This window comes from Ornithodoros turicata, chromosome 3 (genome assembly GCF_037126465.1).
Source record: "Ornithodoros turicata isolate Travis chromosome 3, ASM3712646v1, whole genome shotgun sequence".
In the NCBI taxonomy this organism is placed as follows: Eukaryota; Metazoa; Arthropoda; class Arachnida; order Ixodida; family Argasidae; genus Ornithodoros; species Ornithodoros turicata.
Window position 1 is genome coordinate 44,099,606 of NC_088203.1, and position 72,089 is coordinate 44,171,694.

The window sequence follows — 72,089 nt, forward strand, 5'->3', positions numbered from 1 at the left end:
GATTGTCTCGCTGATGGGTTCTCCGTTTCTATGTCGCTCCAACAGTTCCAACTTGTATCTCACAAACTGTCTTATTTTATGAGTACTCCGCACGGGAAGAGCTCTCAAAATGTCGCTAAAATCACTCTCTTCTCCGTGTCCGTTTAAAAAGTTGTATAGACGTTGTAAATCTGTCAGCATGCCTTTGCATACGAACTGATCCATCTCACACGACACACTGAGCCTTCGCACTTTTGCGGTTGGCAAGTCGATGCTCATCACTTTTCTTATGTCGGTGTTTCCTACAAATCGGCACCATTATACGCGTCATTTACCGCGACGTGTCCCAGGCCTCACCACAACGCATAGTGCTAAATGCCAGAACTTGTTTGAGCAAGCCGAAACAAGCTATGGTATTACGGAATGCACGCGCCGTGATGTGTGAAGCGGTGTTTTCTTTTCATAATGCTCTCACTTGTTTGATCGCGCAGAACGTTCGGGATATGGTATAAAATTGCTTTAAGAAAGCGTGGTAACCTCTCCACAAACTATACTCGCTTGGACGATGATACTGGCTTAGGTGACATGACTTCTCACTTTCTACGCACACCGAATGAACTGAAAATGAGAACAACTGTTACCTCCTCATCTTGAAGACAATATAGTGAGACGTACTTTCCTCGTCGTGCGCTTGACCCACAGCCGACCGTCGGACGGAACTCAAATGCGCCCTTGGAGGGTGGCGCGATTTTGTTTACACAATCGTGCCCGTGATGCGCGCCCGTTAGCTGCGAAGGACATTTGGAAACTGCATAAGCGAACCCTTTGTTAGAGAAAGCTTGTTTCGGCTATGAGCAGGTGGTCGCATAGCGTGGTGTGATCGCTGGTTTTAATACGCGCGGCCTCGAAAAACATGATTTACGAGGTGACCCAGTTTCTCGTTACATCACCTTGACGCAACATTTTTTTTTTCGCTAGGGTCCACCGCAGAGTTTGGCCATGAAGTGCCTCTTTGATATAAAACAGATGGCTCCAACACATCTTCAAGGTGACCCAATTTCTCGAGCTTGCAACCTTGCGGAAACGAGCGAGCCCTGATATAAAAGAGATGGTCCCAACCGGAGGGCTGTGTTACGCGCCTGTGTTTCGGCTATCAAGTTTTCCGTGTGCCTGGAAGGTGCGCGCAGCATTTTGGTGTGTCGGCGCATGTTGTGAGGTGTGCGCGGGCTAAAATCGTGTGAGCTGTCCGCGCGCCCGTGTTTCCCTACCCTGCTGTGCCGCGTCGCGCGACAAGAATCTACGTGCGTCATACGGATGTGATGAGGTAAGCCCATTTTCTTGATGAACTTGTTCATAGTGCGAGGGGTTCAGTATGTGCGTGCATAGCACCAACCAATCTAAAACTGCAATATACGCCGACATGGGCAGACTAAAGTCGCGTGAGCTGTCCACACGGCCGAAATTCGCGCCCTGCTGTACCGCTAGTTTATGAATCTATGTGCCAGTCAGTGACGCTCTTAAGGTGAGCCCATGTTTTTTTTTTTCTTTTTTGTATGAGATGAACTTGTTTATAATGTGACGCCGTGCGATTATCCTATATTTATGTTTCTAATGGTGCTTCCAGTTGCGCTCTGTTTCGAAGGTACATGTGCGAGTTAGGTTGCGTGCGCTGGCTATGTTTGCGCATAATGTTCTGAGAGAGCAATTGTGTTTCTTCATACTCAGTTTGGGTTGAGTGTCCGTTTTTAACATTGAGTACGTGCGAAGCTTCACCGCGTAGCATTGTTTAATAAGCGTTGGGCCGTCAGTGAGAGCCTTATCACATATCATCACTGTGCTCTATCATTCTGCTTGATTTAGATAATTTCTTATGTTGAACGCACACTGTCTAAAACTGCATGGGCAGGCTAAAGTCGTGCGAGCTGCCCACGCGCCGTCGGAAATTCGTATTTCAGATATTGCTGCATGGTGCTCGTGAATCTATGTGCCCGTCTGCGAAGGTGAGCACATCTTTTTTTTTTTTTTTTTTTCGAGATGAAGTTGTTCATAATGCGACGTTGTGTCCTGAGCTTATATTTATAATGGTGCTTCCAGGAGTGCGAGTTCACTGCCAGAATGTTCTGGGAGAGCAATTGTGTTTCTCCATACTCGGCTTGAGTTCAGTCTGCTTTTTAAGATTGAGTGCGTTTTTGTGTGGTCATCCTAAATTTATATTTCTAATAGTGCTTCTTGCTGTTCAGTAGTGCTCGTGCGAACGCGTGGGTGTGTCGCGTGAAATGTACGCTGGCTACGTTTGCGGCGTGATGTAGATTTGTAAACCTGGAAGGTGCGCGACAGTTTGATGTGTCTATATCGACGCGTGTTGAGCCCATGCGTCACGATCATACGCAGATTCGTTATTCAAAATTGTATTGTGTGTGTGTGTGTGTGTGTGTGTTCATAGTTACGTGATAACGGCGTGTGCATGCCTCTCAGGTGAAAAATTCCAATATACGCGGACATGAGGAGGCTAAAATCGCGTGAGCTGCAGGCGCGTTTCAGATATTGCTGCATGGTGCTCGTGAATCTATTTGCCCGTCTACGAAGGTGAGCGGATTTTTTTTCCGAGATGAACTCGTTCATTGTGCGACGTTGTGCCTTGAACTTATATTTCTAAGAGTGCTTCCAGGAGTGCGAGCTGTGTCGTGTGCGCTGGCTATGTTTGAACAGAATATTCTGAGGGGAACAATGTGAAATTGTGTTTCTTCATACTCTCAGCTTCGGTTGAGTCTCCTTTTTGTTTTTAGCTTCAGTACGTGCGTGCATAGCATTGTTTAATAAGCGTTGGAGTGTCAGTGCGTCTTGAGCTTCACCACATAGCGCCACTATGCTATTGTCATTCTGCTCGATTTATATAATTTCGTGTGTTGAATGCGCGCTGTCTAAAAAAAAAAAAAAAAAAAAGAAACAGGCCCAAGCTCTATAGGGTTTATTGATCATACAAGCTGTTTTTCCCTCAAACCAGCTTCTCTGCACAGCATCAACTATCGTTGTTTTCTCGATCATGTGCTTCTTCTTGCTTATTTCGAACGCGTGCTGGCTTCCCTGATTAGCATCACGATGAGTTTTTTGCACATTGAAATGTTTTGTTTTGTTTATGTTCTGTCACAAAATTCGTTTTCAAGAATGAACGCGCTCCATTGCATCATTTGCCATTCTGCTTGATTGAAAAAATTTTTAGGTTGAACTGCAAAGCACACACATCCTAAACGATCCTAAGCTTGTTCTCAGGGGGTGGGCTTCACCTAACGCACGCATGCAACCGGGGAAGCCAACTTTACTTGTCATAAGCGTGTTTTGAGATGTGTACGCTGAAAAATTTTTTTTTTTTTCATTTCCAACTGTGTCTATGTGAACAGCGACGACATGTAAGCTGTTCAGAACGCTGGCTCTCTAGAACCAGTTGGATAGAAATGAGTCACCAATGCAATGGCAGCTGTCCATCTTTGCAAAGACAAGCGGCGCCATCTCTTGTCTGTGTAGGGCAGAGCATGTGAAAAAGTTTCATTGTGAACCAGTGAGCAGCCGCGGATGGAGGCATGGGCAGTTGGAGCCTGTTAGGGAGCTCTAGACATAAGTGACCAATGAGAGGCTTGTAGGCAGATGGGCCAATGACCACTTGCAGTTAGATGAACCATATGGTGTCTATCGAGGGAGCTGAGTGACCAATGAGCGCAAGAGATGACCGGGATCTCTCTGATGCAGCTGAACCAACCCACAGCTGGACCAGCAGGCTGTTGTACCAAATAAAGGTTGAAATAAACAATTGTCGTGTGTCTTGTCTGAAGCTGCTGCATTGTGGTTTAGGAGCGACAGGCTAGCCAATCACTGTTCAGTAGGCTTAACGTGGACCAATCAGGGCCAGACATCGGTAGGCCTTGGTGTGAAGGGACAATCCGTAGGCTTAGCGTGGTTCGGCTTAGAAGTCAGTAGGCTTAGAATGGACCAATCAGCATGAAGTAGGCAGATCGGGTGAAGAGTTGCGCCATCTGGTGTCAGTGGACTTAGAACGAGGGCCAATCGGTAGCGGCCAGTCAGAGCGCTGGTAGAGTGATCAGTAGGCTTAGCGTGAACTGGCTTAGAAGTCAGTAGGCTTAAAATGGACCAATCAACGCGAAGTGGGTGGAGCCATTAAAGAGTTGCGCCACGAGGTAAGTAGCATGGACCAATCAGGGCCAGCCACAGCAGAACCAAGCCGTGCCCTATGACACAGCTGGACCAATAGCATAATTTCTATTAAATGTGTAGGGAACCCTCTCCGGCGCCGTCAGAGCATGCGCGTTGTGAACCAATGAGCAGCAGGGTGGAGGCACGGGCCAATAGCAGTTGGAGCCTACCAGCCCCCGCTAAAGTTATCTTATGGTAAAAGTTACAATCTCCCACAGTTAAATTTATCTCGTCTAGAGATGAGTGTGAGTGACCAATGAGTGGCTTGCAGTTCAATGGATCAATAGCAGTGACCACTTGCTGTTAGATGGACCAATCGTGGTTGGAGCCTATGAGGGAGCTGCGACCAACTATAACCAATAAGGAGCTGGGTGAGCGGCCACTTGCAGTTAGATGAACCAATAACAGTTGGAATCTACCGAGGGAGCTGAGTGAGCAATGAGCGTGAGAGATGACCGGGATCTCTCGGATGCGGCTGAACCTACCCACAGCTGGCTGTTGTACCAAATAAAGGTTGAAATCAACAATTGTCGTGTGTCTTGTCTGAAGCTGCTGCCTGGCTTAGGAGCGACAGGTAAGCCAATCACCGTTCAGTAGGCTTAGCATGGACCAATCAGGGCCAGCCATCGGTAGGCTTAGAATGGGCCAATCAGCGTAAAGTGGGCGGAGCCAGTAAAGAGTTGCGCCATCTGGTGTGTCAGTGGGCTTAGAACGGGCCAATCGGCAGGCTTACATTGGGAGGGTGATTAGTAGGCTTTGGCTTAGACGTCTCAATCAGACCAATCAGCATGAAGTGGGCGCACACCACAAGGTAAGTTTGAACATCTGAGATAAAGCCGCAGTGGGGCCGCCGTCATCCAGCGGGCGCTAATGAAGGCTATGTTCAGCGGGCTTAGTCAGTGCGCTTAGAACGGGCCAATCGGTGGCGGGGGCCAATCAGAAGGCTTAGAAAGTCTGGGAGAGTGATCAGTAGGCTTCGAATGGACCAATCAGTGGAGCCAGTTAATTTGCATAACGGGGGCGTGCTCAGCGATACGCATGCACCAATGAGCGTGAAGTGGGCAGAGCCGAGTAATTAGCATAAAGGGGCGGAGCTACAGTCAACCAATCAATGATCAGTCAAGGCTTAGCACGGGCCATTCAGCGTGAACTGGGCGGAGCCCAGCCAACTAATTAGCATAAAGGAGCGGAGCTACGGTCAGCCAATCAAAGATCAGTAGGCTTAGCGTGGGCCAATCAACGTGGAGTGGGCGGAGCTAATGGCGGCCAATCAGATTGGCTCTGGATTTGGCTTGTGTTGGATTACAACTGGATTGTGTTGGCTTAGAACTGGATTTTGGCTTAGGATTGGATTTTGGGTTAGAATTGGATTAGAATCGGCCATCTTGGATTAGAAAAAGGACGTCGTTGCGTGTAATAGGTCCCTACGCATAAAGGGGCGGAACTACAGTCAACCAATCAATGATCAGTCAAGGCTTAGCACGGGCAATTCAGCGTGAACTGGGCGGAGCCCAGCCAACTAATTAGCATAAAGGAGCGGAGCTACGGTCAGCCAATCAAAGATCAGTAGGCTTAGCATGGGCCAATCAACATGGAGTGGGCGGAGCTAATGGCGGCCAATCAGATTGGCTCTGGATTTGGCTTGTGTTGGATTACAACTGGATTGTGTTGGCCTAGAACTGGATTTTGGCTTAGGATTGGATTTTGGCTTAGAATTAGATTAGAATCGGCCATCTTGGATTAGAAAAAGGATGTCGTTGTGCGTAATAGGTCCCTACTACTGATGTACAGGAGCCAGCTAACATTCTTCAGGCTAATGGACAGCATGCATACGCGGGGGTAATGCTCCACTCTTTTCTGAAAGCCTAAAAATGCACCGACTGCCCAAGCTTGTTAAAGGCTGCAGGAGACGGACTTCAGAGAGCAGAAGGCTTGCTTTCATACCTACAAAGTGAGGCTTCTACCTCTCATAGTTCCCTTTGTGTGCCATCTGACCCTTTCTTTGACTTTTTTTTGGAAACTCGAGATAATTTTTTAAACAGAAATTGATGCTCTGCTACACAAAAAAGGGGTAAAGCAAAATATCCTCAGTGCTTTCACCCAGAACAGCCAAGAGCCATTTTGTAGTAGTGCATGCCAGGCTCATTTCCTGACTCTGTTTGCTGTGAGGCGGATAGAGTACCACATCAGGAGGAAAACAAGGAGGAAATGGAAGCTGCACGCAGGAGGTCACAGGAAAGGAAACGTAAAAAGGCGTCAGGGTAATGTGATGATACATTCAGCAGCATTTTAAAAGAGCAAAGAGTTTTTATGCTGACATGTTAAAGGACCCAATGCCAATTGATGTTCTGAGGCTGGAACACATAGAAGGGACAGATACATATGAAGCCTCAAGTGCCTAAGAAATTAATAATGAAAGAAGGAAAAGGTTAGGTTCACTGGTTAGGAAAAGGTTCACTGAAAAGGTTAGCTAGCTTTCATCTTCCATCATGTTAAAGGAGCATGGAAGGACTCGAGAACCAATATTGTCATGAAAACTAGAAATTAGGATTACAAGACCTGAGACACATTCGCACAAAAGCTACGAGTGCAGTGCGTAACACTGGAGCACAAGACAGCTTTTAACTCTCAGGTTACAAAACCCGTTCTCCTTGGCTGCCAGTCTGCAATGTCATGAGCCGAGCCTCAGCGATACTGAGGCGAGCACCTTTTTTATTTGCATTTTGTCCCGCGTCTCAACTGCTCCCTCTCCCTAGCAGATTATTCTCGGTGGCCAATAAAATTGTGCTGTACCACCTGATGTGACGTGACACGAGGAGACACTGGGCGATGTCGCCGCCAGTGCGCGCTCTCCTGCAAAGCAATTTTCTCAGCAAATTCGCACTTCCTAAACAAAATATTTTGTGTGACACTTCCTGAAGGTAGTACGCTTATGTGACGCAGTAAAAAAATATGTTCCGCAGGCCTTCCATGCACCTTTAAAGAATCCCCAAGTCGGCAGAATTATTCCTCAGACAAACCACAGCGCCATTGCCCATGATCATGGTCCTGTCCCAGAGTAAAGCCAAAGTTTACCATTACCAGATGAGGATCTCAAAGGAAACATGAAAAAGAACCTCCATGCATTGTTGTTGTGGCAGGTCGCAGCAAGCATGCCGTTTTCCACAAAGACTGATTTTAGCTTAACTGTTGTTGCTAGCAAGGTTATCAACACAACCTCTGCAGGCACTTCCATTCCTCCTGGGATCCTACAAGAGATTGAATAAAGTTCAAGTCACTCTGCAGTTCAGCTTTACCTGCGCAGAGTGTGTCATAACCATAGTTACAGGGTCAGTGATGTTACATACAGGTATTGTGATTCAACCCCTGCAGTATTGAGGCTTCTGGTCTACATTCGGAGCACATTGTAGCCCCATAATGTACAGTGTTTTTTTCTTTTTTATAGCCCAGGAGGGCTATGTGTGGCCATCATACACAGTGCCAACAGATCATGAAAAATGTTGAAATGTTGTTGTTGGCAAAAGACAACAAAAAGATAACGTTTGTTCATCCTATTTTATTTGTTAGAGAAGTGGACATGCAGTTTTGGTGAAGAGCACAAATTGTATTAGTACATATGTCTCATTTCGTGGAGATTACGTGCACAGATGTTTTGACTTTGCACTCACTATATCTATGCAATGTAAATTGGATCAGCACGCCCAACAAAGTGTGTTATTGTATATCTTGTGGAGCTTCATGTTATTACATAGTGGAGCATGCCTGTTTTCATGCTGATTTAGTCGATCTAAGTTAATCAATCTAGTCAATGCAAGAGCTGAGGACGAGAGTGTCCGTTATTTCAAACAGAGATTGCTTTTCTTCTAGATGATTACGAAACCTTAAGGGATGATCCTCCTTTAATGTCTCCTTATGATGTGCACAGGATTTGTTTGAATGTAGTCACGCATAGAACATTTATATAACGGTGCCTTCAGAGTGTGTGCTCATGATAGCATATTTGCATAGTTTCTTTATATATACACATGCTCTGTTATAATTGTCTCATCTAGTCAGGTTCTGTTCATATTAGCACTACAAACGATTTATCAGATGGCATATCTTAACACTGTGATACTATTTAGTAACAACGATATGTATATTTTCAAACGTCACGTTGAACACAATCTACACATTTCCTATTTTTGTGTGTGCGTTGGGCCGAGAAATTTAACTATTCGGGCCGTACCATTTGCTCACATCATGTGTAGGTCAAGCGTTAGGTCATGTGCAATATTTGTGTCTACCGTGGAAAATTGTAACCGCGTACCATACATGCCGCACATCCCGAAGTCCATGCTTTTACATTTGCCTTTGTCACGAAGGCGTTTTGTTCATTGGTGACATCTCATCATGTATTGATTGTCTTGGACCTCGCAGTAGAATAAATGTCTCTTTCACTTGACCTTACCAAACATCTCCAGCTTGCTTTGTTCATTATTGCTGCGTTCTATCGGCTACAAGCGATACAGTGATCGCAATCACTATAGCAAAATGGCAATGGCCAAGAAGTCGAGAGAAGACAGCAAGAGCCAGAAGCGGGTCAGGCTGCAAGCCGGACGGAGAGCCTTCTGATTGGAGGATTGAGGAAGCAATCGCTGCATTCTCATTGGTCGTGTGCCCAGTGTTGTGTGAATTTTGCTATACTATGGGCTCTATGGGGAGTTGTGGAGAGCTGGAGACGCTGGGCAGCGTTCTCTGCGACCGCTCTTTCCCTCGTATAAAAGAAGCGAAAGCAGGCGAAAGTTTCACACCCTCTCCTCTTTTTTGCACGGAAAGGGTAGCACGCGCGTTCCTCCACTGTTTCCACTTCGCTCAATCAGCGTCTTGCTCTCCGCGCAGTCCCGCGTTTTCCAGTTGCTCCACCGAAGATCCTACGGATGTGTAAGTCTCACTAATTAGAGAAGTTCAAAAGGCTACTATGCATTTTGTGGAAGCAGCTGGCGGCAGCTAAGACTGCAAATTGCTTCGCGCACACCGCATTTTCTTGGAGTCGTGTGCACGATGAACAAGAACACGTCCCATACATAGAGGACTGCGACTATCCCTACAGGCGAGTGCATGAGCTCGGCGGGCAGGAGGCGGACGACAACTTCTCTTCGTTTGCACTTGAAGATGTGGACGTACGCGTCGTCTGCCCTACCAGGGACGAGGATATTGTGGATACTGTGATAAGACGCCGATGCAAAAGTGACGATAGCTCGGATGATGAGCCCCGGGAAGTTCTAACGGCGGCGTCCTGCGGTGCGTGCACAGACTGGAGCAGGCCCTCCTGGCACCCAACAAGGCTGTGCGTCAGACGCAGTTCACCTCTTTTTTTTTGTAATGAAATAAAAGTGCCACCATGCTGATAACTTCCCAAAGTATGTCTCTTTTGGGATACCGTTGTTTGCAAGCAGTTCGGGCACCACTGGCAGCATCTTTAGGCGTTCCCGCATTTATCGATATACCGCTTATAATGAATTTTTTTCCGGTCCCGACGACTTCTTTATAACAAGGGATTACTGTATATGGTTTTCAACGCGTCAGTGGAATTGATATACACCAGGTAGAGCCTGGTCCTTGCAATCTGTCTTCCTCTTCAGTGAATGCTGTGCATGAATTGTGCTGTCCTTGTCTTCAGTGTGATTTTTACTGAAAAATGTTGACTCATACAATCTAACCCTCGTCTCTTTCCAAATAATGGCATGTATATCTACGCTTCTTTTTGTGAACGTAAAAAATAAGAAAAGTTAATGTGCGGCAACCCTGCCTCAATGCTGCTCGAGGTCTTTGCAACATGACGTTGCATTGGGCATAACCGTGTGAAAGAGAGCTGGGCATAAGAGTAATCTCTTTTATTTCTCATAACTGCTGCATTGCTTACTCTTTTCTACATTTACTTCTCAGGTTGCATCAGGTCAAGTCGGCTCCTCCAGAACGACACCGACAGTGAGATAGAAGCCCATACAAGATCTTGGCTGCGACACGCCAAGGAACAGCTTCTGCAGACAAGTAGGATTGGCGAGGTGCTTTTGGCAGCTGTGATATACAAGGTGGTTTCTTTTTTTCTTTTTTTTTTTAGTATTACAGTTTCTAATGAGGGAAGGTAAGGTAAGGTACACCGAGGGAAGGTAAAACGGGTAGGAACACTTTATTACAATTAACATGAACAAGGCTTTCGTGCAGAGCCTGCACTTCATCACGTTATAGAGTAACCGTACAACAGGACGTATGTATACCAGTATAAAGGGAGGGAGAAAGGGAAATAGAAAAGCAAAAACACAATCGAAGACACTTATCTAGCTGAGGGAGTTGAAAAAACAATAAGTAAAATAAGTAAAAAGCGAAGCAGACCGGACAAGACCAAAAACTACAGCCCAGGGTCATGTGTCACACACACACAACAGGGGAAAGTTCACAGCGCGGACAGCCGAAAAACGCAAGGCGACCCTTCCGATGCTCCCTGTAACCCGGAGTTTCGGGGAAAGCTCAAGGTCGCTCCGCGGTCCCCAGCCGGCCGCACTGCCAACCCCCCCGGTCTGCAAACACATCCACCCCCAACATCCACACTTCCTGGATAAAGGAAGGACGACCCACTTGAAGCATAATTAAAAGTTGAACAACTGTAACGGGCCAGCGTATATGTTTAACCCATGTGGCTGAAGGGAGCAATATTTAGAGGTCAGGTAGGATTCGTGATTTTTCGTTTGATGTCATTTGTATATCCGGATTCAAGGAGTACAATTGATAGGTTAGTATTAAAGTCATGTCCCGATGCATTAAAATGTGCAGAGACAGGGGTGGGGCGATTATTAAGTATGTCAGATTTGTGGCCATAAAATATTTCTCGCATGGAGTTTAATGTTTCACCAATATATTGGACGTTGCATTTTTTGCACATAATCAAATAGCATAAATTAAATGAATTGCAGTGTAATAGATGTACATGGGTTTATGAAATTACATGTTTGACAGCATGTTTTATTGCAAGGAGAGCAACCGGGTCGCTGCCGCATTAAGCGCAAAGAGGTGAGATGTTGCGAATACTGAGAGATCTGCGGAAAGTTACAACTGAAGCAGTTGGGTAAAGATCGAAGTTTTTCATCGCTGTACAGTATGTTCAGAAGACGTTCAAAAATGGATCTAGCGTTGTTCAATGTTTTGTTGTAGACTGTGACAGTACTCCCTTTACGTAGACGATGTGCAGGTTTCCTACTCGGCATCAAGTCTTTCAACAGCTGAGAGGCAGGTGCAACTCACGATCAACCGTCTGTCTAAGTGGGCTGATGAAAACGGCTTCAGGTTTTCCGCGCAAAAGACAGCGTGTGTTGTCTTTACGAGGAGGCGAGGCACATTTGCTGAGCCCTCGCTGCTCCTCGGTGGCAACACACTACCAGTTTCTGATGAGCAAAAATTTCTGGGGGTGGTGTTTGACAAGAAGCTGTCTTTTGTGCCACAAATAAATTATATAAAACAGAAGTGCCTGAAATCCTCCAACATACTCAAAGTTTTATCCCATCGATCGTGGGGAGCCGACAAAGTCACACTATTGCGGGTCTATGACTCGGTTGTGCGCTCAGTAATTGAGTACGGGAGTGTCGTGTATGGCTCGGCGCGGCCTTCGGCATTGAAGGTGTTGGACCCCATCCACCACGAAGGCATCCGACTCGCCACCAGTGCCTTCCGGACGTCCCCTGTGAAGAGTTTATATGTTGAGGGCAATGAATGGTCGCTCGACAGACGGAGACAATTTGAACATGTGAAGGCTGCGCTAAAGTACAGATGCCAGGGCGATGACCCAGTTGCACACTGTAGTGTGAACCCCGCTCTGGAGCGACTCTTCCTTGCAAAGCCCTCTGTTGTACCCTCGTTCCCGCTTCGTGTGCAGGCAGCGAGTTCCCGTGTGGGATTCAGCCCCTCAGGCGTTCCCCTGCAGCAGGCAGTCCTCGATGCTGCGCCTTGGCAGAGACATCTAATACAATCAAATTTAAAAATGACAGAGTTTGACAAACAGTCCACTGCACACACTGTCATTCTCCAGGAATTCCTGGAGATTCACCATAACTTCGGGAACCACCATGCAATCTACACTGATGGGACTAAAGTAAGCAATGGTGTGGCGGCCGTTGCCCTTGAAGGTGATTCTATTATGACGGCACGCCTGAACACGAACACCAAAGTTTTCACCGCAGAGCTTTACGCGATTCTCCTGGCTCTGCGGCACATTCAACAAAACGACCTTCAAAATTCAGTAATTTATTCCGATTCGCTAAGCTCTGTGCGTGCGCTGCTTTCATGCTATGACACCAAGAATCACCTCGTCAAGCGAGTACGAGCGCTTGCGACTCAACTTTGTTCCCGAGGCTTTTCAATCTGTCTCTGCTGGGTCCCCAGCCACACTGGGATCCCGGGGAATGAACGAGCCGACCGTGAGGCTCGGCGAGCGTTGGCACAAGAGGAGTCCGCTCTAGGACTACCCTACCAAGACATCCTGCCAGTGTTAAAGAGAGCTGTCTGCACACAGTGGCAGCAGGAGTGGGACATGGAAGAAAATATCAAGCTACACCTCACACAGCCACACGTTTCCCCCCCCCCCCCGCATCGGACTGAACACATCAACAGATCATCCGAAGTTCTTTACGCGAGATTGAGGATTGGACACACATGGCTCACGCATCACCACCTACTCAGAGGTCAGGATCCGCCAGCTTGTGCGCACTGCGGTGACAGCCTGACTGTCTTGCACGTACTGGCATCCTGCCCTCACTTCGAACACCAACGCCAACAGTATTTCACCGCATTCTACAGATACCACGTCCCACTCCACCCAGCCCTTCTACTGGGTGACACCCCTCTTGTGCCGTTTGATAACGTAATCAAATTTTTGACCACGTGTGGGTTTCTTAGTCAGATGTAGATGATAAGCATTGCTCCGCTTTTATCCAATATCACCGAACTCCTCATGTAAATATCTCATTGTCACACTTGTAGATAGCTTTTAACTGCCATGCTCGCTTGTTATCGTCATCCTCCTATCTCTCTTATCATGGTCAATCTCATCGCTCATCGCTCATACCTCATATCTGTAGATAGGTTTTAACTACCACACACTCTCTCTCACATCAGCTTTCCCGTAATCATCTCCGACACACTCACCATGGTTTTGGCGCTCTATGGCCTTTGTTGCCTTTGTGCCATTAAACACATAATCAATCAATCAATCAACGAAAGAGATACCATCGTGCTGTTTAATAGGCTGATGGGAGAGCAATGTATCTCTCTGCAAAAAAGTACATTTTAATACAGCATTCAGTTTCGGCGGATAATTGCGTTTCTGAAAGTAAGTGGGTCGTCCTTCCGTTATCCAGGAAGTGTGTATGTTGAGGGTGGATATGTTTGCAGGCCGGGGCGGGGGGGGGGGGGGGTTGGTAGCGCGGCCGCCTGCGGACCGCGGAGCGACCTTGAACCTTCTTCGAAACTCCCGGGGACAGGGAGCATCAGAAGGTCGCCTTGCGTTTTCCGGCTGTCCGCGCTGTGAACTGTCCCCTGTTATGTGTCTGTGACACATGACCCAGGGCTGTAGTTTTTGGTATTGTCCGGTCTGCTTCGCTTTTTACTTATTTTACTTATTGTTTTTCCAACTCCCTCTGCTAGATAAGTGTCTTCGATTGTGTTTTCTTTTCTATTTCTCTTTCTCCCTCCCTTTCTACTGGTATATATTTTTTTTTTGATTGGGTGTTAGCGCCGCGAAGCAACTGTGGCTATGAGCGACGTACAGATGTGAACAGACGGAGAGAGGGTAGCAGGAAGGAGTGGGGGACAGTATGCGTCCTGGGCCGACTTCAGGGGGAACTGTGCCGACATTCGTCTGGAAAGCCTTCGGAAAACCCAGGGAAAACCTCAGACAGCACAGCCGGTGGTAGGATTCGAACCCACCACCTCCCAGTCTTCAGCACGACCTTGGTTACCACCAACGAGCGGACGCCTTAGCCCACTCGGCCATGCCGCTGGTCTCTACTGGTATATATACGTCCTGTTGTACGGCTACCCTTTAACCTGATGAAGTGCAAGCTATGCACGGAAGCCTTGTTCATGTTAATTGTAATAAAGTGTTCCTACCCGTTTTACCTTCCCTCAGTGTAATCATAGTTAATTGGACTTTGGCGTTGCTTTTTACTTTGTATTGTATTGTTACTTTCTTAGTGTCAGAGAATCATGCACGTGGTTTTTGCAGATGGGTGATACGGCCTGGTAGAAAACTTTTCCATGAAGTTTGCATGAGTGTGGTTTGCATAATTTGTTAAAGCTCATCGACTTTTTAATTAGTACTTTTCTCAAAAAACCAAAACGGCAGAAATGTAGGCAATGCTTTTTTGCACCCACTTCATATTTTGGGTTGTATGGCCCGAATGGTTATTTTGGGAATCTTAAACAAAGCATGCACCCCAAATTATGCATTTCCGGATGTACCCAGAAATGAAACGGAAAATCCACTTGCAGCAGCTGTGAAAGAGTGCAGGAAGTATGGATGGGAACTTCTCTTATAGTACCCAACAATTGCCTTTGCCTTTGAACAAATGTCCTGAAACCCAGGTGTGCTGTTCTTCGCATCATGCACACAAAATTGTAACATGTGCGCAAAGCGTGCTACGCTCGTCCACTTCGTACGGGCGACAGCGGCAACGGAATTGCGCGCTTTGTCTGTGGCATCGTAGCCAGGAATAGTCACGGGAATGTGCCATTCTTCGATGACGGTTTCGAGTAAAGTCTTCAAGTTCTTTGCCGAGTGCTCAGCCTTCATGTGTCGGCACGCTATCACGAAATTCCGTAGCGTGAAGTCTTCTCGTAGTACATGAAGCGTTAGGGAAACATAACTGTCTCCTGCTCTTGAGGTCCAGACATCTGTTGTAGTGGCATAAGCGCATGGAGATTCTTCAAAGATAGAACGCAGTTTGCACTCCACGCGCTGTTTTGCTTTCTCAAACATTTCAAGCACAATCATGGATCGTACGTGCTGGCACAACATATTCGGGAACAACGCAGTTCAAAAGACTCCTGAACGCCTGCTCTTCAACAATGCTGTAAGAGTGCATGCCTTTGATATCCACTGGATGTCCACTGGATATCACCGTGTTGTCTGGATACTTGGGAGCAGCAACATACTGTCATCCCAGCGGCCTTACGGGCTTTGTAGTACTCCTCGTGGTTCAAAAATAACGCTACTGGGCATAAAACTCATTAAAGCTCAGCTACGCCGATTTTCGAGTGTTACAGAATGGAATGGTACTCACACGATGTGTTCATAAGGGAACACTGATTATGTATGCAAAATAGTTATCCCAAACTCCTCGTGGTTTTCCGAAAAAGTGAATTTTTAGTTTCACTGACATCCCGTCTTGTGGCCCGCAAACCCTGTGTCGACGACACATTCGTGGTCTGCCCGCGCTCCGGCTTGGCATGACTTTTGGCTTGGTTTCTTCCCCCAAGCCGGCCAGTTTCTTCTGCCGAGCCGTCTGCTGCGCAGATTCACATTAGGGAAGTGATAAACAGTTCGCTATTAGGGAGCCAATATATTTCTGGACTTCACTAAACCCACGAGGAACGTGAGTTTTGCTTCCTTCGACTGCAAAGCATTTGCTATTTGCTAGGCCAGTACAGATTTCCTGGTGTCATTCGTGTTTTGTGCTGCGTGCCGAGAATGCGTGAGCGTTTTGCTCCCGTCTGCAAGAACACTTCAGCATTCAGTTCCAATGTTTCAAACCACAATTTTCGGAAAGGCGAAAGAGAAATCTATTGACTGCCACAATCGGTTACAACTCCGACTGGGTGCCACCTTCGAAAGCAGTGATTTGATCTGTTCATCTGGCTCATACGAATGTTACGGAAGCAATGCGCAACTTGTTTCACAAGAAGCTGAAGATGTCTCGTCCGGGATGCTGTGCCAACCTTATCTGCAGCAGGAGGTCGCAGGGGCAGGACTAGGCAGCAGATAAAGGTAAGACGCGTAATGTTAGACAAGTCAGTCATGCGGTGTAAATTGCATCGCGTAGAAGAGAAAAATACGCTATCTGTCAGTTACTGCTTCATCCTTTAGAGGTTACGCCCCAGCGTGTGTATTCTCAGTACAGATTTGGTATTGCTTTATTTGTTAAATGATTTCGCAGGCATTCTGGCACCACCGAAAAGCTTGCACTCCACGTCTCAACTATCACCGTCTGGGTTTCAAGCTGAAGGCTTTCACCAGTGCCAACCCCTTCAAAGTTCATCTGTTTTTGTTGACGCAACAGTGACACCTGGTACTGAGCCATTTCATTTTCTGATTATTCAAGTGCATTCCATCACTTGTGCTCGACTTCTAGTGTTCGTATACCCTTGCTGTTGCTCGCTAGCTTAGAGCACCCATGCCTGAGTTGCCAGCGCTTTCAGAGTACATTTAAGCAGTATCATCGTATCATATGCACGGCAGCACATCTTGTGTATTTTGAGTAAGGTATAAATTCAATGTTGGCTCAGCTGTTGTATTTTGGTCACCAATAGGGTGTTCTTCCAGAGCGCTCAAGGGCAGTTCAAGCAGTTTCATGTGTGCAACAGCACATACTTTTTCTCAGTTTTGACTAAGGTAAATCGAAATCTTCCAGTTGATGTCTTTCAGTCATAAATTATGTTTTTCGAGACATTCAAACAGCATCATATGTGCAACAGTACATACTTTTTCACGGGTGAAGTAAGGTAAATCTGTCCGCCGTGGTGTTCTGGCAGTGCAGCAGAAGCTTGTGTTGCATTCAAGTGGTATCATGTATACAAAAACTTGTTTTATGCCTTTCTGTAGCTGCTGTACTAATATTGTGAGTAGAGACATTCCTGCATAACATCTTGTGTGCTATTGTTGGTATGATCTGCAGCAGTATATTGATAATGTTAATTATTCAATGACTTCAGCTAACATTTACATTCTTACTTCCAGGTAAAATGCCCTACCCCTTGGTATGCATAGTTCAAGATTGTACCGAAACAATCCACATGGAGCATTACAACACACCACATACTGCATGTCTATGCTGCGTGTACAATGCATCAAACCTATTCTCAGGTACAGGCCAGCTGGTACGCAATTACAACATGAAACAACTGACACAGGGACCGTAAAGTCATGCCTTTTCCTCCGCGCCTCAGGTTTCATGTTATTATCCTCACATGCAGCTCAATTAGCCTGCGCTGTGCAGCATGAGCAAAAGCATATATTGTTTGTGGTCACATGACACGGAACATAAATACAGTGAAACCTTCCAATGTTGGACACCCTCGGTGCAGCCGAAGCGTTTCCTACTTATAAAGGTGTCCGAGTTACAGAATACGACGGCAATAAAAAATGGAAGAGATCACAGCTGTGAGAAATGTCCCCCTTCTTCAATTTAAGGTCCTTAGTGGTACCTGGTGGTGGTGCCTGGTAGTGGTACCTCTACCCACTCACTGATAATTATTACTGATTTTAGTATATTCAGTTCCGTTCAGATTCTACTCAATGGCATTACCTCTGGAGCCTTTCGAGCAGCAAGGACTTGTCTCTGAAGCGTCAGCCTACTTCTAATAGCCTTGGGGCAGTGCTCGTTCAAAGGCTCTAGACAAACTGAAGACAAGTGCTCACATAAAGAATTACAATGTAGACTCACAGCACTTGTTTTTGGACTCTAAAAACTAAAGCAACAAAATGCTGAGACCAGTACAGGCGAAAAAAGGGGCAAAAGTCAAGGCCACTGGCTCATTTTGGGTCTCTTTGGTGCAAAGATGGGCTGATATTGAGGTAATTTGGCCAGGGTCTTGTCCGACTTTGCAGGGAAAGCCCTATCCTACTTCCAAGATAGGGAGGTGTCCGACATCGGTTTTTGGACTCTAAAAACTAAAGCAACAAAATGCTGAGACCAGTATAGGGGAAAAAGGGGCAAAAGTCAAGGCCACTGGCTCATTTTGGGTCTTTTTGGTGCAAAGATGGGCCGATATTGAGGTAATTTGGCCAGGGTTTTGTCCGACTTTGCAGGGAAAACCCTATCCTACTTCCAAGATAGGGAGGTGTCCGACATAGAGAATTTCGTCCCCATGTAGTTTCAATGGGAGCCTGCCCGTGCAATGAAAGCATGGGGAGTTGTCCGAGGTAGGGAGGTGTCCGACTTTGAAGGTTTTACTGTACTATAGAGCATTCTACATCATGTAATCTAACAGTTGTTCATGCTTGGATATTTTAACCAGGGAATTCACCCTGCATGCACCATACCATGTCCAAACACTAACAACTGCTAGAGAGCAGCATGTACTGCTACCGTATAGCACTTATGGCTTGCGTCCTGTGATCGGAAACAGTGGTGTCTTTTTTTCTGCTACAACCAGTAAACTACAGTAAATATTTAGAAATACTGTGTCATACCATAAAGCACTATGGGAAATGGCAGTTTGAAAAACTGGAGAAGACTGTCATTAGAACGGGGGATATGTTCTACGGTGAAATTTTTTAAGTGTGTGCTGCACCACGTAAAGCACTGCAGGCCTACCACAGCATGGTAACGCTCTGAATACTGATTTGCTCAAAAAAGGAATCCGTGCGTTTCTTGTACTAACTTCCCCTTATGCAATGTAGTAGAAAAATGTTTTCAGCCAATGGGGAGGAAGAGGACATCATTCTGGAGTCTCGTTGACCTACAATGTGTCGTGTGTGAAGGTCATTTTGAAGAGTGTAGGTGGTACAAGACTGTGTTCCCACGTTCTTGGCAGTGTTGACTAATAACCATAATACTATCTATCCACTAATCTACCATAATCCACTAATCATGTGCCGGCCTCCATGACATGTCTGTGACATTCCAAAGTGATTAACATGTCCCACAGATGTGTACCTTCTATGGATTCTTGATTCAAGAAAAGTACTGTGTGATTTGCTAACAGCGCGGGGCTGTACATTCACAATTCTACATAAAAATATGTAAAGTTTGCCGAAGGAAATATCATGAAGGTCTATAGCGAGAAACCCTGAGACGAGGGATAGGAAGGGACATACACAATGTCTCAACATAGCTTGTTTATGTCCCTTCTTGTATCTCCTCTTCAGGTCTCGCCATCATGGACGCTATCACCAGCTAGCTTGCTGTTGAACCGTTCTTTCAACGATAAGGGTCACTTTCATGGACTGGATGGCAGCCAACATGCTGTAAATAAAAAGAATAATGGAAGGAGCTCAATATGATTCTTAAGCTGTGCGTGGTCATTGCTTTCTGACGAATGGTGACTTCGAATTTCAGGACAGTGCCTGCAGTGGTAGTATTCTTGTGTTCTCACCCTTGACGTCCATTGTCACATCCTCATCACACGTCACATCACCTTGACATCGGTCACCTATAATCTGCTCATATGCACATAGCTAAAACAAAGTATATTTGTATTTCTTTGAATACAGTTGGTACAGCACATTGTTTTTTACATGTTCTTTGGAAAATATAAATAAAAAATTCTCTACTCTGCAAGTGTCCTGTCAGCTCTACAGAGCAGCTTCGAATCTCACTAGAAGCCACGTGTGAAACCTAGACCAAACTAGTGGTGAAGATCCATATAGGTCATAGATAGATACTATTATGATTATTAGATCATAGGTCAGGCTTAGGTCCTGGTTGGTAGACACGCATTTGAATTTTATTAAAAATTGGTGCAGGAGGTGACCAACATAACTAAATACACCAACTGACTGTCACAAATTTTGTGGTGTTATACTTTTGAAACAACATTAATACGCTGCAGTGGTCTTTTCTCCTTTTAACCTAGAAATATTAGGTCTTTGGCATCACTAGCCTTAGTTGCTGAGCATGCTGTTATTTACGTTGAGCACTGCAGTTTCATATTTGTTTCTCTGGACAAGCAAGCCCGCTTCCCCATTTTGATAAGAGTCTTTCAGCTTTGACAGGGCATTTGGGAACAAGGAAAACATTTGGACTATTGTGTATTTTGCTATCAAGTGCACCGTACAAGGCAGAGGACAACATCAACCATTTCCACTAAGGTTATTAAATTTGTGATAAAATACATATACCTTTTGTCACTGACTAATTTGGTGGCAAAGTTACTTGAGTGGCAGTTGTGCAATTTTAAGCACGTGTTTAAAAAAATAGGATATGGGAACTGCTGACTGGTCGAACATGTGGAGTACCCAATATAATAATTGGGGGTTTACGTCGCGAGACAACTGAGTATGGAATACACAGCACAGTGTAATGTTCCTTATTCTGGCAATGTTAGCATGGTTCAAGAAGTGGGAAATGTTGCACTGCCCTTAATAACGTCTGTTGGGCCCAGCAAACAGGGTACACATACCCTGATCTGAAGACACTATGCTTAACTCAAAAGCAATATGAGATCTACCCGTACGTGTTTATTTGCGAAACTATTGTGAATGAAATATGGCCTGCGTGGTATAGAACAATGCGCACACTCAAGTAAACATGCAAAAATACGTATAAGGGCTCTCGACCTACATGCCGCGATGCGCTCTACGAGATAAACAACACACTACAAAACTACATCCAACACTTTTTGTGCGGGGCAACTCTAATGAACACTTTCATATAACCGACGAATGGTACAACGAATGCAGTTCGAGTGGTCACGATACATTCCTACGTCGTTCATTGCAGTCGCGCTATGATGCTGCACAATATATGTACCTCGTGTAACAAGCCTGGCAATCGCACGATGTGCATGGGCAGAAATACGACCTTCTTTATTTGAAGACCAGTCCTCTGAAGGTATATGCTCAAACGATCACAAAGTCTCACGTTGTTGCTCAATCGCCCCCAATCCTGCACTTGTAGTAAAAGCAGCAAACGGGTTGACGTGAATGGCAGCCGAACGGTTGAACTGCGAAGTTCTCGAGCACATGATCCCAATTTCAAGCCGTAAATGATGTTGAGGTGAGTTCGCGGTTGTTGTTTCCATCGTTCAATAGTTATCGGGATTACGTCGGACGAAACGCTCATCGTAGCCGGCGGCCATAACTGGATTTCCTCGCAAACGGGAGAAGACGCCAGGGAAGTCAGAGAAAGCCTCAGCTTTCATCCAATCAGACGCACGATTCTCTATCTACGTAGATGGAGCAGGTTTATCCCATCTACGTCACAAAAATGGCTGCGCCCATGGCTTGTTTTGGTTTCTTTGATGAATTAATTTTCGTAATAGGAAGACAAATTGAGAAACGAAGGTGCGTTTCGGGGGCAGTTGGATGTGCTCGTTCTGAATATCACAACCGCTTCAACACATCGGGAAATCGGCGTAGCTGACCTTTAAAGATAGCATGCACAGCTTCGGAACTATCACTTAAAGCGCCCAATCTAAGAGACTGTTGCAACCACGCGGCCACAAATTTGTATTCTCACGTATTGTAACTTTCTGCATGAAAATGCGTAATAGCAAGTTCAAGGCCACAGGGGTGCCCTGTCGTATCCCTTCCCATTGAAAAGAGCGTGCAACCGTGCGCAAAGAACTGTGGGACGGTTCAGGCCTGACGTTTACGCAAACGTCATCACTCACATGATCAGTAAAATGGCGGCGCACATGATCGCCGGTGAACACGTTTGTAAACAATGTCACTTTTGCTTCTGTGATTGGATTCAAAAGCATGTTTTGATCGTACTGACAAGTTTGATCGAATGCAGCAACAGTTAAACATGATCCTCATGGATGTGGCCTCATAGTACACGGTGAAGTGTTGCGTACAGCGGCTAATTCCTTCGCAATATTTCCGCGGTACCGGCTGCCCGTTGATAAATAAACCTTGTTGTGAATGTATGTCATCTTTGTGTTTTACCTAAACTGAATGTGAAGTGTCCACAAAAAGAAAAAAAAAAAACGTCCCCTACCTTAGTCAGTTGGGCAGCCGCAGTAGTTTATCGCTTTACCGGGTTTTACCATGACATGGTGTTCCTGAAACCTTGGTTAGGAAGTTTGAGAGACAAGTTAGTAGTCCAGTAGTTACTAAATCAAGTGTTTACTGACGCAGGTTAAAGGAACAGTGCTGGGGAGACCCAGAACAAAAAGCAGCAACAAACTATTTACATGAGCCAACGTTTGCTCTTGACATACACTATGTGAAGTTTGTATTGTATCACTATATACAAGGCAACATGACCCAAGGGCAAGTGGGTGAAATATTTACGAACTATAAAACAATGAAAGGATGCTCTATATAATATATACATTACTGTAGTAGAACAGAGTGTGTTACAGTAGTAACCTGTGAAGTGGTCTGAACCATAGATCGAGAAAGTGCCCGTCATAAATAACTCGTTACAAATTCAGTTACCCCGTGAAAAATATAACAGTTAATAATTATGTTCTTCAGCCTGAAATGTAACTTGCAGTTACTGAGTTACTTACACTTACCTTACTTCGAACAAAAAATAGGTAAATAGTATTTGGTAATAGTGTTAGGTAATTAGCAGCGCGTGTGAGCAGTTGAGCTAGACCTTGAGTTACCTGCGGAGAAGTACAATACGACTAGGTCGTTTTCATTTATGTCCAACAATAGACCTCTCCCTTCTTGTAAACAAATGACGTCATAGTATTCGACACCGCTACAAATTTGGTAAAGTTGAACTACACTCGAAGCTAGAGGTGAACAAGGTCAACCCCGAAAGCCTCCGTCTTGATGATATTATGATGGTCCCAGAAAGGGATGCGACCTTCTGTCCAATTTTTCTTCCAGTAGGAGGCAGCAAACAAGTTCCCATTCGTGGAACCCAGCCCTCCCCTTCCGATTTGTCTCTGTCTACCAACATTATGATGACGTTTCTCTGGTAGGGGTCCATTCGAACGCTTTGCATCTTGCTCCCTGTGGGCACACAACGGGCCAGCTTCATTTCAATGGCAGCAGTTCTTACTCCCTGAATAGAATACTGTCATTGATTGAGCATCACGAAATGGTAAAAAATGGCATAAATGAACCGGAGGGAAAGCAAGAAAATATGTGGACGTGAGTGAAAAGTGAATTAAAAGTAACTTGGTACTTAACTTAAGTTACTCGAGTAACTTAAGTTAAGTACCAAGTTACTTTTTTAGGTAACTTTGCCAGATCTGGCAAAGTTACCTAAAAAAGAAACGAGTTCCTCTGAAAGTTACCACGGCAAAAGGAACTTTGTTACGGTAACGAGTTACTTGTAACGAGTTACCTCGAACTCTGGTCTTAACCGTGATACTGAGTACCTGCTCAATGCAATGCTTCTTGCAACAAACAAAACACTTCAATTACTCCCCCTTAAACTGTGTTAACTTTGTGAAAAGCTGCCTGCAGCGCTGTCTATGCAAGTCAGCAGTGGCTTGCCTGCTTGCATGATGTAATCGTACCTCGAGGTATTTTTGTGCTATACTCTTCACGATGTGATAGTAATGATTTTCCAGTGGACCCTGATCAAGCATATGTTGTTGCCGGAGTGATTGAAACACTTGACTTTCAAAAAGGGGTTCAAGCACACGAGGAAGCAGTTCACGCAACACTATGCTCGACGGCTGTCCCTTCTCATTTAGCGCCCCACGGAGAACTCTTTCTGATTTTCGACAAACGGCAATAACGTCTTGTGACGGAAAGACAGCTTCACCTTGCAGTCTTCGTAGTATCAAAGAGTGATATGGCCTTGGATCTGACATGGTTAGCGTTGGGACACATGTCTCACATTTCAGGTACCCTTGTAGGTAACGTGCAATATACCCTGCGATGTACACTACCACCCTCTCTCCAAAAACCGAGGGTTCACGTGAATCTGGGAAGTAGTCATGGTCCCGCAGGTCAGCCGGCACAACGTGGTCCTCTGTTGTCATGTTTCTTTTAATCGATGTTACATTAATGATGTCTTCTGATCGAGATGTATAGCTGCTGGCATGAAGAATTGCAATGTTTTCTAGTGGAAGGCAATTACCCATTCCTGTTTCTTGTACTTCATTTTGGATGAGCAGTTTCTTGAATCCAGCTGCCAATTGTCGTGCTGTTGGGTTGTTATTCCATCCCCCCTGAGCTCGAAGTGTGCCAAAGAAGAGTTCCAAGTGATCTTGGCTGATCCTATGTGTGGGTAGGTACGTTATGGCACCCTTGGAAATCAGGTGCTCATAAACTTCCAAGGAGCTCTGGCAACAAACAAGGAATCCCAAGAATCCAGTTTTCCTGTTGCATTTTAGGAGAGCAGGGCCGGATATGCTTGTTCTAAGTGAAGTGATGTACGCTGCCGCGCAGTTGAAGAGGTCACGAACATTTTCTATGTTTTCTGGACATAGGGGCTTCTTCCAATTCTTCTGTATCATGCTGCGGGAGTTTAGCACATCAAAAATGTCATTTACTATCCTAAGGAACTTCTCAGTGGCTTCCGAGTCACTGAACTCTGGAAGGAGGAGACTGCGGCATTCAGCTAGTGCATCAGCTACAGATGTGCTCATTACTTGGGCGGCCAGGTTAACCTTCATAGGCTGCCGCTGCCAGTTGATGTGTGCCACCCGCAGCCTATTTCCTGCATGCAGGCCTTCCCTCGCTTGCAGCAAATGCAGCTTCTCTATATATGCCCATGAGATAGTGTCTCCTTCATTATCAACAAAGGTTTCCTTGTGGGACAGGGCATTGCGGATTAGTTTTAGCATATGACATGCGTCCAAAAATGCACTTATTGGCTCACCAGTCTCAGGGTGGGGAAAGCTTGTCTTGAGGCCCTTTTCGTAGTCAAAGGAGCAACCCAAGTTGCCAAGCATGGCAACGTTTGACGATGCCCCATCACAAGTGACTGACACGATGGTTGCACCTGCTTCATGTAAAAGTGATAATGCCTCGCGCACAAGGTGTGTCTTCTGCTCACCAGATATGCCATCAACTAAGAAATAGCCGATTGGCAGCTTCCACTTTTCCGTGATGGAAACAATCATCACAACAAATGCTTCTTTGGCTATTGCTGTATCATCGGTGGAGTCAGGCCCGAGGCTGACATAGCCGTATGTCCTCCTTCCATCCCACTCGACATGTTTCCTTATTGCCATTTCATCAACCATGAGGCTGCACACTGTAACTCTGCCTTTGCTGTTTTCATAAGCTGTCTTCATTCGGAGTGCTGTGAGGGCTTCTTTTGAGAATCCTGGTTCGCCGTCGATTGATTGATACCACTTCTTTATTGTCCGTGGATGTGGCAGGCAGGTGTCGAAAGTGCTACGCACATATTTATAAGCACGAGGGGAATAAAAGTGGAGTGTCAAGGCAAAGGCACGTAACTCTGGGCTGTACTGACGTGGCACGGGTTTTCCCTTCTGTTTTGCTGTTTGTCGTTTGAGGATGTCTTTGTGGGCTCCCGCTATGTTTTGTAAGCAGTCTTCATTTTTTTGCTGTAGTATGTTCTTGGACCTTAAGTCTTTTATTACATCTTCGAGGTGTGCCACTTTTTCCTTTATGCGTCGCTGTGCCTGCTGGAGAGCCTTTATCCTCTTTTTGCTGGCAGTGTGCAGCGATGCCACTCGTTTCACCTCCTTTTTCAAAAACGCCTTAACAGGTGTGTCCTCAGTAGCATGGCTGTCCTGGACAGTGAGCATGCAGTCGTCTTGTTAGACGTAAATTCATAACACACACATTGAAATTTACCAGCTTCTCGCAATAAAAAATAAGTATGCATCATTTAACTTATGATTTTATATATTCTACAGTGAAATTATCGTGCAAAAATGCAGGTTGCACGGTACATAATTATGCCAATCAATATTAGGTACCTCATTGTAAGATTAATCAAAGGACCTTCAGAGAAATGTCTCAGCTTTCTTTACCGCTACGTTGTTGCAGTTCACATCCCCCCTGCCTTTGTGTGAAGGGTCAGCTGCGAGTGTTTCCACCTGACTTTCAGTTTATAGGAACAGGCATGATTCATGATTGATTTGTACCATGCACATGATTAGAAGCAAACGAGATGCACTAACAGCTTGCGAGGGCTACGTAGATGGACAAGCTGGAGTGCTCTTCCTCTATGCCTCCCAATCCTACTTCCTAGAATAAATGACACAGACATGCAAATCAACAAAGAATAAATCAATGTAAGTATTTTATTTCATCATTGAGTGCACATCATAAATGCAATTCATTTTTCTCATGCTGTTAGTAAAAATCAGTCAAATCACAGATCTAAATCAATACATGCCATCAAGATGTCATGTTAGGAATTAGAAGATACATGCAAACACATTTGATGGAATAGAAAGAGGCTGGTTTATAGCGCGTAGTACGCTCCAAGTAGGCTACGTAGATGCAGCCTGTACAAAATGTCAGCCGCCATCATACCCTCGTGATGAAAGATTTTTCTTCTAAAACGTAAAGGGCACAATAAACCCTTTAGTGTTCAGGGTACATCTTGCTCTCCCTTTCTCTTTAATTGTGTGCAATATGTTGTATTTAACTGCACTTAGTTATTAATTTCGAGGTAGTGGCCATGTCTCAAGACAGATTGGTATATCCTCCAATGACAAGAAGAACTATATGGTTTAAATGTATCCCCAACTGTAGTGGCACAGAGAGATTCTATGTTACTGTTGATATAAGCATGCCGCACATTCCCTCTGTGGTCTGAGATGAAACAGTAGCCCTCCTGATAGTTCTTACCAATATAATCCCTCTGGTAGGGGTCACAGGAGTGGAGGTGCTCGCAGTATCCTATGTGTCCGATAGAAAAATAAAATGCATGTATATACCTTGACAGCACTTAAATGTATAGCATCCTTTCAACTGTTTTGCTTTTGCTAGTCCTCACCAGTGAAATCCTTCTGCTAGATGTGGCAGCAGCATAGGGAGCATAGGTGATGGCACTGGTTTCCTGTATACACAAAGGAAAGGAAAAGATGGAGATCACCCTCAGCTATAGCTAAATGTACTGTAGAATTGTAAAAGCAGGTGTACACCAATAAAGAAGGCAAAGCATAAAAACGTTAGCATTCACAAAGCATCACTACTGTGTTTCCATACTTATAACCCCTTCATAGCAACAGTGTGGGCGAGTTGGTACATACTGGACACAAAATACACTGCAGAGACCGGACATGACTAGTCAAATGAGACGGATGATTCAAATTCATAATAGAGGTGGTAACAGTGTGCCTTCCATTACCCTCCTTTCCCACGAGACCCAGTATGTCAACCACAAAATTGTTTTCATTCCTTCCCAATAAACCACAGTTGTTAGTCAGAGCTTCATTTGTCTACTCACGTCCTGTCTCTGCGCTGTTTTTTGTGCCAGTTTATACCTAGGGAGTGACTTTTTCGGGTTCAATGCCTTTCTCAGATTCGGGGGGTAAAAATCAGGCGATAATTGTGCCTTTGTTATACATATATATAACTATATGTATAAATATATATAATTGTGCCGGGTGTTATCGGGTGTTTTTGTTTCTCCTCTTGTCTATTGAGTCCTTTCCTAATCTCTCTTTTTGTGTTTTTTTGCGGGATCGTGACCTTCCAGTGGTAATCCTCGAAGGCATAGACAGTGTTGACACACATGGGTGTATTGCTGGGAGCGTAAGCGACCCATTCTTAAATGTGTTACACGTGGCGACCTTTGTTTGTCTTCAGTGGAAACGTCACTTGAGGATTCCATAGTGACTGGAGATCAGAAAGAAATCGGGTTTAACCCGAATTGGTCGTGCATCAGTTCGGGGGGAATAACCGGGCAGAATCGGTTTTAACCCGAAAAAGTCACTCCCTATTTATACCCCTTCTTCATTTCTCTTTCACATTAACATGTCTCGGACACTTGATAGCCTTATGGACATAATTATGTTTCGGCCCAGCTTACTGATTTGACCCAGGTATAAAAATAACCTTGGGTCATGTGTACCAATATGTAAATTTCCAAGCACAAATCAACAGACCGGTCCAAAACATTCAAAACAGGATTGCATTGAGCAGGAATTCTGACAGTTGACATTCTCACCAGTGAGGTATTTAAGCTTGAACAAGAAGCTTGAGGTGATGCATGTCCAGCTCGGACATATCCCTGCAAAATTTGATGAATGCAGTACTGTAGCACAGTTAACTCTGTGCAAGCATATGGAGAACCAGAGAAAGCAAGTACTTACTAATACGTCCTCATCTTCGAGCTCTGTAAATGGGTTGTGCAACTGGTTACAGTCAAAGCCCGTGCTTTCCTGCAGCCAAAGTAAATCACATATAATACAGGTTTGATGGTTTTAAGAAAGCATAAAAAAAACGATTGTTCAGACCAATTAGATGTCGTTAGATGCCGATGTTAGAAATTATGGTGCTCTGTGCATATGACTAATATTTTGCATAGCTGAAAAGGCAGCAATTTATCTGTATAATGTAAAAACCCCGAGACTAAGGAACACGAAGGGACAGACACAACACCCTTCGTGTTCCCTAGTCTCGGGTTTTTTACATTATGCATCATCTTCACCAGCTCGCGTGCTTCCTAGCCATTTTTTCATTTATCTGTGCCCTGTTGCGACCCCGTCAGATGAAAAGTACTGATAACCAAGCAGAACGTGCACAGTGACGTGCTTTGTTTCAGCACAATATAAGAAACAACATCGAGTCGTCTCACTTTGTGTTTGCTGGTTGACATGTTGAGTCACTCAGTTATCTCGATATCAGTTGTTTAACAGGAACCACACATTTTAGTGCAGCATGATTTAGCATCATAAAGCAAAATGTACTATACTTACATCACTCATCTCTGCACAGGAGCTGGACAATAAGTCTTGCTGTCAGGGTAGAAATTTCAATGTGAGCTGACTTGTGGAACTCACAGCAGAGTAAACTAAACTTCTAAACTCTGAGGTAATAAAGATGCACAAATAAATTAACAATACGCTATGCAAGTAGGTCTCTGCGCACGAGAGGGGAAATGTTTGGAAGACGACATGACAAAGTGAGTATCCTCTCCGAAGGCAACAATAGAGGACCACATGTGGACATGTAGTAAAATTATGACACTATATGGTGAAAGACGAAGCTACCTGGTACACAGTGTAATTGATGGCCCTCTTATTTTCGAAAAGGGTGGGGAAATTAGGATGGCTCCACCGGCACGAGGAGAAAGGGGCAACCTAAGGGGCTGCGCAGATAGCTCACACGCTTGCATAGCATACAATGGCATACAAGTTGATGTGTAGGGACTACACTCCTTCACACAGTAAGATACATTATGCATACTGATTGTAGCAATAGTAGACAATGGATAGCAATGGTGGATAAGTTTTTTAGACTCTGTGTTAGTACTGCAAAGCAACTGTGGCTATGTGTGGTGTACTGAGATGGATAGATGGAGCGAAAGAGAACAGCACGAGGGAGTGGTAGAAAGGCTCTGCATCCTGTGTCGAATTCACAGGGGAAATGTTGCATAATGTAGCAATAATGGTCCAAATAAAAAATCATATACATGTTTGAGGACTTCAAGTCCTGTAGCTCACAGCACCCTGAGTGTGTACACGAAAGGGCCACTCACTTCATGTTCTCCCTCACAGGTTTCCTCTAGAGCGAGTTCCTCCTGTGTTCTGGCTGGAGCTGGGAGTTGCTCCTGTGCTCCACCAGGAGCTGTGACTAGTTCCATCTAGGAAACAACCAGTATGCCATACAGCAATTGCCACGACATAGCAGAAAAATACAGAATATAAACCTAAACGTATGAAGCACAAACACTGTGCAAGGAAATGCTGTGAACACTGCGTATCATGCCCTGAGAGTGTGAACATGAAAGTGACACTCACTTCATGCTCTGCTTCACGTGCTGCCTCAGGTGCTGTTGAAAGCTGTGCTGCCTGGAACATAACCGACATTATATGTGTGCCATAGGTAATGAAATATTGCTAGAGATTGGCAGAAAAATGTAGATCACAAGTCCATATCTCATGTGCTGCACTTTCTCGTCATGTTACTTAATTGAAAATTTCAATAAGGTTACTGCGCATGACCAAAACAAAAAGTATGTTCTCTCACAGCATTACTTACAGAATTTGCTATTCAAGTTTTTTCTTTCCTTTCTTTTATTTTTGTCGACATTAACGCTCACTGATTCATAACAGGTTGTCACAATTTCTTGTACCGTTCAAACAATATATTATACGCACTTTGGAGTACGGGAACGAGAGCACTCAAACGCACCTGCAGCTCAGGAGCAGACACAGAAGGATGAGCGATGGGCACCGCACCAGGTCTTAATCGAATCCGTGCTAACGATGTCCTGTCCATGTCACGGTTCTGAAAGTGCTTGGAGCACACTACACTGTGTTTGCTGGGTGTCCATCCAGTTCTCCCAATGGCCTCAACCCAAGCTTCTCGAAGCGTAGGATCTCGTGGGAAACTGTAATCAATAAATAGAAGTAAAGTCAACTGTCGTACGATGTGCGACAAACGCATATACTTACCAGTGAAATGTTACGCCCGAGGCTTTTGTTGCCTCGCCGGACCGGTGCTGACAGCCCATGTAGCAACAACGTCCCATATTTATTATTGTAAAGTGTTATTCACAACTTTAAATACCTAAAAGCCGCACAACGACACCAGACTAACACCACATAGTTGCGTTTGGCAAGTTGCCACCGATTGCCACACAGCATAGAAACCACGCCAATTTGTTTTCGTCGCCTTGCGTGCGCGCCGTATCGTCTGCTAGTGACGTCAGGCCTGGACAAGATGGCGGTTTTGCAAGGAGCGACCGCTTGGGGGTGGTTACAAGGTCTGGGACTTCTGGCACCCCTGTGTTCAAGGCGCCCACGAAAGTCATGCCCTGCATCCAAAGAAAAAAATAAACATACGTACCATAAGTGCAAAATAAGTAAACAATGCAACATCTGGGCAATAAATTACGAAGCAAAGGCTACGCAAAGCAAAACGCGCTCGTAAACATACGAGGAGCGCCTTTGTGTGGAAAAATCGCTCAACGGAAAGGTAGCCCTGCGTCTCAATCAAAAAGAGAAAACGTATTGTAATGAAGACGATGTGTCATGGGAAAAAATAAACGGAAAAGGGGAGGTTAAAGGTCAGATATGCCGATTTTGAAGTGCCGCACAACTGAGCGATACTCGCGCTGTGTGTTCATTACCGAACACTGAATATGTGTGCGAAATATCTTGCTCCAACTGTTAGTAGTTTTTTAGAAAACAGTTTTTTTAGTTCCCACGCCCGGCCGTCAGACCGTCGGCAAACCCTGCGCACGGGCGCACCGACGTCACTGCTCTCGGTTTATCTGTCTTTGGCTTGGCATGGACTCTTTGCTTGGCTGCTTGGCTTCTTTCGTTTCCTCCTCTGTGCATCGTACATAAGCGAACAGCTGTTATGTTGTTGCTAAGCCGGAAACAAATGTTTTTTTGTTTGGCACAGCGTCGTTTGGAAAGTGCACTTCCTTGTTCTGACCTTGCCTTTTATGGGCTGGAACGATATGATTCGTAAATATGCCACGGCGAAGTTGTCGAAGATGCGAGAGTGCTACGCTGTTAGAACAATTCATCGGTGCATTCAAGTGTTACCTATTATAAGCTGCTAAAAGACCAAGCAGTGCGAAGCTCTTGGCTGACAGTGGTGCCTGCTAATTTCCACTGCAAGGATTTCGTTTTTGGCAATTTGGAATCTCGGCACGAAATCGTCTGATGAAAATATGAGGTGCCCGACGCATAACATTTTGAACGTGTCACGGAGGATCAAGGCAAAAAACGAGAGCAAAAAAAGGTAAGTCGAGGTTCAGATATAAAAAATAGCAAGCTTAATGAATCGATTGTGCAGCTGTCCTACTGCGCTTACTCTGATATAACCACGATTAACAACACAATAGTACTATTGATAATCTAACTTCTGAATTATCACAGGTGCACGCTGAAGGCGGAAATGAAGCATGATCTGGCTTGCATCTGGTCATGAAGAAATTGCTGACACGTTAGTTGCAGTCCACCTCCACCAACAGGTATGACAATGTGATGTTATAATTTGAGTATTCATCTATGTTCAACTTTTCATGTGCATTCGCATGCAGACATTTTGACACCACTTTTAAATCTGCCCTCAAAGTTACAACCTGTGCTTCGAGGGTGGAAAACAAAGATCGCCATTCCGATTAGCTGCTATCTCCCAGTTCAAGCACTTTTGTGTCTGGACACTGGTTCCTGTGGATGGGGTGTTACAAGCTTTACTGTCTGATATAGAAAGTACGTTACATTAGTTCAGTTAATTTGTCTTTTGCACATTTTTGTTACTGTTAGCTGGATTACTGTTGGACATACAATCCTTTGACACACCGGAGCTGATGTCGCCTCTGATAACATTTTAGAATTTTCAATGTCATCAACGTCCATTGAGGAAGGTGCCTTTACTATCTGTGAATCTTCAACTGAAGAATAGCCCAGAATTCATGTTAACATTGTCTACTCTTATTAATTCACTGTCTCTTTTCTGAGAGCTAAGAAAAATGGAAACTATTTATTTGTCACAACTTCACACTGGATACTGGTGTGGTACTGGCTTGACATGTAAGCTAAAATACCTGCATTCTACAATAATTGTGTTCAACATGGTGCATTACCGTGGGCAATGCCACATTCACTACATTTTTAGTGGGTCCGGTGCACAATACTGTGTGCATACTGCATACATACATACTGTTCGATAGGCAAAAATACCTGAGCAGTGCTGTGTAGTCTTTTTACCCAAAGTCCATACTCTTACTGCAAAGTCACAGTACGTAGAACAGCAATGTGCAGGTGTGCTGCGATAGATATTCACAACACAAAGAAGACTGTTGAGAGCATCTAAATTTTAATGAGACGAGACTTTCGTGCACAAGGCTGCTCTTGTTAATGTCTAACATGAAGTTACAAAATCCTAGAATATATAAAACATGTTGTAATGTAGAGAGCGAGGGGTGGTACAGACATAAAGATAAATATATAATCATATATAATAAAATAAAAAGGGGGTACAACTGCCCCCTTAACTCAACTCGACAACTCAATAACTCTACTTATTCTCTACCTTACAACATGTCATATATTCTGGAATTTTGTAACTTGATGTTAGACATCAAGAAGTACAGCCTTCTGTGCAAAAGTATTCTTTCTGTTGTGCACAATCATTATGCAGTAAATGCGACTATCCATTTCTTGTCATTAAATGCTTTCCCTTTCTTTCTTTCTTTTTTTCTGCAGTGATGAGCATCCATAAGGACACATGCCAGAAAGGGAGTCTCTTTGGGATGACAAACCCTCATCACCTCATGAGGATACAATGGTTGACGAATGGTTCTCAAGCACATCGAAACTTCAAACAAATAATTCATGAAAAAGCCAGTCAGTGCTAGCACCAGGAATTGAACGTGGGCCATCCTGCTACCAGTCAGAGATGTTCAGTGGTGTAGCCACGGCGGGGCTAGGGGGGGGCTCGAGCCCCCCCTACCTGCCACGGACCGACCCACACAAATCGTGCAAATCCGAGAACATAATATATGGGGGGGGGGGGACCAGTGTGACTATCGCGAAAGTTCTTGCAGTTCATGGCGTCTATCTAAGAAGCATTCTTGAATGGTTTTCAAAGTATGAGCTTTTCAAAATACTTCCAATCTCGTGACACCACTTCATTGGTCATGACAGCCTATACATGTAATCGTACTGTGAACGTCTAAATCAACTATTTCGTTCCCTTTTTTAATCCTCAGTTCGAAGTGTGCACAAGTATGTGTGTGTTGTCGACACAGGATCAGCGGGGGGGGGGGGGGTCGGGCTACGCCACTGGAGATGTTACATTTCAGGCGCTCATTGACTTTTGGTGAATTACTTGTTGACTCTGTCCCAAGGTGGAGCTCGCTACAGCTCATTTGCTATCTATTAATGTTGTGGCGTGTGTTGCGTTTTTCTCTTTGTGTGTTCCAGACTCAGAACGGTTAATTTGGATCAGGTCAGGTACGTTTCATTTAGACATGGCAAACATAAAGTGGTGTTTCTCAACACAACTTAGCAGTGGTCTTCATGCAATACTGCTACGGCCATTAAGCGTGAATAGAAACCTAGCCAGAGCAGCTGATACACAGAGAGAACATAGCCCGTGTGTGTTTGTCTTTTCCACCGCAGCCCTTGGGTTTCCTCCCTGATGGCTACACATGTCAGGGATAGGTTTCAGAACCGGTAGTTCCCGCCAAGTGTGAATTGCTTTTCAGGGGATCATCACGCTGGCAGATGAAACATATGGTTGAAATTATTTGCAGGACAGGAATTGCGCAGCTTCACACAAATACTACTACTACGACGTAAGAGTGGTTTAAAATCTATATTTTTTGTGTTCCTGACATTATCGCACAAGACGTAGTATCCACTATGATCCTTTATGTGGGGGGTATGTACAGTGCAATCAACAGATGCTATTTACAAATCTGTGTTTTCTACTGTGTTGAAATGGGGTAGTTTGTATCTGAGAGCCATAGTGAAACACAGGCCCTCGAGAAACATGGCAACACAGCAGGGACTCTGGATGCTGCCTAAATTTCCAGAACACACAGCTTAAGGCAGCGGTTAAATAACAAGTGGTTAGAGAAATCCAAGATAGTTGCATCCGTAAGCAGTCCGCTGTTGGATTTGCTTCTGTCAGAGATACGTTATCTCAAAGGGAACGCACGGACACACTCAGAATGAGGAGAGGGGAAGATATATAACCCTTTTTCTTGTCTGTTATTCTATTGGTTAAATTGTCATTTTCTTAGCAGCATATGTATATATTCCAGAGTCTGCTAATAAATATATCAGTTTAGAGCTAGCAGTCGCATTGTAGATGTCTCATCCTGCCCTTGGTTGCTTGTGATTCACTATGGCCATGCTTGCTAATGCAAAAACAGAAAAGAAAAAAAGACAATAGAAAAACACGAAAAGAGCGACCTAAAAAGCTGCCTGTTCTAGAGCTGACATGGAGGCAATGCAATGAGGTAACATGTTCCATTAATGAACTGTGCATAGTAGTACATATCACAACGGCAACCGATTATTCAGATTTTTCTTGAAGTACTTTTTTTTTCTTAGCTTTGTTTGCACAGTCTATTGTTGGAGCTTTATATGATTCCCCTCTTCAGATATTTTAAGATTGCTGATGCTGTGCAGTTTGTTAATTTTGAAACTGTACTGTGCTGAGGTACAAAAACAGAATTGTCATATCTGCATTTGAGCACATAGGAATAATTTGTAAGTACTTTACTTGTTGACATTAATATTTGCACCAGGTCACAACATTGTTGATTTATGGAAAATGTAAATAAATATATTTATTTGCTTGCCAAACAATGCACAAATGTCTTCCTTTCTAGTGAGATATTCCCTGTTCACCAGACATAAATGTGGAAAAGTTCTAGCAAAGTCTAGCGTTGCTTTTTGCAACTTCACATATATGCACTGTTATTCGTGTGCACATGTAGGAATAGGAAGGTAGAGGATGCGCATAAAAAATTTCGTATGCAGCCACACATATGGTTCAGAAGATTAATTAGATGATGTCCAAGCATATATAATTGTGCTTCATGTGCAATGGGTATGCTAACGGATTGCTTCCATGAAGCCTTTTTATTTATTTTTATAAATTATTTTTATAAATGTTATTTTTTATTTTATATAAATTTCATATTACATATTGTATACTTATATTTTTATAAATTAAAAACTCAAGTTACACGGCCCTTTTTAAATGGTTTGGTAACGTGTCTCTCACTGTAAAGGTAAGAGGCCATTGAGAATGCTGCAGACAAGGTTGCAACTTACATATTGCTTATCACGTCCTACATACAAAGTGATTTGTACAATAATTCCTGAGCACGGAATTAATCCCGAGGCTGGCCAGTGATGTCACCCACGACGACAAGTCACATAATTGCCTTTAATACTTTTACACCCCATGGGCTGAGTTTTGAATTGAAAGAGCACTCTACAGAAGGATAAGGTGCACCTGATTTCTAGGATCTATGCTATGCCCTAACTCTTCAGGCACCACATTTCTAAGTGGCAATATGTGCTCTGGTACTTCTTTTGCGTCTACATAGTGTGCAACCACATGGCTACTGGAGCTTTCGTGTGCATGTTTTTGTGCGACGGTGTTCATTACAAACAATATCCAGATGTTAGACATAAAATGCAGTAGTTTGTAGCGTACCACACAACGCAGCGTGACATGGGAGTGCGCGATTTAAAGAAAGCTTCTGGAAAATGCACAGAATCTCACAAAAAGTTTAAAATGTGATTTGTATTTCGTTTTACGTCTTTCGTCGTTACATACCGTCGTCGACGCTGTTGCACATTGATAAATCGTACGTAAAACTTGTCCCATAGTAGTATGCGGTTTCTCAAATACATAGCACAATTTTCCTGCAGTAATAAAACGCTGTCGGTATTTTCTTGCTGACACGGCTGTCGAAACGTCAGCCTCTACAATGGGCAAGTGCTGTAAAGGGGCTAACGCAGACGCGACTTGATACAAATTGTACGTGCTCACAAAACACAAACGACGAATTCCAGTCACAACATCGCACAGAGGTTGGTTCGCGAATGAGTTCGCAACTGCTGCACTGTTTACTTATCGCGGAACGGTGGAACCCGGCTGGCCGCCATCTTCAAGCACAGATACGTGAAGCCGCGAGAAGCCGTAGCTGAAATCCACTGACAAGTACGAAGGCGCGTACACGTCACAATGCCCGTTCGGGCGCATTTACGTCATAAAAATGGCTGCGCCCATGTGTGTTTCGGAATGAATTACCTATTTTTTTTACATGTTACTGTACCGAACTGAGAGAATGAAGGTGTATTTTGGGGAGAGCTGGATGTGGGCTTTCAAAATATCACAACCGTTTCGACTATTTGGGATATCGGCATAGCTGACCTTTAAAGGGGACTCTACACATCCTTCCTGGAAACGAACACCAAGTGTGAGCGTCTTGCTTGAGGGTCCGTCGTTACACGGTAACGCTCGCAAGTGTTACAGGTACCTTACCAGCAGCGCAAAGTACGGGCATAATTCAGCCCCTGAGGAATGAATCGTGAAAAATATTGTGGCGTTTCAGAAATAATTAAGAACATGCAATTCGCGTACCACTCGTGGTTTTGCGATACTAGGCGGACAAAAAATGCGCTTGAACCCAGCCACTTTATATCATGTGAAAGGTCATGTAAAGCTATCGGATGATGCTAATCCAATGGTGGCAGCCATCATCTGAAGGAGTCTCATCCATGTCACATGCATGTGCACATTTTACGTTTCATACTGCCTGGGGGACTGGCGGGAATCTGAAACAAAAGCTACAATGTTACCAGTGGATAAAGATCTTTACGAAGCTCTTCGTTTCTTCTCACTGCTTTGTCGGTATGTTTGTCGAACTGGGGCTTCTCGACAAGGGCGTACAATCCGTTGCATGCGGAATGTGTCGTTTTCGTCATAGATTCTTTCTCGCCCATTCATACAAGAGAACGGTGTACCTCAAGGATCCGTCCTAAGTGTGAGTGAGTGAGTGATTGAAGTTTTTCTGGCGCATGAGCGACTAGGGCTATTATGAGAGAGGCGGAACCCGAGACGCATGCATGCACCAGCTTGTCAGCGCCCTGTCACTTCTTTAGGGCTATTATGCGCCAAGACAATGATAAAATGTTATCTATTTAAAAAAGGGAATAATTCAGTTAAAATTTAGTTTAAAGGTACTTGATGCAACCAACATCGTTTAAAAATTGTATACACAATTAAAAGTAACCAGGGGCTCATCACCCAGCAAAAGTGCGGGATGGAAGGGAATGTGATATTTGTAAAAGGCGGGAAAGTGGCGGCGACGGTGAGCTCCGTGCAGTGGGCACATTATCAGAATATGCAAAACAGAAAGCGGTTCCCTGCAAGGCACACACAGGGGTGGATCCTCCTCCCGTAAAAGGAATCCGTGTGTCAGGTAGGTGTGGCCAATACGTAACCGAGCTGACAGAATTTCGTGAAGGCGGTTACTGAAAGCATGTGTGGGCTTGCCTATGTCATGTTTGATTAGATGAAGTTTATTAGTGTTCTGTGTGTTCCATTGTTTTTGCCATTTCTCATTAATCGTCTTTCGTATGACTGAACGCAAGTCTTCAGCTGCCACTTCTGTAAATGCGAGGTCACCGGACAGTGCCTCGACAGCGGCCTTGTCGGCTTGCTCGTTGCCACGTATACCTACGTGACTTGGCACCCAGCAGAGTGTTAGAGAGAAACCTTTGTTTGTAATTTGGCTGAATAAATGCTGGGCTTGTTGCACGAATGGGTTCTTTTGTTTCCGTAAGCTGCATATAGCTTGTAGAGAGCTCAGGGAATCGGTGTACACGACTGATGTATCAATGTGAGAGTGTAACACATGATTAAAAGCGAGGATCACAGCGTATACCTCTGCACTGAAAATGGAAAAAGTGTTTGGCAGACGGCGAGACACAGCAGACGTGCCTGTGACCATTGCACATGAAACCTTTGAGCCCGTTTTAGAGCCATCCGTGTAAAGGGCGACATGGTCTCCAAAACTGTCCTTTAATGATAAGAACTCCTGCTGGAGCACAACTGTAGAAGTTTCTTGCTTTTTATATTTTAATAACGATGTGTTGTGTGTTGGTGGTGGTTGCCATGGGGGAAGCCTCCCACCACTTGCTACTAGAGTCACCCTGCCCTGGTCAGGGAAGCCATAAGCTTCCATTTCCAGGGACAGTCGCATACTAAAAGGAGGAATGACAGAAGGTCTGTTCAAAAACAGCTGCTGGAAACGGGTTTCTGTGGCACAGGCTAGGGCAGGGTGCTGCGGGTAAGATCTCACCTTCATTGCATATGTAGAGGCAAGGTCAAATCTCCGTTTTTCCAGCGACCATTCATTACACTCTGCATACAAGCTTTCAACTGGTGATGTTCGAAAAGCTCCCAACACCAGACGGAGACCCTGGTGGTGAACTGGGTCTAAAATCGCCAGGGCAGACCTCCGTGCAGAGCCATAAACCAAAGACCCGTAGTCAAGCTTTGAGCGAATGACGGAAATATAAATACGACGCAGGACTTCGCGGTCTGCACCCCAAGACCTGTGCGACAAGATCTTGAGTATATTTAAGGCCTTCATTGACTTGACTCTGAGATTTTTTATGTGAGACACGAAATTGAGCTTTTGGTCAAAGATGACACCAAGGAATTTGTGTTCATGCATGACAGTAATATCCTGGCCATTCATTTTGAGTGTGGGCTCAGGAAACACACCCCTCACTCTTGAGAATGGGACACAAACAGTTTTCTCAGGAGGAAACTTGAAACCGTTTTTGGTGGACCAGTCTGAAAGTTTGTTTATGGTGAGCTGGAGCTGTCTCTCACACCTAGAAACGCTTGTGGAAGAACAGGATATTTGAATGTCATCCACATATAAGGAGTACGTGACAGACGGTGGAATTGCATGGACGACAGAGTTCATCTTTACAATAAAGAGTGTTACGCTTAGAACAGACCCCTGCGGGACTCCATTCTCTTGTGTGAACAGGCGGGACTGTACAGTTCCCAGCTGCACCCTAAATGTTCTCCCCTGAAGAAAGTTTGCAACGCAACGGAAGAGCCGACCACGTATCCCAAAAGAGTGTAGGTCACGAAGGATGCCATACCGCCAGGCGGTATCGTACGCCTTTTCGAGGTCGAAAAAGATGGATACACAATGCTGCCGTCTGACAAAGGCCTCCCTAATAACAGTCTCCAAACGTAATAGCTGGTCTGTTGTTGAGCATGCAGTTCTAAAGCCACACTGATATCGGTCTAGGCATTCATTTTCTTCAAGATAGTACATAAGCCTGCAGTTCACCATACGTTCAAAAGTTTTTCCTAAGCAACTGGTAAGGGCAATAGGCCTGTAACTGCTTGGATTGGAAGGACTTTTCCCTGGTTTTAGCAGTGGAATGATGATCGCCTCCTTCCAGCGGGACGGGAGGCAGCCCTCATTCCAGAGAGAGTTAAAGAAGCATAGAAGGGTTTCTAGCGATGAAGGTGTTAAATGCTGCAGCATAGAGTACGTGATGCGATCTGGCCCTGGAGCTGTCTGTTTTGAAACGCTCAGTGCTCTTAAAAGTTCTGTTATGGTAAAAGGCCTATTGTAAGCGTAGTTGTCGCCAGTACCACATGACAGGGTGCACTTCTCGGCAGAATCCTTGATCTTCAAGAACTCCCGTGTGTAATGAGTAGAAGAAGAAATGTTTTGGAAATGTTCACCTAAGGCGTCAGCCTGGTCTTCGATGCTCTGACACGTGCTTCCATTTATTTGCAGAAGTGGAACAGAGAAGCTCCTGTAGTCGCCTCTGATTTTTTTCAGTCTGTCCCATACAAACTTGGATGGAGTGCTACTATTTAGGGTGGATACGAAATTTTCCCAAGATTGCCGTTTCGCTTGTTGCCGTGTCCACCTTGCTTTCGCACGGGCTCTTTTAAAAGCGAGTAAGTTTGCTGGGGTTGGGTATCGTCTAAACTTACCCCATGCACGGTTCTGCTCCCGTCTGGTGTTCGCACAATCACTCGTCCACCAGGGCTTGCAGCGTCTAGGAAGACGACCTGAAGATTGCGGAATGGATTTAGTGGCTGCGTCAATAATAATGTCTGTAATAATGTCATTTGCTTCATTAATGCCGAGTCCATGGAGTGATTCTGCTGACAGAATGGCTTCTTGTTTAAAGGAGCCCCAATCGGCAAATTGTGTTTTCCAACGGGGTGGTCGGGTAGTGAGGGTAGCTGCCAGTTGATTGAGTTTTAATACAAGAGGGAAGTGGTCGCTACTGTAAGGACTGTCGGCAACTGTCCATGAAATGTCTTGGAATAGAGATGGACTACATAGTGAAATGTCAATACCTGAGAAAGTCTGTGAAGCCGAATTGACATGTGTTGCACTCCCTGTGTTGAGAAGGCAGACTGGCAAAGATGTTAGCATTTTCTCTAACATCCTACCTCGTGTGTCAACTTTTGAGCAACCCCACAGAGGATGGTGTGCATTAAAATCTCCAAGCAGAAGAAAAGGCTGTGGCAGCTGTCTGAGAAGGTCTTGAAGTTGCTTTTCTTCAACCTTAGCTGATGGCGGCAGGTACAGAGAACACACCGTCATCACACGGTCAGTGCAAATCTGCACTGCAACAGCCTCAAGATTTGTAGAAAGTTGGACATCTCTCGTGGGAAGTGTTCTGGCCGTGAGAATGGCCACACCTCCGGAAGCACGTGCCGTGTCTGTTCGGTCCTTACGGTAAACGTTCCACCGTCGGATGTGGAAAGGGGTGTCTGGAACCAAATTTGTTTCTTGGAGACAGAAACAGACAGCATGATGTTTGTCTGCCAAATCATGGACATCATCAAGATTTTTCAGCAAACCCCGGCAGTTCCACTGAATAATGCTCTGAGAACCCATAAGAAATGCACAGAAGAGGAAAAAGAATATGGACTGAACGACTACTCTAAGGCGTAAAGACCTTGTGGAACAACTGTCCATGAATGCGGAGGGATTAAGGAGCTTGTATTCTCGGTGGAGGGACCCTTTGTTGTTGTTCCTTGGCTTTTCCTCCTCGTCCTCGGCCAGCTTTTTTCCCTCTCTGTTCCTTGCCCATGGAAAGACTTGGTAGACTCGAAGACGACTTCTGAGAGCAGCAGTCGTCGTCATCGAGATCCATGCTCTGACTCGTGTTTTGGGACAGGCCCATGGTAATCCCGTCCCAAACGGAAGGGGATGCAACAACCTCCTCTGAGGTTAACATTGCATCTCCCTGGCTGTTCGTCTGAGAGGCCACTGGAGGAGAACCCTCAGTGTCCCTCTCTTTGTGTTGGGGAGTGTGGAGGGGAGCCCCAGAGGTCTGGGTCTCCACCGATACTCTGAGTGGTGCCACTCCCCTGCGCACCACATCAGAGAAGGTTCCTTTCTTCTGGAACGCCAATTGTGCCTTTGCTGCACTGTATGTAATATTTTGCTCAGTTTTCAGCTTGAGGATCTGTTTCTCCTCCTTCCAAGAAGGACATGATCTGGAGTAAACAGGGTGGTTACCCTTGCAATTGGCACACTGAAAATCATTGCTGCACGACTCTGACGAATGGTCTTTGCCGCAGCACTTAGCACAGACGGGCTGCCCACGGCATACCTGAGAACCGTGGCCAAACCGCTGGCACTTGTAACAGCGACTCGGATTTGGGATGTAAGCCCTCACATTGCAACTAAGGTAACCGGCTTTGATTGTGTCTGGCAGCTTGTGGAGCTTGAAAGAAAGGATTATGTGCTTTGTTGGGATTTCTTTCCCATCCCTACGCATGACTATGCGCTTTACGGCTACCACACCGTGCTGTTGTAGGCCTTCTTGAAGTTCCGATTCCGAACAGTCAAGAAGGTCGCTCTCAGAAATTACTCCTTTAACAATGTTGAGACTCCGGTGTGAACTTACTGTGACAGATATCCCATTGATGCTTGTCAGTGAAAGAAGAGCACTGCTTTGCTCTCGCTTTTCAACATGGACCTGGATATCTCCAGAGCCCATTTTCCTGGCATTGTATTCTTTACCTATCAGCTGTTCAAGTGCTTTCGCTATTACAAAAGGAGATACCTTTGACAGTGGTCTTGTATCATCATTCGAGTGGACAACGAGAAACTTTGCAAACCATGGTTCGGGTGTTGAGGTATTTAGATCAATTTGCTGGTACTCGGTGCGGAACCGTTTCCGATTCCGATCTCGGGGTTTTAAAGAAGAGGATGCCATAAAGGTGACAATACAATTCGATGCAAGGGTCCTGCCGCCCACCACGGAGCCCAACCAGGGGACCGCGTTTGACGCAGTAGCAGGTACGCCTACACTATACCCAAGCGCAGCTTCTGGAGAGTGAAAGACTGCCCAAGGTTGACCCTTGCCGCCAAAGAAGGTGAAAAGAGGAAAAGGAGAGAAAGAAGGAGACCAAGGAAGAGAAAGTAATGAAAAGGGAGATGGCGACTAGCTGAATAATCCTGGCCGGGTCTTCCAGGACCACCCGACTATGGGAAGCAGGGGCCAAAGCGGTGTGTTGCTTTTCCGGAGGGGCCCCGAAGGGTCCTAAACAACCTCCGAGTCCACTCAACCGCCAGGATCCCCCTTTCCCCAGACACGGGAAAGCCACGCACAGCTATACGTGGGGGTCTCCCTCCTGCGGCGACCCAACCGTGAATGCAGGAGGGGGCTACTGCGGCTGCTGCCGGGCGATGGGGGCGCCAAGTTCCCGACGCCGGGGTCCTAAGTGTAACTCTATTCATTGTAAAGATGAACTCTATAGCAAGTGCTATTCCTCCTTCAGTCAGGTATTCACTGTATGTAGATGACGTTCAAATTTCTTGTTCCTCTTCCAGCGTTGCTAGGTGCGAACGTCAACTCCAACTCACAATAAACAAGTTGGTCAAATGGTCGCACGAAAATGGTTCCAAATTTCCTCCGGAAAAGACAGTATGCGTCTCTTTCTCTAGGGTACGGGGAGTGTTTCCCGAACCAACACTTAAAATGGGCAGCCACGACATTAACGTAAAGACTGAGCATAAATTCCTTGGACTTATATTTGACAGGAAATTGACTTTTCTTCCTCACCTCAAACACCTCAAGGTAAAGGCCATTAAATCTCTAAATCTTCTGAAGGTGCTTTCTCACCGGTCCTGGGGAGCAGATCGTGACACACTTAAGAAGATCTACGTTTCCACTGTTCTTTCCAAATTGGATTATGGCTGTGCTGTGTATGGTTCAGCACGGCCATCTACATTCAAAATCCTCGATCGAATACACCACCAAGGACTGCGTTTAGTATTCGGAGCATTCAGAACTTCTCCGATACAAAGTCTATACATAGAAGCGGATCAGTGGTCTTTTGAGAGACGTAGATTTTACCTCGCTGCTTCATATGGACTTAGAATCAGGGGTCATCCCGAGAACCCAGCATAGCAATGTGTGAAAGATACACAATTGAGACAGCACTTCTTGAACAGACCTTCAGCTGTGCCTTCTTTTAGCGTTAGACTGTCACAAACAGTCGAACACTATGGCTTTCCAGAATACAACTCTATGATTCTTGAGACAACTAAGAAAATCTCTCCATGGCAGCCCCCTCCAAAATGCAACATATCCCTTTCCAGATACAACAAGCGTGACACTGCTAACACTGTACTCTAGCAGGAATTTGAGGTGTTAAAGGATAGCTTTGGCAGCCATGTAGAGTTGTACACTGATGGCTCAAAGACCGTTTCTGGGGTATCGTGCGCTATGGTCACTGGCACGGTTACAAGGTCACATCACACAGGAAGGTCACAGCAGAAGTGTATGCCATCATTTTAGCCCTCAATTATATTTTACAAAATCGTATCAAATCATCGGTCATAAGCACAGATTCTTTGAGTTCCTTACAGACTATCTGTAGCATTCATAGCACAAAAAATCCTATAGTTCATATCATCGTACAAGGAGCCTAGCAAACACTATAGCTAACAGGGCTTATCGGTTACTGTTCTGCTGGGTACCCAGCCATGTTGGGATACCCGGAAACGGAAAGGCCGATCTAGCAGCTGCGGCTGCCCTAACAAAAGACATAACGCCATTCGACATTCCATCAAAAGATCTCAGGCTATGTTTAAAAAGCAGCATTAGCAGACACTGGCAAAGCTTTTGGGACCAACAGATAAGTAACAAATTACACACTATAAAACCTAAGATAGGTCCTCCTCCATCCACATCCAATCGACTGTATGAGGTGCTACTCTGTCGGCTCCGCTTGGGGCACATCTACTTAACACATGGATATCTCCTACGTCAAGAAGACCCTCCTGAATGCAGTCACTGTGGGGAACTTCTCCCAACCCTCCATATACTCATTGTATGCCCAGCATATCAGCATCTTCGTGAAAGACATTTTGTTTTATTCTCTAGAAACCTCTTACCACTCCACCCGGCGCTTTTGCTGGGCGATGAAAGTTTCGTACCTTTTGAAAAGATCTACATGTTTTTTAGAGATAGTGGGTTTTTAAAGGATCTGTGATTTTAATTACTAACCCAGCACTTAGCACTGTTTTAGTAAACACCCAAATTTTACGTACATAAAACTTACATTGTCTTGGCGCATTATGGCCTTCGTTGCTTATGCGCCATGAAAACCCGAATCATCATTATCATCATCGAGTTTGGCAATGTGCTCTCACCATACTCTTGAAAGACATCAGCGAGTACCTCGCCTCGCGTGAAGTCAGGTATGTTTGTCGAGGTGTCACACTGATCTCTATGGGTTTCATGATCAGTTTCACATTCACTCAACTCATCAATAGCAGTGTCATCACTTACGCAGCTACTGCCGCAATCCTCATCCCTGGAAGATGCGTGGACGATTTCAGGTACAACAGGTGGTGAAGGCTGACGTTCAGATGACTTCAGATTCACTGATTCTACAGAGGATGTAGCCTTACTTGCGGCTTCATGGCGGGATGCTGCTACTCGGGCATTATTGTTAGCTGCTGATGGTCTTTCTCTTCTGTAATAAAGCGTCGACCGCGGAACCTCGAACGGTTGATCCTTCTGGAGGTATTGCTTTTTGCGCTTTTTACCTCGTTGACGCCTCAGCATGCTTACGAACGATGCGCTGTCAAATGCTTGTTGTTTGTTCCCGGGCTTTTGCGTCGTAGAAAGCTCAAATCGAAGTGCTGGCACAACTATTATAATAATTAAAAATAAGGAAACAGGCCCCATTGCGTGTGAAATGGAATTCCAATTTTCTATTGTTTCTGTATCTACCATTTCGGAATTATATCTTCAACTTTTCATCGGTCATGACATTTTTAGGAACTACATCGCTGCAGTTGCGGAAGTGGCGCAGCTTGTCACTATTTCAGAGTAAGTCTACATATTGGTTTGCACAAACTTTCACTTCCCATAAAATTTGCAGGTTCACAGCTTCACTTGTGCGGCTCCTTTGAAGCTAACACAATTCATTGCTGGGCAGGATCTACCCCATGAGAACGAGCAGTCGCCAGTGACCTTTGGAGATGCACTTTACTAAGGCTGTGCCACAGCACCATTACCTCTGTGGCTATACGACGTGTGTTAAAACTGTGGAATCAGACATATTTGACATTGACATGGCAGTGCATTGGCAGCCTGTTACAAATCGTAAGTGGCAGTCACTGTTGACAAAAGTCATGAGTGACAATTGGAGAATAACTTCTCATTCTCTGCCATTGCAGTTGGTGCTCATTTGTTTAGTGCCACCGTGTTGCACGGAGCAAATGTCATTGGCTGAGCATGATATTTTTTTATTGAAACTGTAAAATTGGAAATAAAATATTCTCATGAACGACCTATGCCACCTATGCTTATTCTATTTATGTTACGTACAAAACAAGGGGCGTACTATGATTAGGAATAGCGTATATAGTAATATAGTAAACTGTTGCACGCTCCACGTAGGTTTGGGCCCACTAACGAGATCACATACCATACGAGTGGGAGTACCCCGTAACTTGACGCGTATAAAGCGCACCGACAAGCCATTTGAACATTTTATGGCAGATATGCCGCGGGCAATACAACGCCGACCCTTATTTCACCCTTATTTTATCAGTACAATGCGACTGATTTGAGCAGTGAAATCGATTAAAATGCACATCACTTATTCAGAGTGCAAGCCAAAAAGAAAAAAAAAAGCACATAAACCGCGGCTAATACACGGTACGGCTGGTGTCCTTCCCTATCGGTATCGGAAGTGCGCGCGACGAAAGAGAACGATCTGTCATTCTTTTGGCGTTCGGTTTGGCTGCGGTTCGTTTTGCGATTTTCCCTGCATTTCTACTGTTCCAACTCGTTTGCTGTTCGGTTTCCTTATCTTTTGGTTTTCATTTAGTGTGCGTGTGTGCAGAGTTTCTGGTACTTCATTTTGTGCAGTGCGTATTTCTTTTGTTTGTTTGTTTTTCTGTGTGCAGTGAACTTTTCTTTGAGTGTCTATTTGTGTTGAGTTTTTTATTCTTTTGGATTGCGAAATGGAAGAAGTCCCAGTCGCAGCGTGGGTGAGGCGCGACAGCGTCCGCAGAACATTTCGTCCGTACAGTGACGCCAGTGGTTCGCTGGCTTTGCGACCAGCTACGGTCCACCCTCCGTCCAAAACGGAGAACTCGGACGGCGCTATCCGTGGAGCGACAGGTTCTCATCGCCCTGTGGTTTTACGCCACAGGCAGTTTTCAAGGGGCGGTAGCTAGCGACCGGCACATGGCAGTCACGCAGAGCACCATCAGCAAGGTGCTCTTCAAGGTGACGAATGCCATAGTGCTACAGCTGGCGCCCCTGGGCACGATTCCCGACCGAACCCGACGAGATCCGCGAGGTGATGCGGGTATTCAAGACCAAATGGAGATTGCCCGGCGTGATTGGTGAGTGTTAAAGGGACCGAAAAGTGAATATAAACCTATCGAAACTTTATGTTCAGCGAAAAGCTTGAACCTTCAAAAGTTCGGATCCAAAGAACTCCGCTGGAGTCGCTGGAGTTTTTCTGTAATCGAATTTTCGATAATTGCATGCCCAGGGACCTAGTAGGAAACCGTGCAGTCCGTCAACAATTGCATGACCCCGCGCCATCTGTCGAGGATGCATGTAATACGCGCACTTCCGGGCGCTAATCCGGCGAAAACGAAAATGGCAGTGGGCATTTGTGACAACTTTCTACGTCGAGAATGTCGAGCTTCTTGAACATGAGTGCGCATGAATTTCACATTCGAGAGCTGTCGCTCACACAGGGCTGTTGTTCGTGCGTTAGCGTGCTGGAAAGTGTGTTCTTCGCAGCAGAAGATTCCTCGTCCAGAGATCAATCGGAGTCACATTCGTCCTCAGCAGTAGCTCACCGTGCCGTGAACATGGACTGCTTTGTGAAATGTCCATGTATTATGGGAGAAGCACTTGTAAGCCGAAACAAGCGCTGGTTTTTCGTCGTGCAGGTGTTCATGTGTGAAATGCAAACAGACGGATACTACGGTTTTTGCTGCCGAGAGGTAGAGAATGCGTGTGAAAAGCAGACAGACGATTGCATTAGAACTAACGAATATTTCGAAATACTGTGCCTTGACACCGAAGTACTGCAAGTGTCTTTTACATACATCCGAGAAACCGAAGAGCATGGCAACATACACGGCAGCGCCGTGTGGTCTTTACGCGTTACTTGAACGGCAAACTGGTTCGGAAAACCCTTATTTCGGCAGGAAATTCCGTTATACATTCTGTCGGCCATTCACAAGAAGGATATGGGGTGCTCCGAGAAAATACAATAGAAAGTACTCCACTTGATCTCGATCTGCGTCATGCATGCTATTAGGAATGCTTTCCCATCAGTGCGCTGACCTGTAGAAATGTTATCAGCAGATTTTCATTTCTTGTTTGCTGCAAGTTTTTCTCATTGCTTTTTGTTTGCTGTCACAGCATATTATAATTACTAGTTTGTTCCTGGAGGGTTAAATAACCTGTGGGCATAGATGTATTTGTAGGTTATACTCATGTCTCAATTGTATATGTGAGGAGTAAGTAAGATAATTTTCATCAGTGTCATTCAGCTGAACTGTGTTCATAACCTTTTAGTATACTTCTTAGTGATCACGTTTCCAAATGTCAACTAATAATTGAACCAAGATTGGGATTTAACACTTAATTAACTCTGTTTTGCCAAACGGAGTACTTGTAACTGATTCATTATCACGTCACCAACTAACATTTGTAAAGAAGGACTTGAGGGCTGACTTCAAGTATTATTAAGCCTTGATCTGGGTTCAAAGTTAAAAATGCACCATTGGTGTGCATAGTACTCCAAAATGGCTAAATAATGTATTGCATAAGTTCTCTGTTACTGTAATTGAGATGTACTTTTGTAAAGTACTTTTGACAGCCCTGCAAATTGAAACTGGCTTCAGTGTACACTACAAATGCATCGTAACATTTAATTGAAATATAATATAAGAGCAGAAGCAACATTTTGTCACAACTCAAACTATATCTTTTTTTTTATTGTCCAGGGATTTAGGAAACAGAGTAGGACTTCCTGCCCTCTGATGTTTTGATGTACTTGATAGAGTTGTAAAACCTGCAACAAAATAAACAAGAGAAGTATAAAAAGTTTTGTCTTTCCCTTTTGAATTTAACGAGCTAGTTATATTTTGCCTTTTGTTCACTTTTGTATTTTCTGTTGGTGAAAAGATTACAGGAACAATAATGCTGCAGATCAAACAATGACCTGTCATCTTGATGAAGATCAGAAAATTTCTTCAGGCATGCTAAGTGAGACAAAAGAAATGTACAATGAAGGTTGTACAAAAACAGCAAATCTCCGTCGACTAAAACTTTCTATATGTGGATGTTACCACATCGTGTAGTTTCCATCCAAAATTAGGACTAGGCAAGGCTGTTTGGTAGGTTGTTGGCATGTTGATGTGCTATACCGTTACAGCACATCAATATAGATGAGGGGCAAACACAGTAGACAGCGTGATGGCTGCAAACTCAAGTGAAGATTTATTCAACAGAACAAGAAACCGTAAGCATGAGTAGAGAAAGGCAGTGCCCATGCAGTGTATGGTAAACCACACTAATCTCTGAGAAGGTAGGATCGGAAGAGCACTAAAGAGAAATGACAGTTGCGTCCGAGAGGAACTCTGCAAATTTAGGACCAATATGATGTGGTAACCTCGCATGGCTCACTACAGCTCTGACACACATTGAACAATTCCAGTGGTGGGGCTTCAAAGACAATGAACGTTTGCTGTTTCATTGGGTGTTCAAGTGTAAAGGATGCATCTCTAGAAAATTAATTAGCGTTCCTTAGTCATAAAGTCATCTACACCTCAACAGGAAGTATCCTTGTACCCTTCAAACATGCTAGTACTTCTGATCGGTTTCTTCCCACCTTGTTGACGTCATACTAATGTTGTGCACCTGTCCAAAGACTAAAAAAAATGTCGCAAAGTCTGCAACACGTAACAAATCTAATGCTTCCATCTGTGGACTTTGCATACCTGCTTTCAGCTATTTCTGTTATGTCAACTAGAGTGCCTGGATCACACACACACGAAGCAGTTTTGCGCCACTTCAACACCGGAAGGCCCCTAAAATTAAATTTGTTGATGTTGACAATGTTGAGCACGGGACAAGTAGGATAACATAAGTGAAATGGAATACGTCGTCGCTATATTATAATTTATACATGTGTGACGCCTGTACATACCTAAGACGTTGTGTTGAACTCGTCACCTCGGTGAAGCAAAATCACTGGGTACTGAGCATCAGTGTGCTTCGGACGTCTTCGCAATTCGCCTTCTACGGCATCTTCGTAGTCATCGACAGCAAAATGAGAACGGCACACACGACATGACTGCTACATCTAATAACCGAGTGTTTCGAACCACATTCGCTTTCGCCCGCCGCCGCCGATGGTGAACAAACATGATTTTTGCATCCCCGAACACCAAAACTACACCAGGTATATGTAGGTCTCTCGAATAATTGACACAACCACGACGAACATGTCATTCACTTCTCTTCGCGCGACCAACACGACCACCCACGACGTAAACAATAAACGCGATAACACAGACGGCCTTGCAGATGGCGCGGCGGATCGTAGCTCGTAGCGGCGAAGTAGCTGAATGCTTTATTAACGTAAAAGCTATGGAAGTGAGCGTCATTTTAAAAATGGCGTTTAGCTGTAGGATAATGTGCGTCAGCTTTGTTCTCTACAAAATTAACTCTCACGTGGTAAGGGTTGACCAATCCCTGGGAGCCCTTGACCTGAAACCCAAGTTGCTCTTTTTCGCCGTTCGCTGGCAGCACCGTCCATGTTCCGGCAATCTTCAAAATATTTATACATAAAAAATATACCGAATTGAGAAGTAATGCTTTCTGTATCTTATCAAACAACGATGTTGTGCGTGACAGTGGGCAAAAATATGTGGGTTATTTTCACTTTTCGGTCCCTTTAATGTGGACAGACATAGAGAAAAAGAAGCTAAAACCACTTAAAACCTTAAACATCGCAATATTTTTTGCAGGCTGCGTTGACGGGTCGGTCATTGGTAAATCAGTGTACTGTTCACGCGTGTGTAGACACAAGAAACACGTCTGAGGAAGTTACACTCAGTATAGGAAAACAAAAGAGATGAAGTAATAAAACAAAATCCCGAAGAGTCCAGTCACACGCAAATACGGAATCACAAAGTATACTTCTACGGAAAGGGCACACAAACGGCATAAAGGCAAACAACGTTCACGAGAAAAGCAAATGACACACACAAAAAGACAAAAATCAGAAGGCCACAAAAAAACACACGAAAACACTCAAAAACAAAAACCAAGAACCACACAAAATCAAAAGACCACAAAGAAAACCCGAAAACACTCAAAAACAAAAACCAAGAACCACACAAAAATCAAAAGACCACAAAGAGAACCCGAAAACACTCAAAAACAAAAAACAAGAACCACACAAAAATCAAAAGGCCACAAAGAAAGCACACACACACACACACAAAAACATCCGAAAACAAAAACAAGCATTACGCAAATTAATATGCACACTATATACAATTTGTACAATATTTACAACCGGATGGCGAGGATCCTCATGGCGCTGGAGCTTGGGCACGAACTAACATAACCAGGAGGGCCCGCTCCACCATTGCCCGCGTCTGAAAGAAACAGAACTCATGTAGCGCACATAACGAAACTTGGGCACGTCATGCACACCTGTTTCATCGCCCGTTCGTGTGACTGTTGCTACCGCACAAGGTCGTTAATGGCGGCAGCAAGGTTATTTATTGCATCGACGACGGGCTGGTTGCTGGTGTCGACGGCGGTCCTAATGGCCTGGACACCCTCGACGACGAGGTCCAGGCGGTCGACGGCCGAGCTCATGAGAGCCCTATGTTCCGCCGCTCCCGCGACCAGCTCATCCAGAGTGGCGTCCTCTTGTTCCCGGCGTGTCACGAGCCGTGGCGGAGACGTCGAGCTGGGTGGCGTCACTACAAGGAAGCGACACGTTCAAAACAAAGTGCAACATACAAGGATTCCCCCCGTTCCTCGTTGTATCTATGTACGACACATACGGTACGTTGCCGTGAGGCTATTACTGTTTGGGAAATTAAATTTGGGCAACATCAGTGGAATGTAAGAGGTCGTTACCAGTCTGCACGTGACGGGGAGGTGCAGCCGCAGGGGTGAACCAGTCGCTGGCTCCTGAGCTGCTGTTGTCGTTGCACGCAGCATCGCCCTCCATACCACCTTCTCCTCCACTCCCTTCGAGCGGCTGGTTGCGCGGTGAAGTGCGCGGACCCTACACGTATGGTTTCCGTTGGTGTTACTTAAAATTCACGTAATGCAAGTAATGTACAATGCACAAACAGAAAAAAGTATACTTACAACACCACTCGACAGGAACCGGTTGGAGGAGAAGTGGTCAACACGACACGCTCCAAGCAGCTGCAGGACCCGGGCGTCAATATCCAAAAAACTCCCCCACGGCGTCTTCGAACGTCCTGTTACCCGTCCTTGTGCAGGACGCCTTCCAATCATTGTACTTTCGCTTAATGGCTCGACGCTTGTTAAGCATTGTGGTGCGCCACTGAGCGGCAGTGCGCTGATACTGCTGGCCTCGGTTGAGGACCTCCGCCACTCTGCGTCGCGGCTACCACCTTGTGGATTGCCCTTCAGGTCGTCCGCAGGGTTGGCTAATTGGCGGTTGGTCTCCATATAGGAGACCAACGCCTCCATGCGTTCGCGAGACAGCTGAGGGGCGCGAGATCCGCTAGTTCCCGACATTTTCGGCAATGGAACATGCGGCTGAATGGAATAAAGGCACGAGACCACATGTCGGGAGATCTTTTCTTCTTTATTAATGTTGAAGCGACCTCTGCGTTTCAATATTTTCAAGGCACAAATATGTTTCGCAAAGTGTGTGTGAGGGGTGGGGGGGGGGGGGGAGAAAGAAAGAAACAAGACTTGGCATTTAAAACGTTGGAACAAGTAGCCTAGAATGTATAGAAGTTTATTGGTTCCATTTTCTCGGAAGTGAAGACCTCGTCAGCAGCATCCCTTACAGAATAAATTACATAACGCCCTTGAATTTTACCTTACTACCTGTCACTCAGGCTGGAATACCCACACAAGAACGTAATCAGTGATGTCAGTAGATGTTTGTGCCATTTGAAACGTCTGATGACTGCCCTTTAGAAGTGAAACCTGAAGCTTTTTTTTTGTGAGCCAAACTGGATTACGCTGCGGTTATGTGTAAAAGTACTCTCATTCCTGGTTACAAAGCAAAGCAGAGTCATATATTACTGGCTAACCTTTCCTTTATTTGTTCTTAATGCACATATTGCCTCCCCACCCCAATATATGACATTTTTGAGATGTAATCAATCAATTCAAGGACTTGCAATGTAACATGATATTTGCCACATTTCGACATTCCCTCCCTCGTCCACTAATCCCCCCCTTCCCGCCGCATTCAACATCCCCGGTCGGGATGTTTCCCTATTTAGCTTGCGCCCTCACCCTTATTCATCCCGGCTATGTTGCTGGGTAAAATTAGTCACACCTTTGACACTTTTCTGTGCCCTGTGATGTATTTTGTAACTGAGTCTTTCGTTCGAGTTTACTGTATTGTTTTCCTCTTTCCCCCTTGTATAATGCAGCAATCCTCAGCAGCCTTTCCTCCTTTTTTTCTATCACCTTTAAACATACCCCCCCTCCCCTCCCCCTCAGCAGCGTTAACGAGACATGTCTCACGAAGCTCCAAACGAGGCCAGGCTTATTTCAAGGTAAAAGTCAAATGGTAATCGTCATAAGTGTGTGGCACCGGCACGAGCCACCGCGCCGCATCGCGCTTGAAAATGTTTACCGTGAACTGATTACGTCACGTCTCCCACCACAGTGCACATGGTATAATCGCGTAGTGACTATAATTATAACACGGTACAAAAACGTTGCACGTGTCTACTGCCGCACTACGATTTCGCTTGCGTTTTGCTCCCACATTTATTACATCTTGTACGTAGCGCCACCTCATTGCATTATCTTACGACAGAGCATGCCACTGCAAAGAATGTACTTGGAAATGACTTCGCTAGGGACAAATGTCCCTAGAAATGAGCGGAGCGTTCGGGTGGAGCGTGTCGCGTTGACTCCACCCAAGGGGATCACTCTGGTTTACACTTCGCAAAATAAACTTCGAGAATAAACTCCTCGAAATAAATCACGAAAAAATACACGGGGTAAAGATAAAGCCGTAAAAATCAACTTTTGCGATACAAACGCTTGATATTCAAACTTTCAAAATAAATCGTCTCCGATTGGTCGACAGGCACGACAGCCTCAGAGCAGCGAAGGCTTCTGGCTCTCGCGTCTCAAAATAGTTCCCAGCAGGGTGAGGCTTTTTGCGGTGGGCTGGGAACGAGAGTACCGAGTCTGGACGAATCGTTTACTTTATTCTCTGCCGGCTATCAGGATTCTGTTGACACTGCAGTGAATGATTTGTTCTGCTGCTCGCCTGTCAAATTTGAGTATGTCGAACTCTGAATTCGTGTCGTGTCACCAAATGAGTTCTCGGTGTTGGTTCCAGCTATGGTGGACACCTGCTATATTATGAACATTGTCGCGAACATCGCCATTCTCCTGGAGCTGCCTTGGTTGTGAAGTCGTAGAGTTGAAAAGTGGCGATCGACGAAAAAGCCTGATTCCGATACCGTGTGGATGTGTTGTGTTTGTCCGTCTGTATGTGTTTCTGTGTGTTCCAGCCTCAGAACCGTCGAATCGTGAAATCGAAACCTGCCTGTGGTTTTCCTTGTGAGCCTACATTCTGATAAACGCAAGGAACAGGTACTGGACAGACTCTCAAAATGCATTTCTGCAAATAAGCTGGATATGAATGTGAAAAAATTGTTTGTTTGTTTGCAAGAAAACTATTTTCTCTCGGATGAATAACTTGAGTCAGCTGATGTGCCCTAATTTTTTTGTAACCAGCATACGGTAGTCTCAAAGTGTAACGAAATAGGACTCTAATTTCAGGAACATCCACATTCATTCGCGCACCTTCCTGGATAACGATAATAAAAGCTGCAAAAGATGTATCTAGACATAATACTTCAAACACTTTGTTTTCACTGGTCTTTGAATACTATGGAAACTAAGAATGCCATTTTCTTAAATACCGTGAAATTTTCTCACAGAAATTTTTGCATCTTTTTTATTCACGTGGATATACAGTGCAAATTCTGGTTATCAAATGTCGGAACTGAAGAAAACCAAGCGCAATAAGAAACTGATATCAGAAGTGCGATAAATGAATGGCACCCTCTGTTGTATTTGTTTGCCTTCCTTTCTCTCCTATGATCTTCGCATTCAGAAATCCCGAATGCCAAGCACCTACGCCAAGAAGAGGTCTAAAATTTACGGTTCCAGCTACTTCATTGTATGGTACCCTTGCACCTATTTTTACAGCTTATAAATATTGCGCTGAAATATGAAATCGCTGTAAAACTTGCATCATGCGCGACATTACATTAAATGTGCTGCTTGCAGTTCTCCAGCGTTGTTTCTTCCTCACGTTCAAGTGAAAAGGCAAAAAGAACGCTCCGAGACTTACTCTGAGACAACCATTATTTCGGGGCCATGTCCTCGCACTAAATGGTCACGAGCATACTTTTGAAAACTATAGCGGAGCATAGGGAAACCGACGTTGCATTTGCACCGACCTTCTATTTCCAATAATTAAACGAGACCTAATTAGTACATCCACTTCGGATGTAGAACATGTTGTCATTCATTATAACTGCAAAAATATGATTTCTCTGAGAATAAAAAAATCAGTCCATGGACACGCTGTATGCATCGCACCTACTAGAAATTAACCAGTGCTTGCTCAAAATATACTGGTATTTGTGTCTTATGTGACGTATGGCCCACATTTTCTTATTATTGATTACTGATTACTTATTACTGGCCACAATTACTGATCCTCTGTTATATTTAACTTGTATGGTTTGCCGACTGCATCACAGGCCTTGGCCTCGCAGTCCACAATGGTAGCAGATTGTTCAATGTAATTTGGAACAATAAAGTCAAAGTCAAAGTCAGTCGTTTTGACCAGCTATGCCAGTGTGAGAGCTCCTACGCCAGACTAGCTAATTCCTCCTCTTTGTCCTCCATGCGGTCACAAGGCAGGTGAATTAACATGAACACAATCACATAGCAGCATCGGACTGAACACATCAACAGATCATCCGAAGTTCTTTACGCGAGATTGAGGATTGGACTCACATGGCTCACGCATCACCACCTACTCAGAGGTCAGGATCCGCCAGCTTGTGCGCACTGCGATGACAGCTTGAGTGTCTTGCACGTACTGGCATCCTGCCCTCACTTGGAACACCAACCGCCAACAGTATTTCACCGCATTCTACAGATACCATGTCCCACTCCACCCAGCCCTTCTACTGGGTAGTAGTATATTATCAGCTCAAGAAGCCGGCAAGTCACACAGTCATCTGGACGCCATTAATTAGCAATTAGAGCTAATTGGGACCCCCCACAGTAATCAGAACACTCCAGGGAGTCATTACACTAATTGGGGAGCATCTAAGACGCGTCCAGACCACTGTGTGAGTTGCCGGCTACTTGAGCTGAGAAAAAATAAAAAATACGTAGAAAATAAAATAAAAAGATGGAAATAGAGTGGAGAGAAAAATTTTTTTTCGAAAATCAACGATGCCGCGGCGAAGAAACGGCTCCGGGGTGACCAGCGCTTGTTGACGTCAGGTAGTTGCAGAGATCGACGACAGGTGGCCACTTAGTTGCAAGGCATCACACCAGATGGCGCCACCATCATAGCTCTAGACGAGAAAGACAGAGAACAAGATACTAGCCGCAGGTAAAAATGACAGCACTGCTAAACAAGTCTAGGCATGCGAGAGAAAAGGTCTAACCGCTACTGCTAAAACAGCACGGAGAAAACGGTACACATCGGGGGAAAAGGCTCACGAGGGCGATCGCTTAGGCCTAACCACAACACTATGCAGCTAACACAAGGCGGGAACCACTGGGCACACATCGCTAAACGTGCGTCAACACGAACAAAAGGCTTGGTCACCGCAAAACAAGTCTAAACATGCGAGAAAAGGCTTAACACGAGCGCGGTCAAATCACTCGTTGGTCACCGCTAAACACGGCAAACATACGAGAAAAGGAGCGCGTCAAATCACTCACCTTTTCCCCCGCGGCGACTTCCAGGCATAAACTGAGCGAGCGCGGGGAACACACGTCTGCTCTGTACGACAGCCAGCCAGAAACTGAGCGAGCGCGGGGAGCGCACGTCTGCTTCCCACGACAGCCAGAGAGAAACTGACTGAGGCGACGCGCAGCGGCAGCTATGGATGCGCGCGCGCCCTCTGCTCCACCTGTCCGCGCATGCGCGCGCGCGCTCCTAGCGCCCTCTGCGCCGCCCGCGGGTGTTTTCGGTTTCGGCTCTCCGCAGCGCACGCGCTCCTAGCGGCGACGGGTGGCTTCTGAGTTTCGGTTTCACTCTCGTTTCTTTGCGTGCACGCGTTTATCTGTATAAAGGCAGCGCGCACCGCGCTCGCGTCATCATTCTGACCGATACGTGGAAAACGCCATGCGTGGTTTATTCTCCTGCGTTTCTCGTCGTCGCAAGGAAAAGACAAAAAACGAAGAACTTCGCGAATTTATTCGCGGCATCGTGGAGGAAGCCTTTCAAGTCCACCGCCTGGAATGGTTGCAAGCGCGTCAAGAAATGTGTCAGGACAAGATGAAGACGCTCGACCGCATCTTAGCGGCGGACAGACTGGCGAAAAAGAAGTCCAACTTTAGCCTGGATAATCTGTATTGGGAACGCAGTTCCGATGTAGAGGACGACGGCGACGACGTGTAAATAAAAGCGAAGCATTTCTCTTTGAGTCTCAGTCTCTTCTTTGTCTTTGTGCAACGTGTACGCTCACAACATGTCTTCCCCCGAACCTTTTTGTTTCCGTCATCCTTTTCGCTGTATCTTAAGCGGCCCCTCCATGTGCGGCAAATCTACTTTCGTTGCTAACGTGCTGAGGAATCTGAACGACGTGGTGGTCTCCGTCACAAATATTCTACGTGCAGAAATATGCTTTGCCGAGCGTGCAGGACGAATTCGGGGACTCCGTAAAATTTACCAAGGAGCTACCGCGAGAGTGGGACACGTCGCGCGCTACGCTGATCGTCGTCGACGATCACATGACCGACGCCGGTTCCTTGAAGGAGGTGACCGACCTTTTCATTCGGGGTTCTCACCACGCCAACGCGTCGATCTTCTTACTCGTTCAAAACATCTTTTTCGACAGTAGCCATTTTAGAACAATATCCTACAACGCCAGTTACGTCGTCCTGTGGCGCAGCGTGTGCAGCGTGCACCAGATGGAACATTTCGGCCAACAGCTATTTGGCAGAAAAAGATTGGAGTATTTTCTGAACGCATATAAACAAGCGATGTCATCGCCCCACGCATATTTACTCGTGGATCTTCACAACTATACGCACGAGGATCACAGGTTGCGTAGCAATATCTTTCCCGGAGAACATCAATATATGTACGCTCGAAATGAATCTCCACCCTCACCTCACTTTACTCAAATTACTCTCCACTGTACCCCCTCCGCGCCGTCGCGACGTCTTGAGACGTTCGTCCTCGTCCGACATGAAACACCTCTCCGAAATTTGCCTCAATGTATTGAACGGAAAGGTGGCTCTATATCCAGATACGTTCGCGCGTTTGAAGAAGCACAAACGCTTTTTACGACGGCTCGCCTACAAAAAGATTCACAAGAATCCGCAACGTTTGAAGTGCTATCTGTCTCAGCAGCGAGGACAGGGCGTTCTTTCGTCGGTGGTTCCTCTCCTGCTTTCCGCCGTGTTGAACCTTTTCGCCAATAGCCAAGAGAATTGAAGTGACCACCTCCTCCTCCATCGGAAACATTCTTTCCTCGAAGGAGAGTGACGACGTCAAAGTGAAACTCATGCTGCAAGCACTGTATCGCATACTCAAGCAGTACGGATTTGACCCCTACGACAATAAAAACAAGGCGTCCGACGCTACAAATGACTTTGACTATTCGCTCCTCTCTCCAGAGGCGGACGAAGAGGAAGCGGAAAGGGTCGTCTCGGAATTAAAGAAGGTTCTTTCCTGGGATCGCAAGGGTTGTGTCTCCGTGTCGGGCAAGCCCATCAGACACTCCTCCGTTTACGAACTCGTCAATTATTTGTTGCAACGTAAGACGGGAAAGAAACCTTCCTGGTTCCCCAAAGTCTCGAAACTATTGCGTCTGATTTCTCTGCCCAAATCTCGCGAGCCTCAACAGCGGCAGCAGCAGCAGGCCTCCATTGCGTGGACGACTTATGGAGGGATATGAGAAACTAGAGGGTGGTTTGGGGTGTGTGGAACGCTATAGAAAAGCGCATCACTTGAGCAAAAAGAAGGCTCTCGCCATTCTCAGAAAGCTGGATGCATACACGCTACACCATCCGGTCAGAAGAAAGTTTAATAGGAGGCGCATCATCGCGCTCAAGATCAACGACGTGTGGCAAATGGACCTCACCGACTTTTCAAAATACAAGAGATTCAACGGTGGCTACCGCTACATTCTCGTGGCAGTCGATTCCCTCTCCCGCTTTCTGCGCACCCTCCCGCTAAAGACGAAGCGCCCCGCCGAAATGAAAAGGGCCATGATCAGACTTTTTCGGGGAGGTAACGTACCTACACGCATCTTTTGCGACAGAGGAGGGGAATTCTACAACAAGACCGTCAAGGAGTATCTCTCACGAAGGACACATGTATTCTACCTTCTCTCCAGTAATCAAAGCATCGCAGGCTGAACGCGTGATACGCACTTTACGCGACAGAATATTCCGCTATTTTAGAGTAACCGGAAAATACCACTTCGTTTCCGCGCTTTCCAAGATCGTGCGCGACTACAACAACACCAAACACAGGACTTTGGGCATCAGCCCGTCCGAAGTCACGCCCGAAAACGAATTGGAGCTGTTCAATAAGATAAATGGGAAGCCTGTCGTACCCTCCGTGAAAAAGAAGCTCAAAGTGTGGGATAAAGTGAGGGCCCTACTACACAGAAAAGGTTTTCATAAGAGCTCGGAAGGGAGTTGGTCGCCTCAGATTTTCACCGTCTCCCGCCTGAGAGACACCTCCCCTCCCGTCGTGCACCTGGAAGATTACCGGGGTAAGGAAGTGGACGGATCTTTCTACCCGGAGGAGGTACTCGTCGTAACCCGAGACGCCAATCAGCCTTGGCCAGTAACGAAAGTGCTGAGAAAGAAGCTAGTGAACGGTCAGAGCTTCTCCTTGGTTCGCTGGTTCGGTTACGACAAAGAACACGACAGTTGGGTTCCGAGCAGCGACGTGGTCAAGATTGGGAAATGACGTCAGACATCTACGTCCACCTGCTCTCGAACGCCAGCATGAATAAGTTTCCCTCGAATAAACTCAACGCCTTCACGGTAGCTTTCGATAGTCCGCTTCAGCTCTCGAATTGGTATAAAGTCGGTCTGATGGATCTCAGCATAAGTAACGATTTTTAAAATATCGGGTATGAAAGGTAAGATGCGAAAATCGAGGTTTCTTTCGAGGACACGGTGGAAGCCGGCAGAACTTTTCGTGTCACCTCGGATCTCGAGAGGGATTTGGGAAAAGCCCTTTCGGAATTTAACGTTTCTTTCGCGTACAATAAATCGCGATACGACTTCGTCTTACCCGTGGACGTGAAAGCCATGGAATTGGACCCTCGGCTCGCACAGGCGCTCGACGCCTCGCTAGCGTCCCGCGAAGCAGGTCGTGCAGTGAAACCTCCCAAATTGAGCGAACGCGAAGCCACCTCCATCTTATTGGAGCACGCCGCACCCGTCGCTTTCGGCGACGTCACTCTGAATTCGGAAACCACGTCCCTACGGAACACACTCAACAAGTATTTCCAGACGCACAAGCTGGACGCCTCGCTAGAATTCGCGGATAACGTCTACTCTCTGAATATGCCGAAAGGGTTGCACGTACCGGAACCCTTTGTCAAGCTGCTACATCTCACAGCCGTCGAGGGACACGGAGAAACGCTACGCGTCTCTCTCCCCGTAGCGCGCCAATTTTCTTTCACGATCAAGACGAAAATTCCTCGATCTTTGCAAGTACATCTGCCTCCCGGCTATTATGCGACGCCGCAAGCACTTCTGGATGCGATTAACCAGCGCGTAGGTGAACGCGCGCGCTTCAGCTTCGACGGAACCGAACAGAAATGTAAAATTCGGCTTTCCGAGGGCACCTCCACCCTAAGACTTTCCGAGTACCTGGCCGTGCTTTTGGGCTTCGAATCGCGTACCGTGTTCACGGGGGAGGAGGAGGATGCCACGAGCTCCGTCGAGGTACTCCTGGAGCCCCCGCTTCACAACATAATCGTCTACACGGATATCGTGGAACCCACGTACGTGGGGAGCGGGAAAAAAACGATATGAAAAATACTACCCTTTTATTACGAGAAAGACAAGCACGTTGTCACCTACACGTTAGATAACATCCAGTATTTTAACCTGTGTCAATTCGAAATTCCCTCAGTGACGATCGTTCTCGCGGACGAAACGGGAAGAGGTTTGCCGTTGCGGTCCAAAGGCAGAACCAATCTAACGTTGCATTTCAAATATGCACCGTAACTCCCCCAAAATAATTCCCGTGTACACGTACCTCAGAACATCAGTTTATCTCTTATCCAAGCTTATCGTTCCCATCTGGAAGCAAATAAAACCGATCGCCAAGAGAACGTTGAAGCGCTTGGCGCGGAATTTGGCCGATGGCGAAGGAATATCGCGCGCAGTAAAAAAGACGGCCATAGCAACAGGGAGAGACGTGCTGGATTCCATGGAGGGCTCTGGAAACAACAACAATGGAAAGAAACGCCGCAAAAGACAACAAAAGGCGCCGACACACGACGCACCTGCAGATATCTTTGGTACGCCGTGAAGGTCACACATCCGCTGCGCGCGCTCCATTATGACGTCAACAAAAGCAAAAATACAGACGCAACGGTCACCGCATTGTCTTACGAGTGACGTGATGATATTCGAACTCCCTTCCATTCAATACGGCGTGGAAGATACTTCGTACCAACTCTTTTATCCGGTCAATGGGGTAAATAATTCCGTGATCGAATTTTCTATTCAAAATTTGCAAAGGGCACACTTGGATCTCTACGGCAGTTTCGTGTCTTTGACCGTGCGCATTTTTCGCGACGACGGGGAAGAAATGGACGAGAAAGATGTCGTTTTCCCAATTAACCACCTGTTGAGCGGCATGTTTAAGACGGTCACCGTTTATGCGGACAACAAGCTCGTCAGTTCCAACGAGTTATACGCCTACAGGAGTATTTTGGACGTCGTGCTTCATTCCACGCCCATGGCTCAAGAAGCAGTGCACGCGGCTGGACTCTATGTCGAGGACGACAAACATTTAAAGAACGATTACGACGTCTCGTCTCGCGGTCCGAAACAACGTTACGAAGCGGCGAAGGGTGGAAAATACTTTAACCTGGTCGGTCAGATCAATACCGACCTGTTTCAACAGCCGCTCCTGATGGTACCTGCCGTCGAAATTCGCGTCGTTTTCCTGTTAAACAACAACGAATTGAAACTCATATCGGTCCCAAATGACAGGAAAACGTACAATTACGAGGTGCACATTAAAGAAATGACGTTACACTTGAAAAAGGTGATGCTGGCACCTTCCCTGTTTTTGGAATACGAGCGGCGGCTTCAGACCACGCCGGCCATATACATGTTACGCGGATTGGAAACCAAGGTGCGGAGCTTGAGTGCCGGGAGCTTGGACGCTCACTTTGAAAACGTTCACCCCGAAAGGGTACCTTCCAAATTATGCGTCGTCCTCCTCGCCACGTCCGACTTTCTCGGCGACATCCAATCGAACCCCTACAAATTCCGCCATTACGACCTGTCTCATTCGATGCTCTCCGTGGACGGCCAGCAAGTGCGAGCCGAGTACGACTTTCAGAACGACCTCGTCAAAAGTCCCTACTTTAGCTTCTTGCAAGAACTGGGAGAGAAACATTTCAAGTATAGCCACGAGCGATTTAAAACGAACGGGTTCCTTCTCTACTTCAACTTGGACATGGACAAGTGTTCTTCTCCTTAGCATTTGAACGAGTGGCGAAAAGGAAACGTTCGCCTGGAACTACGCCTCGCTAAAGCCGTTCCACACGCGGTCACCGTCGTCTTGATTTCCGAGTGTCCCAAGCTCATGTGCGTCGACAAGGACCGTACGGTCACCTTCCCATAAGAAAAGATGTACGAGAGCGACATCTTGGAACTCGTGTCCCTGAACCCCCTCGCTTCCTCCATGCTGAGAGGCATTTGCGCTTCCGACAGAGCCTTCGTTTTACGCAAGCCCGGCTATTTAATCATCAATACGGAAGAGCGAAGAAAGCGCGGACAGCACTGGGTGCTCTACCTGAAGAACTACGACGGGTCTGCCGTGTTTTTCGACAGCTACGGACTTTCCCCCATCGAAACAAAGCTTCGAAGGACTTTACCTGTAGTGGACGAGTATAACGACAAGTGTATTCAATCGCCTTTTTCGCCTTACTGCGGGCTTTTTTGTATCTACGTAGCCACGCGCATGTCGAAACGCTACAGCTTGAAAAATTCTGTATCCATGTTTTCCTGTAACCTCGAAGAGAATGACGAAACAATAAAACGTCTCCTCGTGAGCGAACTCGTTTCGTAAAAGTTGTCTATTTATTCACGACATACACAAGACGCTTGCAAGACGATCTTCCAACGTGCTGACCCGACGCTCGCCGTCGTCGCCGGTCTGCACCGTGACGTCGAGGGATGTGTGGAGAAGCCAGTAGCGAGGGACGATAGGACGGTTGAAACCCGCGTTGATGAGACACGGGTCGACTGTCTCTCCTCGTCTATACTTCTCCAGCAGCTCGAGCTTGTAATCTACGAAACGCTTCATTTTCTTTGCAATCTTCCCACTGACGGTGAACAGACGTAAGGGTATCGTCTTGAGAATCGAGCGAAAGTCTCCTTCGCAGCTATCGCCGTGAATATAATCGCGTAATCGCAGCAAGTCCCGATACATTCGCGTTTGCACAAAGGTGGCAAACCTCTGCTCGGGCGTCATGACTGAGACGGAATGAGAGTAGGCAATCTTTTTTTATTTCTTGTTACACATGAATTAGGCTCCAGCTTTGGTTTCGTAGCCGGGAAGGCAGCCCAAATACGGACGAAGGCTCGAGTCTAACCAATGGCTGGGGTTTCTCGACCAGAGTCCACCGCAGCGACAGGTAGTCAGTCGATCGCCGATTCGCAAAAAGACGGTCTTCGGAGGAGGTTTGAAGGTTACGACCAGAGGTAGATCTCCCGTCAGTAGCCATTCGTAATGTGCAACGAAAGGAGTGTGAGAAACGCGTGTTTTTATATCTCAAACACACACGTACAATCTTCTTCAGTTACAGAGTGACACTGATGGTCCATCTTCTCCATCTTCCTTCAATAGTCGAAGTCCTTCGCAACGTACGTCGAACGGCACCGTCCGACAGCCGAGAAACGGGCGAATCAATCGGTCCGTCCAATGCTTTTGCTCTGAAAAAATGTGAACGATTATAGAACGTATTAAAAAATAACGAGGAAGCGTACCTTTGGACCACAATCCACCGCAATTGGTGCAGAAGAAGCGGTCGCTGCCAATCTCCCGAAATATGTGAGGCGGGAAAAAACCGACCTCACGCGCAGCAAAAGTGTTGTACACTGGAAACAAAACTCTTCAAACATTTCGACGATGATGACGTCATGGGTATTACTTACGAGGATCTACCAAGCTGATCATGATGGTACGAGAATGACGATCGAACGTTCGCTTCGTCATTTATAGTAAAGCTTTTCCTCTCACTCTCTATGACGCCATTGAACGTGTTTGAACATGTTAAGACGTGTTTGAACATGTTTGGACGTGTTCAGACACGGGCGATGAACCGTCGAAGTCGCCCCTGGACACACTCGCTCCTCTCTCTCTCTCTCTCTCTATGACGTCATTGAACGTGTCTCTGAACACGTTTGGACGTGTGTAGACACCAACCCCGCAATACGAAAAACGTCACGCAGCACGAATTAGACTGGTGGTTAGTGTGTCGCGCCCAGTGTAGAAGGATCCAGGGTTCGAATCCCACTCTGGGTCTTCTCGTCGTCATATACAAGTCGGCCCAGAGTGTTAGCTAGAAATTAGTGTAATGTTTTATTCAACGTCGATGGTATTATCATTGTCGTATGCGACATCGCAAAAAGGCGCGAAAGACGGAAGACGGGGTGGTCAAAGTACAGACGACACCGTCGCAATGCGAGGAGGAGGAGAGCTGTGTAGCGACTATAAAAGGTGCACTGGTTCTACGACGATTGATCGACAGCCCATGAGGGGTATTCATCCACGACGCGAGGCGTTTCGTGGAGCAAAATGTAAGTTGACCGTGTCTGCTGTGAGAGTGCATGTTATGTATGGCATTGTTTTTCAGGAACCAATAGCCGCTGTCACCGCATGATACTGAACACACACACACAGGGACTCATCCCATCCTCTCTCATCATCATCAATCTCAAGCGTTCCTCAACTGAAGGGAAAAGTGAGCATTGTTTCGTGAGGGGAAATCTCATACTGATTTTGTTTGACCGCAGTGCCACGCTGTCTCGTATGTCAGTACGACACCATCGATGCCATGCTCGTGGCCGTAGAAAGAGAGCACGAAGCTAGAATAGAGAATCTCGGTAATAGCCCAGTCGTCCTTTCAGATGACGACGACGACAGAGTCAGTAGTCCGCCTTTCGTAATACCTGAAACGGACGACGACGAACCCCTAGATGGGCACGACAATGCAGACGAATTTCTCATGTGGGAAGGGGATCAGTCGTATGCAGATTTCATTCCTCTGTCTGGTAGAGCTAGAGATGAATCACCAGATGCAAGCCCAGAATTTCGAAACGAAGCTGAGCCTGTTCAGGGTCGTAGAATCGTTGAATTACGAGAACACGTCGTAGAGAATCATCCCTCCGTCACGGAGAGACGATTCCTTCCTTTCTTTGTCACAGATGAGGCATTTGACGGAACGGCTACTAGGTACACGCTTCTCTGTTCCCCGCACGACGACAACGTCGACGATTTGCGACTCTATCTACCGAGCATAGCTCCAGTAATCACGCGCGTCCTCGAAGCATATCCTATGCCTTTCAAATTTTGTCTGTGCTCGAAAGCGCTCATGATTAAGGACGGAGCCGATGGGTTGACTTCTCATCTCCTCCACGTGAACCTTCACATGAGAGTGGTTCATAACCGTCAAGAAATCGAAGGCGCGATAAATGCTGCTATCGCAGAATCCTCGCAACGCGTAGAAAACTATGCGAGAGAAGGGTCTGGTTTCACCTCGAACGACGTCCAATGTGTCGACTTAAAACTAACGCGCTTAAAACCGAAGCGGATTGGGTGCACGATCGAGCTTCCCGAAATGTTGAAGAGAAAAACAAAGACTCTCACAAACGTCAAACTCCCACCGAATCACGAAAACGAGTGTTTCAAGTATAGCGTGCTGTCACTCTTGCATCCGTTGAGTAACAAACCAAACGATTATGTCAGATACCACAAATACATGAATCCTTCGAATCCGGAGACGCGCGTAACGTACTGGCCGTCCTGCTTCCCAGTCACTTACGAAGACATTACCCTGTGGGAGAGAAAAAACAAAATCTCCGTGTACATCTACGTGTTCGACGAGCAGACGAATTCGATATCTACCGGGCGGATTCCCTGCACGCTCTATCAGGATAAAGTCCATCTGCTCGAGGTTAGGGCACATTTCTATGGAATCAGAAAATTTAGCACTTTCATGGGGCGAGGTGACTATTTTTATTGCGAGAAATGCACGAGCGGTTATAGGACGAGGGGGGCGTTGGAGCAGCACGAACGTCTGTGTCGAGACGTAAACGAAGTGATTCTAGAAATGCCAAAAGCGGGGGAGAGCGTCTCCTTCAACAAGATACAGTACATGCATCCCTACCCTTATTTCGCGGTATTGGACACGGAAAGCATACTGGAAAAGGATGCACTCGTTAAGGACGCCTCGAGTGTGCACAGGATGAGCTCGTATAGCATCGTGCTAGTGAGAAGTTGTGATGGGAAAATAATGGTCGTAGATGGATATTTGGGACTTAACGTGGCAGAAAAATGCTTGCTCGCACTGAAGGGATTTAGCGAACAAATCGATAGGCTGAACCGTCTTCCCTCACCATTGGTCATGAGTGTGGTAGACCTTGTTCGACACGAGTGCGCGACGCACTGCGAATTTTGTGGGTGCGAATTTAACCGACATACGCGGAAGGTGTCGCATCACGACCACACCCGTTTCGTAGACCCCGGTTCCTCGAATTTTGTTGCGACGCTGTGTGATACGTGTAACCTTACGTGTCGTAACACCAAAGAACTCGTCGTGTGCATGCACAACCTGCAATACGATTTGAGCTCCCTTCTCCGCCACATGCACGTTCTAAATATGGGAGAACCGTGGATCTTAGCGTCTACCACAGAAAAAAATACGAGGCTTCAATATTGGCGAGCTCCATTTCCGCGATACCACGCAGTTTTTCAACCTCTCGTTGTCCTGGTAGAAACGCTCCTCTCCAGCGGTGGCGAGAGTGCGTTTCATTGCACCCTTCAAATGTTTGGTGACCGTTTTCGTCGCCTTCTCAGGAAGGGAATTTACCCATACACCTTCGTCGACAGTTTCGAAACCTACAATTTGGCCGCACTACCGCGAAAGGAAGCTTTCAAAAGTGACCTGAACGACCAAGAGATCACGGACGACGACTATCAGTACGCCCTCGATATTTTCGAATTGTTTGAATGTAAGAACCTCGGTGGTTACACGCGTCTCTACGTCACGCTCGACACCTGTCAGTTGTACGACATCGTGCTGTATTTCAGAAAGATTGCGCTAGAGACGGATGGGTTAGATATCTTACACACCGTGTCCCTCGCCAGTTACGCGTGGAGTAGCGCTTTGAAGCTCACCTATGTCAAACTCGAGCTCATAAGCGACCAAGAGATGTACGAAACGATCGAGAAGGGAATCAGGGGAGGCATTTGTAACAGCTTCCACAGATACTGTCGGGCTAATCACGAGGGGTGCGACGATTACGACCCCCAGAAAGAAAAGACTTTTATCCAGTATCTCGATGTCAACAGTTTGTACCCGTACGCGATGACTTTCCATCTCCCGACAGGTGCTTTTGAATGGGTCGATCCTTCGAGGTGGAGCGAGATCGATTTTCTCAACATTCCTCACGATTCGGAAGTGGGTTACATCTACGTAGTAGACTTGTCGTATCCCGAAGAACTGCACGCGCTCACCAGGGATTTTCCCCTGGCACCCGAACACAGGTGCGTGGACGAGAACGAACTGTCCCCCTACCAGCAGCACTTGAAAGATGCGTTGGCGCTGAACACCCCTCCCACAAAAAAACTCTTGCTGACGTGTTACGACAAAGAACGCTACGTCGTTGATTATGCATTGCTCGCACTGTACGTGAGGTTGGGCATGAAAATAAAACGTGTTCACAGCATCATCTCGTTCTGGCAAGACAACTTTTTGCGAACCTTCGTGCAGAGGAACGTCGCGTTGAGGAATGCCGCGTCCACGAAATTCGAGCGACTTCTGAACAAGACCATGTCGAACAGTACGTTCGGTAAGATGATACAAAATGTGAGACGCATGAAAAAGTATGCCCTAGCCTACGACAAAGAAACCGCGCTCCGAAAAGCTAGCTCTGTAGACTGCCAGCATTTTCTCATTCTGAGTGACAAATGCATCTTACATGAGATGAAACAGCGTCGCATCAAATGCACACACCCCCTTTACGTGGGCTTTGCCATTCTTGAGATATCCAAAGTCCGAATGTACAGCTTCATCTACGAGTCGCTCTTTTCTCGCTTGACGTGCCCAGTGCAATTGATCTATAGTGATACGGACAGTATAATTTTTTCTCTCACGTGTGAAAGCCTGGAAGAGCAGCTGATGAAGATTGAGAATGAGTTAGATCTGTCTTCCTATCCACCGAACCACCCGCTTTTCAACGACGAGCACGCGAATCAGATGGGGTACTTCAAAGACGAGACGGGAGGTGGTGTTATTCAAGAAGTCGTAGCCATCCGAGCGAAAATGTACAGCATTCTCTTGGCTGGGACACACAAACACATCGCGAGAGCGAAAGGAGTTAAGAAAGACTTGGTGAGGAAACACTTATTGCACAAAGTGTACCGAGATTCTCTGTTCAATGAAAAGACAGTCTCTCAGAAGCAGTGCACCATCCAGAGTATAAAGCAAACGATGTACACCATTTCGAGACTCAAGAAGAGCTTGGTCCCCTACGACGACAAGCGCTATCTCGTGGATGCCGTACACTCCTTCCCTTATGGAAGTTGCGAATACGGTAAGCTTTCCTAGTGTTTTGACGCATATAGGATTACGATAGTGCTCTCTCTCTCTTTGTGCAGCAACGGAAAACCCGGAAGAGAGCCCGATGGCGGCGGCGGCAGGCATCGAGTAACCGCAGAACATAGAGCTGCACGCGCATGTAATCGAGAATAAAAGTTCTAGTCGAGACATGCTTCTCTCTTTCTCTCTCTCTCTCCCTCAGACAGGAGAAGCACGGGTCATCGTGGCAGTGTGGTAGCGGAATGGGTGTACGAAAAGAATGACCATTTCGTCATCGTGCTGGTACCGTGACCCGCGCAATGACAACGCTGCGATGAAGATTCCCCTTTTCTGGCACGTCCGATCATCTCGTAATGTTCGTTAGATCAGACAAGTTAGGGAGGGTGTAGGCACCTATCGACCGAGTCCTTTGTATGTATTCAATAAACATGTTTCAGTGAAAGCAAACACAGAGTCTCGTCAACGTTATTCGGACTGTTTAATGCGTTGCATGTCAATAACTAAGCGGTATTTCAATAAATCAATGATAAAGTTCACGATGTAGACTGCTTGCAAATGTCGCTGCTTCCGCAGGGCGTGCTTAATATGAGCGATGGCACGAGTGAGAAGGTCCACGATGTCTGCAGCGATGTAGTTGAATTCTGCGTTGGCCAGACTCACAAATTCACTCATCAGTCCCAGGGGTCTGTCTGGAACCGTTATGCAGACGTTCTTGTAACGGGCGTAGATCCGACGCACCATCTCCTGCAGCGGCCCCGGCGAGATCTCTCCTATATTGCCAAAGCCTACCATGGCTATCACGTAGCGAAAAGCAGTCATGACGAGCTCGTTGCGGGGACTTTCGCTGTTAAAACATTCCTTCTCCACTTCTTCCCAAGATGCGTGGGTGCGGGAACAATTTTGTAACGAGTGGTAGCTGAACATCTTCACGTAGTGATGACGCGAGCGCGGTGCGCGCTGCCTTTATACAGATAAACGCGCGCGCACAAAGAAACGAGAGTGAAACCGAAACTCAGAAGCCACCCGTCGCCGCTAGGAGCGCGCGCGCTGCGGAGAGCCGAAACCGAAAACACCCCCGGGCGGCGCAGAGGGCGCTAGGAGCGCGCGCGCGCATGCGCGGACGGGTGGAGCAGAGGGCGCGCGCGCATCCATAGCTGCCGCTGCGCGTCGCCTCAGTCAGTTTCTCTCTGGCTGTCGTGGGAAGCAGACGTGCGCTCCCCGCGCTCGCTCAGTTTCTGGCTGGCTGTCGTACAGAGCAGACGTGTGTTCCCCGCGCTCGCTCAGTTTATGCCTGGAAGTCACCGCGGGGGAAAAGGTGAGTGATTTGACGCGCTCCTTTTCTCGTATGTTTGCCGTGTTTAGCGGTGACCAACGAGTGATTTGACCGTGCTCGTGTTAAGCCTTTTCTCGCATGTTTAGACTTGTTTTGCGGTGAGCAAGCCTTTTGTTCGTGTTGACGCCTGTTTAGCGATGTGTGCCCAGTGCTTCCCGCCTTGTGTTAGCTGCGTAGTGTTGTGACGTTGAGGTTAGGCCTAAGTGATCGCCCCCGTAAGCCTTTTTCCTCGTATGTTTGCCGTGTTTAGCGGTGACCAACGAGTGATTTGACCGCGCTCGTGTTAAGCATTTTCTCGCATGTTTAGACTTGTTTTGCGGTGAGCAAGCCTTTTGTTCGTGTTGACGCCTGTTTAGTGATGTGTGCCCAGTGGTTCCCGCCTTGTGTTAGCTGCGTAGTGTTGTGACGTTGAGGTTAGGCCTAAGTGATCGCCCCCGTAAGCCTTTTTCCTCGTATGTTTGCCGTGTTTAGCGGTAACCAACGAGTGATTTGACCGCGCTCGTGTTAAGCCTTTTCTCGCATGTTTAGACTTGTTTTGCGGTGAGCAAGCCTTTTGTTCGTGTTGACGCAGGTTTAGCGATGTGTGCCCAGTGGTTCCCGCCTTGTGTTAGCTGCATAGTGTTGTGGTTAAGCCTAAGCAATCGCCCCCGTGAGCCTTTTCCCCCGATGTGTACCGTTTTCTCCATGCTGTTTTAGCAGTAGCGGTTAGACCTTTTCTCTCGCATGCCTAGACTTGTTTAGCAGTGCTGTCATTTTTACCTGCCGCTAGTATCTTGTTCTCTGTCTTTCTCGTCTAGAGCTATGATGGTGGCGCCATCTGGTGTGATGCCTTGCAACTAAGTGGCCACCTGTCGTCGATCTCTGCAACTACCCGACGTCAACAAGCACTGGTCACCCCGGAGCCGTTTCTTCGCCGCGGCATCGTTGATTATCGAATAAATTGTTTCTCTCCACTCTATTTCTATCTT

General features: G+C 46.0%; 1 long non-coding RNA gene across 1 annotated transcript; it reads right to left on the minus strand.

Moving 5' to 3' along the window:
* Positions 1 to 26,796: 26,796 nt before the first annotated feature.
* On the minus strand, positions 26,797 to 28,354 carry LOC135386963 (uncharacterized). The gene is made up of 4 exons (XR_010420740.1): positions 28,315 to 28,354; positions 28,170 to 28,232; positions 26,994 to 27,056; positions 26,797 to 26,896 (listed from the first exon to the last, which is right to left on the minus strand). It is a non-coding gene; the product is annotated as an uncharacterized LOC135386963 (long non-coding RNA).
* Positions 28,355 to 72,089: the final 43,735 nt, after the last annotated feature.